The sequence below is a fragment of the Engystomops pustulosus genome, chromosome 2 (genome assembly GCF_040894005.1).
Source record: "Engystomops pustulosus chromosome 2, aEngPut4.maternal, whole genome shotgun sequence".
Classification (NCBI taxonomy): domain Eukaryota; kingdom Metazoa; phylum Chordata; class Amphibia; order Anura; family Leptodactylidae; genus Engystomops; species Engystomops pustulosus.
In genome coordinates, this window is record NC_092412.1 from 222022759 (window position 1) to 222094847 (window position 72089).

Below are 72089 nucleotides of genomic sequence, written 5' to 3' on the forward strand. Positions count from 1 at the left end.
ACAGCAACCAGTTCACGCAAATCAAACACATTGTGGAGAAAAATTTTCCCGAAAATTATCACAATAAGAATGTTTCCAGAGCTGTGAAACACATCGTGGATATCCAAAATTGCAATGTGTCCAGCTTCAAGACTTATGCCATAGAACAAATACACAGAAATAAAAAAGGAGGAGACAGACAAAAATTACTACATAACAGGGAAGCATTTTGGATTTTTTACTTACATACAAGAATACCCAATGGTCTAATTTACAAACATTAATTTTTGTTCCATAATTAAATGCCAAAGTGTTTCGAAACATTTTATGCACAGACGTTACATTACATGTAAACGAAATACAGTTACCCAACCGGTTACATTCTCTAACTACATAGAGTAAATATTTACATGCCTAGGGTAATGATCTATTCATTCAATATAATGAATGCTTAGTACATATACAGGCAGTTCCCGGGTTACATACAAGATAGGGTCTGTAAGTTTGTTCTTAAGTTGAGTTTGTATGTAAGTCGGAACTGTATATTTTATCATTGTAATCCCAGCCAGAACTTTTTTGGTCTTTGTGACAATTGGATTTTAAAAATGTTGGGTTGTCATAAGAATCAATATTACCGTAACACTAAAGCTTCATTACAGACACATTTGATAACTGTTTGAGCTGTTTATTGTAGCCTAGGACTAAAGTACAAGAAATTACCAAAATCCAGAGGTCCGTTTGTAACTATGGGTTGTATGTAAGTCGAGTGTTCTTAAGTAGGGGACCGCCTGTACGAGGTATTTTAAACAGGCGTGAAACTAGAGGTTCTTGTCTGCGGGCTCGCTGGGTCTTATGGTGCACAGTAACTCAGAACTTCTTAGGATAATGGGCTTCCTTTTCATATTATACACTTCAAGAAAGGTAACATTTGTTGAATATCTCTAGATGAGTAATATTGTATAAGAAAAGAGTAGCTAGTCTGTGTATGCATTTGTGAAATATGTTATGGATTATAATGTTTCCTGTTGTTTTTGATTAGTGTATGATCTACGTGACATATGATTCTTGGGGCTTGATATATCCTCCATGTACACATATTGGATCTTCTCTTTTCATTTAATCTTTACCGGATGTACCCAATTTACGTCATCAGGTACCTAGTATTTTAAGCCTGAAACTACATATGATTTTTATGCCATGACTAAGGCCCCTTCTACACTCTCAAGTGTGATGTGTTGAACTTGCATCACACGTGCAACGCATGCTGCCTGGGGCCTAAGAGTGCATAAGGCACTTGAAACGTGTAGGATTGTTTCTGCTAATTCAGACGGTGTGGCTACATACGTCGCCTGCTTTTATTCTACTACATTGTGACTGCATGAAAAAAAAGATTTAAAATGGAAGACATCCAGTGCCGGAGTAATTTGCTTTTTTGTTGTGTATGTTATAGAGTGAAGGAGCTGAGCAGATTGTACATAGGGGCACATTTACTTACCCGGTCCTGTCGCGTTCCAGCGGCGCGTTCTCCGACGAGGATTTGGGTCTTCCGGAGATTCACTAAGGTCGTGCGCCTGATGTCCACCAGGTGTCGCAGCTGCGCCGAGGTTCGCCTGCTTCGTTCCGGTGTATGTGAGTGATATTCTTGCAACACAATTGTTTTTTAAAATTCCGCGGTTTTTCCGAATCAGTCAGGTTTTCGACAGCCACCCCCCCCCCCATGCGCCAAAATCCCGGGGGCAATTCGGCGCAAATCGTCCAAATTCGGGAAACCCGGCGGAAAAACGCGATTCGGACCCTTAGTAAATGTGCCCCATAGTGTCCTATCTGCAGACAGTATGTTACAGTGTAGGAGGAACTGAGCAGATTGTACAAAATGTCCTATCTGCAGGCAGCATGTTATGGAGTAGGAGGAGCTGAGCAGATTGTACACAGTGTCCTATCTGCAGGCAGCATGGTATAGCGCAATGAGCTGAGCAGATTGTACATAGTGTCCTATCTGCATGTTATGGAGTAGGAGGAGCTGAGCATATAGTACATTCTGTCTTATACAATTTGCAAGGCGCATTTTAAATCAAAATTGTCAAAACTAATAAACATAATGGGGCACATTTACTAAGGGTCCTGCAGCCGCGATTCCATCGGGTTTTCCCGAATATTTCCAGTTTGCGCCGTTTTGTGCGGAATTGCCCAGGTTTTTGGTGCACGTGATCGGATTGTGGTGCATCGGCGCCGGCTTGCATGCAACAGAAATCGGGGGCCATGGCCATCGGACAACCCGACAGATTTGGACAAACCGCAGAATTTTAAAAAAGAATTGTGTCGCAAGATCAAGCACTCACATGCACCGGGAAGAAAAAGGTGAACTCCAGTGGACCTCAGCGCAGCAGCGACACATGCAGGATATCAAGCACACGACCTTAGTGAATCCCGGCAGACACGAATCCTTGTCGGACATCGCGTCGCGGGATCGCGACTGGACCGGGTAAGTAAATGTGACTGTGTAATGTGTTAACATAGCACATGTTAATTGTTGCCCTCAGTGTTTTATCTAAAAATTGCATAGTTCCCGAGAAAATTAACTTTGTAAGCCTACCTGGCAACCTGCTAGATGGAGCAGCGAATCACAAGGGGTGATAGGGATTTTTATGCAGGGCCCCAACAGCCCTCTTGACTTTTGTAAGGTGAGTCCTAATTAACCCTTTGAGGGAGGATGAGATAGCTGCCGGCAGCGAGATTACAGAGTAAAAGAAAAACACAGTCCGGTCTTCCGATGCACTCAAATCACACTGTTTATTTAAAAAAAACCCAGCTGTATTTTAATACAGAGAAATCAGCATTTTGGGTGTTGTATGAAAGGAGATAAGGCGCTTAGATTCTATTGGACGTCAGCACATTCTGGGAAAAAAGTTAATTAATTGTGCTCAGTTCTCAGAGACCTTGTACACAGATGTTGTTTATACTAATTTGCTGAGAAGAATAAGATAAGTGGACTCCAGAATCATAATATAATCAAGGACAGACTGGCTTCTCATTAAATGTCAAAGGGTATTAGCTGACAGGCGAGCAAACAGGTTACATAAAATGAAGTTTGAATCATGACATTGGGGGTCATTTACTAAGGGCCCGATTCGCGGTTTCCCGACGTGTTACCTGAATATTTCCGATTTGCGCCGATTTTCCCTGAATTGCCCCGGGATTTTGGCGCATGCTATCGGATTTTGGCGCATCGGCGGTGGCATGCACGAGACGGAAATCGGGGGGCGTGGCCAAACGAAAAGAGCTTGCACTTACCTTCACCAGGAATAGGCCAGACTTCAGCGCAGCAGCGCCACCTGGTGGACGTCGGAGGAACTACCTTAGTGAATCCCGGCCGGACCCGAATCCACCACAGAGAACACGCCGCTGGATCGCGAATGGACCGGGTAAGTAAATCTGCCCCATTAACTTGACAATGGTCAGGGAACATGGCCGCTGTATCTAAGATGACGGACAGTAGTCAAGATGCCTTCCGAAACCAGTGCCATCTCCTTAATAAGGGGCATATCTTATTTGGATATATCTCTGTGTGACTAAGCCCACTTTGCTGTTATCAAAAACCCCATTCCCTTCAGCTGGTGTCATCCTCTGCTACAGTTGAATTCTCTGTCGCAGCTGATGATGTTGGTCAAGTTGGAAGGTATGTTCCTGTATCAGTTAGGCCAGTTACACACTGCAGTATTCCAGTCAGTATTTAGCATCAGTATCTGTAAGCCAAAACCAGGAATGGATCCTACAGAGAAATAGTATAATGGAAAGATTTTGTGTTGAGTATCCATCTGATTTCAGCTTCTATTTCGAGATCTCAGCTTGCAGTCCTATAGGGTTCACTTAAAGCATTTAATCATGTTATAATCCCACACTCCAGTAGCCTCTGCAGAAAAATTAGCATATTAGTTAGATAAACTGTAAATTAAGTTAGAAAGCATTGTAGGATTAGGAAGTAATAGTTTAGGGTTTAGGATGTTACTGGGAATCTACCATCAGATCTACCATAATAGGTAGCTTCCTGATGGTAGGTTTCCTTTAGTAGCATACAATATTGCCATGACAGCCTTGGGTCTTCTGAAGACCCGAGGCTGCTTCGTGTTAACCCATTCATTACAATGTGCTATCAGCATGAATGAGGAGCAAAATCCCCATGGGGTATGGCAGTATATCATAGGATCGTACAGATAACCTAGGGTTAAAGTACCCTAGGGAGTCTGAGAAATAGTAAAAATAAAAATAAAAAAAAGTAGAAAAAAAATTATAATTAAAAAAACATAAAAATTAAAATCACCCCCCTTTCCCTAGAACTGATATAAATATAAATAAACAGTAAAAATCATAGACACATTACATATCACTGCGTCCGAAAATGCCCAGTTTTTCAATGTGTTTAACCCCGGAACATAAAATAGCGCCTAAAGTCAAAAATGGCACTTTTTTGCCATTTTAAAAAACATGAAAAATTCTATAAAAAGTGATCGAATGGTTGTACAATCCTAAAAATTATAACATTGAAAACGTCATCAAAAGTCGCAAGAAACGACACCTCCCAAAGCTCTGAACACCAAAGTATAAAAAAGTTATTAGCGCCAGAAGAAGGTAAAATCCAAAAAATTTGTACAGGAGGTTTTAATTTTTAATCAAAACATTATAAAACCTATACAAATTAGGTAACCCCCTGATCATACCGGCCCAAAAAATAAAGTAGACATGTCATTTGGGGCGAACAGTGAAAGCCGTAAAATCCATGCCTACAAGAATAAGGCGCAAATGCATTTTTTCACCAATTTCACTGCATTTGGAATTTTTTTCCCGCTTCCCAGTAAACGGCATGAAATATTAAATGCCACCATTTTGAAGTGTAGTTTGTTACGCAGAAAATAAGCCATAACACAGCTCTGTACATGGAAAAAAGTAATAGATTTTTAAAGGTGGGGAGTGAAAAATGAAAAAGCAAAAACGAAAAAGGGATGTGGCGGGAAGGGGTTAACAAGTGGGATTCAAAATCTTGTAATTTTCTTCTATCCTCCCACAGAAAAAATATTGTAGGACCACCATCCACAAATAATACTTGTATAAATGACCATTTTGCTCCTTAGGTGCCACAGAACCGGAAATATCCAAAATTGCTGTCAGAAATGTGATTTTTGTATACAGCTCCACTTCTTACTGTTACTATAACAATAGATATCTCCAGTTTTCCAGTTCAGAAATGCATCTAGGAGATTCTCCTCTTTATTATGATACCAGAATTGTGTTTCTAGGTTCCACAGAAGATATAACCGTCTGTAGTGTGCCACCCCCCCCCCTCCCCAGCCTGTCAGCCGATTGTAGAATGGAGAAGGAGCTACAGGGAGACAGAGATGAGAGTCTGCAGAAGTATACGCACCCGCTGCATCTGTAGCTGAACCTGTGAAAAGGCGACGGATTGGCTCCATACTTTTATGGGAAAAATTTACCAAAAAGTATATTTTGCGCACAATTTTGGTCATTTGTCTGCTAAGTCTATAAAGACAATAAAATTATCCTACATGTTAAAATCTACCATAGGTAAAAATTGCTGTAATATGTAAAGTTGTTCCAATAATATCAAAGAACAGTACTGCAAAAATTTTCCTGGACATTTACTTACCAATTGCCATTGGTCATAAAAGGGTTAAGGAACATAAAGGGGACCATATAATAGAAATGGCAGTAGAAAAGCTTTTTTAAATAACTAATATAAGAGAATAGATGATGATATTATGCTGTGACACAATGGTAAAGGAGACAGAAATTACCTTGACTAGAAGCTGTCGGGATCACTAAACCTGCCAGCAGAAGTACAGCACATATAGGTGGAGAATTCATTTTGGAAAAGTGAAAGAAAATGCAATATGTGACTACAGCTGCTGGATGATGCGTTTCTAGAAGATAGTGAGCGCCTCTTCCTCCTCCTTCTGAGAAGTTCTCTATTTTCAATGTAATTTATAGGACAGATTTGGCAAGCGATGTATAGTGCTGTGTAATCTGTGCACTATATAAATAAAGGAATTATTAATATTACTATTGTAATTGTCCTTAGTTACCCCCAATTACAGGAAAGGAACAGGAAACTTAAAAAAAACTTGGCAGATATTGTGGAATCTGCAGATTCTTCTAGATAACATTTCATGGGATCGTTAAACAGGTAAAAAGAAATAAATCAGATTGAAAATAAAACTATGTACAGGCAGGTTATGTACAAGATGGGTACAAGATATTACAGGGTTATATACAGGATAGTATACTCCGTTATACAGGATAGTATACTCCGTTCCTCTTCATATTGATCCCGGCACTGTCTGTCGCTTGTCTTAAAAACGCCGGGATCACCTAGAAAAGAAATGGATAATTAGCTCCCATGCTGGGAGAGGAAGGTGCGGGATGTGCATAAATGTGTGCCGTACATCTTTTCCCCATGCTCCGTGCTGCTAATTATAAATTTCTTTTCTAGATGAGTTTCAAGACTAGCGACGGACAACGCTGGGATCAAGACGAAGAGGAGGACATGGGGACATGGAAAGTGAACTAAAATGTGCAATTTGCATGTGTCGATGGTCCCATTTGGCTCAAGTGACCAAATACCCTCCGCCTTCTCTATTCAGAAACTTGGAATTGCAGGCATCAAAACAGGTAAAGTAAAAGCATTTGGTAAACCAAACTGCATGAAGACATGCTGCCGATTTAAGGGACCAAAACCTACTGACAGGTTCCCATTAAGTGAATGGAAGATGTGCTGCGCGACACAACTGCACCATTACACAGACAGCGCAAACCTGAACTGTCATACAGGATGGAGGAGAGCATCTCCCGCTGTTTCCAGTTCAAATACCTGTTTTCAGTAATAAACCAAAGAAAAAACCCAGAACATGTAGTGAAATCCATTCCGGATGCCTGATCTATTACACTGTACAACATAAACCTGCCATAGTCGCTATACAGATACTACTCATACAAACACCAAGTAGTGCACAATGTACACACAAAGCCTGTATTATGCCTCAGTTCTTACCCACCACCTGTGCGTTTTCCCAAACTTTTACTATGATTGGAAGGAGTACATTACCAAATCCTTTATAAATCTCAAGAGGTAGTCCATCTAGTCCCGGGGAAACATTTCCTTTACATGAAGCCACCGTCTCCTCCAATTCCACAGCTGTATTTGTATGTGACAGGACGTCCCTCTCTTCCCTTCCTAACACTGGAAATTGTATTTTTCCCAAATATTCCTTTATCTCCTGTAATGCGGAATCCAACTCCGAAGTGTAAATATTATTATAAAATTGTGAGAAAATTTCCTTCATATCTTCGTCCTTAGTTACAACCTCCCCAAAACTATCTTTAATAGCCAAGATTCTAGTTAACTCCTGTTGTTTCTTAATCTTCTGAATTAGCCCCTTAGAGGGTAACCCACTTTCACAGTGTCTTTTCTGATCTAGGAAGAATTATTTTTGGAGTACCTTATTACCATATTTTTAGGACTATAAGGCGCACAAAAAATCCTTTAATTTTCTCAGAAATTTAAAGGTGCGCCTTATGGTCCAGTGCGCCTTATACATGAACAATACTTACAGACAACAGCTGCCTTGAACTGTGCACAGATCTGCCACCTGCTGGCCATTCATCCTTATAATCAGGTGCGCCTTATAATCTGGTGTGCCTTATATATGAACCTAGATGTTTTAGCAGGCATTTATTGATGGTGTGCCTTATAATCTGGTGCGCTTTATAGTCCGAAAAATACGGTAGTCAAATATATATTATACTCTTCCTGCGCCTTATTGTAACTTTCAAGAGTACTCTGCTTCTATTACCGGTAATCTGGACTTCTTTTTCTCTTTTTTGTACTTCTTCCTTTAAATGCTTTTCCTTTTTCACAAATTGTTTACGCATATGGATAATTTCTCAATTCAATATTCCTCTTAAAAAAGACTTCAATTTGTTCTAGAATATGCCCACATCTTGCGCATGTCTGTTGACCTCTATAAACCAACCCAATTCCTTCTTAATCTTGTCTTCATCTGTTATTAACGACAACCGGCATGGGTTACATTTCCAGTATCTCCTTGCCTCTCTGTTATTCCTCACTAATTTGATGACTACTGGTGAGTGATCTAAAATAATACGGTTATTGATATCCATCAATTTCCAATTCATTTGCCAATACCAAGTCAATTCTAGAGAAGGAATTGTATGTGCAATTATAACATGAATATGCCAACGCATCCCCCGTTCTGTTTTCATCTACATGAATGAGACCCACCTCCTCACAAAACCTAAAAAGGGCCAGTTTCCATATGGCCCAATTGGGTTATTTTACTATTACGTATTCGATCTTTGATGTTAGAGAAGAATGAGTTAAAATCACCCATAATCCATAACAGACACTCTCCCACCTTAGAAATAAATTGTAGTAATTGACGCAGTACATCATAGCAAAACGGTGGAGGAATATATACCCCTGCCACTACACATTTCTTGCCCTCCAATATTCCACATAAAATAACATATCGTAATCCAATCCAATAATCCAATCCAGGAATCCAATCATTTCAATTTAATAGATCCATGAAACAAAATGGACACTTCTCTAGCAAAGAAAGAAAAAACCGAACTATATCCCTTTTTAATTAAATACAAAGAATCCTTCTCAAGATGGGTTTCCACTAAAATGACAATAGCTGGTAGTTGTTTTCCAATATAGTAAAAGATAATAGAACGTTTAGTGCGGTCTTTCATTCCTCTAATATTCCAAGCTATTAATCTGGTTCCCATTGATCACCACATATAATGGAAGAGAACAAAAACAGTAAAACCGCAGTAAAACTGGAAAAATACCACAAAGAAAGTTTTACCTCCAGCACAGGGAGCCCTCCCCCCTCCCCCACTCCATGTCCTATATACATATAGAACTCTACCTACTGGAGCCACATATCCCCCCTCACCCCTGCCCATCTCCACGACAACCATACATAAACAAATACATAAAATATCACATTTTTGTTTTTTCCCCCTTTTTTCTTTTCCTCTTCTTTTCCCCCATTTACAGTCCCTTTGAATCCAACCATTCAGATATTTGCTCTGGGAGACTAAAGAAGTGGGATTGACCCTGATATCTAATTTTTAATTGCGCAGGGAAGATAAGTGAATATGGAAAACCTTTTTCCCTTAAACTTCTTTTAACTTCCACAAAGCTCTTTCTTTTTGGTAAGGTATCCCTAGAAAAATCAGGGAACAGAGAAACTTTTGCTCCCTCAATTGTTAATTCTTTTAACTCACAGGCTCTCCTGAAAATGGAATCCCAGTCCCTGGATAGGATTGTGTTACAAATAATCGTTTGAGGAGAATTACCAGGAATATGAGGAGTTTTAGGGATCCTATGCGCCCGCCCCACATCAAAATTCAACGATAAATAATCCTTCCCTATGATCTTAACTAGAGATGAGCGAACATACTCGTCCGAGCTTGATGCTCGATCGAGCATTAGCGTACTCGTAACTGCTCGTTGCTTGGACGAGTATTTCGCCCGCTCGAGAAAATGGCAGCTCCCGCCGTTTTGCTTTTTGGCGGCCAGAAACAGAGCCAATCACAAGCCAGGAGACTCTGCACTCCACCCAGCATGACGTGGTACCCTTACACGTAGATAGCAGTGGTTGGCTGGCCAGATCAGGTGACCCTGGGATAGACTAGCCGCTGCCCGCGCTGCTCGGATCATTCTCTGTCTGGATGCCGCTAGGGAGAGAGCTGCTGCTGGTCAGGGAAAGCGTTAGGGTGTTCTATTAGCTTACTGTTAGGCAGGAGTGATTCTAAAAGAACCCAACAGCCCTTCTTAGGGCTACAATAACGTTATAATTTTTTTTTTTTTTATTTGCAGCTAGTACCATATTGTGAGGAATTTGCAGGGGGACTTGCTACCGTTGTGTTTAGCTCTTAGTGACACACATATCCACCTCAAACACCAAAGTGGGAAAATTTATTAGGGGTTTGAGTAGAATTAGGCACAGTCTGCCAGTTTCTTTTTATTTTACGTTTATTGTTTTAATAACTCAGTGTCATCTCATCTGGCATAGTAGTGTGCTGTAATACTTGGCTAGAAAATAGCCATAGGAGAATACAAACGTCTTAATTACGCCTACAGTAGCGTTATATATATTTGATTTCTGGTTGATCTGCTGGTGGCTGTAGTTGTTGCAGTGCATCTACTAGTAAATTGTGAGCAATTTGGAGTCAGACTTGCGACCACTGTGTTTTAGTGAAGCACATATCCATCGCAAAGACCGAAGTGGGAAAATTTATTAGGGCCCGGGGTTGTATTTCAATTAGGCACAGTCTGCCATTTCCTTTTTTATTTTACGTTTATTTTTTTCATAACTCAGCGTCATCTCATCTGGCATAGTAGTGTGCTGTAATACTTGGCTAGAAAATAGCCATAGGAGAATACAAACGGCTTAATTACGCCTACAGTAGCGTTATATATATTTGATTTCTGGTTGATCTGCTGGTGGCTGTAGTTGTTGCAGTGCATCTACTAGCAAATTGTGAGCAATTTGGAGTCAGACTTGCGACCACTGTGTTTTAGTGACGCACATATCCATCGCAAAGACCGAAGTGGGAAAATTTATTAGGACCCGGGGTTGTATTTCAATTAGGCACAGTCTGCCATTTCCTTTTTTATTTTACGTTTATTTTTTTCATAACTCAGCGTCATCTCATCTGGCATAGTAGTGTGCTGTAATACTTGGCTAGAAAATAGCCATAGGAGAATACAAACGGCTTAATTACGCCTACAGTAGCGTTATATATATTTGATTTCTGGTTGATCTGCTGGTGGCTGTAGTTGTTGCAGTGCATCTACTAGCAAATTGTGAGCAATTTGGAGTCAGACTTGCGACCACTGTGTTTTAGTGACGCACATATCCATCGCAAAGACCGAAGTGGGAAAATTTATTAGGGCCCGGGGTTGTATTTCAATTAGGCACAGTCTGCCATTTCCTTTTTTATTTTACGTTTATTTTTTTCATAACTCAGCGTCATCTCATCTGGCATAGTAGTGTGCTGTAATACTTGGCTAGAAAATAGCCATAGGAGAATACAAACGGCTTAATTACGCCTACAGTAGCGTTATATATATTTGATTTCTGGTTGATCTGCTGGTGGCTGTAGTTGTTGCAGTGCATCTACTAGTAAATTGTGAGCAATTTGGAGTCAGACTTGCGACCACTGTGTTTTAGTGACGCACATATCCATCGCAAAGACCGAAGTGGGAAAATTTATTAGGGCCCGGGGTTGTATTTCAATTAGGCACAGTCTGCCATTTCCTTTTTTATTTTACGTTTATTTTTTTCATAACTCAGCGTCATCTCATCTGGCATAGCAGTGTGCTTTCATACTTGGCTAGAAAATAGCCATAGCAATAGGATAGCATCGTTTGGTTTTAAAAACTAAAAAACACAAAAAAAAAACAAAAAAACAAAAAAAAAGTTAAAAAAAAAATTCAAGTTATAACTCTCATTTTCAAAATGTTTAACCCGAGGGCTAGGGGTAGAGGACGAGGGCGGGGACGTGGGCGTCCAACTACTGCAGGGGTCAGAGGCCGTGGTCCTGGGCGGGGTGAGACACCACCTGCTTATGAGGGAGCAGGGGAACGCCGCAGAGCTACACTCCCTAGGTTCATGTCTGAAGTTACTGGGACTCGTGGTAGAGCACTGTTGAGGCCAGAACAGTGCGAACAGGTGATGTCGTGGATTGCCGACAATGCTTCGAGCAATTTGTCCACCAGTCAGTCTTCCACGCAGTCCACCCATGTCACCGAAATCCTCCCCCACAGTCTGCCCCCTCCCAGCAAAATTTGCCATTTGAACCGGCATACTCTGAGGAACTGTTTTCTGGACCCTTCCCACAGTCACAAACCACTTGTCCGGTTGCTGATGAGCAATTTTCCGATGCCCAGGTTTTCCACCAGTCGCAGTCTGTGGGTGATGATGACCTTGTTGACGTACTGGAAGAAGTGTGTAAAGAGGTGTCCGACGATGAGGAGACACGGTTGTCAGACAGTGGGGAAGTTGTTGTCAGGGCAGGAAGTCCGAGGGGGGAGCAGACTGAGGGATCGGAGGATGATGAGGTGACAGACCCAAGCTGGGTTGAGAGGCCGGGTGAACACAGTGCTTCTGAGACGGAGGAGAGTCCTCGACCAGAACAGGTTGGAAGAGGCAGTGGTGGGGCCAGACGGAGAGGCAGGGCCAGAGCTGGTGCATCAGCGCCAAATGTGTCAACTAGTGAAGCTCCCGTGGCGAGGGCTCCTGCGGCGAGGGCTAGATTTTCAGAAGTCTGGAGGTTCTTTAAGGAAACACCGGATGACCGACGGACTGTGGTGTGCCACATTTGCCAAACCAGGATCAGCAGGGGTTCCACCACTACTAGCTTAACTACCACCAGTATGCGCAGGCATATGAATGCTAAACACCCCACTCAGTGGCAACAAGCGCGTTCACCTCCGGCCGTGCACACCACTGCTCCTTCCCCTGTGTCAGCTGATAGTCAGCCCCCTGCCCAGGACCCTGCCACAAAAACCCCATCGTCGCCTGCACGATCCTCCACAGCATCCACCAGCGTTCAGCTCTCCATACCCCAGACGCTGGAGCGGAAACGCAAATATAGTGCAACCCACCCGCACGCCCAAGCCCTTAATGTGCACATCTCCAGATTGCTAAGCCTGGAGATGCTGCCCTATAGGCTAGTAGAGACCGAGGCCTTTCGCAGCCTCATGGCGGCGGCCGCCCCTCGGTATTCGGTCCCCAGCCGCCACTACTTTTCCCGATGTGCCGTCCCAGCCCTGCACCAGCACGTGTCAGACAACATAATCCGTGCCCTGACCAACGCCGTTTCTGACAAGGTCCACCTGACCACGGACACGTGGACGAGTGCTGCCGGGCAGGGCCACTATATATCTCTGACGGCACATTGGGTTAACTTGGTGGAGGCTGGGACCGAGTGTGACCCTGCGGCTGGGCATATACTGCCGACGCCGAGGATTGCGGGGCCTACCTCGGTCCAGGTGTTTGAGGCCTACTATGCCTCCTCCTCCTCCCACCCCTCCTCCACCTCCTCCTCCGAACGACCATCCGTGGGCATGGCGCCATCAGTCGGTAGCTCTAGGCACAGCAGCAGTGCCGTCGCTAAGCGACAGCAGGCGGTGCTCAAACTGCTGAGCCTAGGCGATAAAAGGCACACCGCCCAAGAACTATTACAGGGCATCACGGCGCAGACTGATCTGTGGCTGGCACCGCTGAACCTGAAGCCAGGCATGGTTGTGTGTGACAACGGCCGTAACCTGGTGGCGGCTCTGCAACTCGGCAGACTGACACATGTGCCATGCTTGGCCCATGTGTTAAATCTGATAGTTCAGCGTTTCCTCAAGACATACCCCAATCTGTCTGATTTGCTCACGAAGGTGCGCCGCATCTGTGCGCATTTCAGGAAGTCCAGCACAGATGCTGCCACTTTCAGGGCAGCGCAGCGCCGCCTCCAACTGCCCGCTCACCGACTGTTGTGCGACGTGCCCACGAGGTGGAATTCAACACTGACCATGTTATCCAGAGTTTACCAGCAGCGCCGAGCGATTGTAGACTGCCAGATGTCAACTTCCACCAGAACTGGTAGTCAGGTCAGTCAGCTTCCTCAAGTCTACAATGAGGAGTGGACGTGGATGTCTGATATCTGTCAGGTGCTGAGTAACTTTGAGGAGTCAACACAGATGGTCAGTGGCGATGCCGCCATCATCAGCCTCACCATCCCGCTGCTTGGCCTGTTGAAAAACTCTCTGGTCAGCATGAAGTCGGAAGCTTTGCGCTCCTCACAAGAGACGGGGGAAGAAGATTCCCTTGTTGATAGCCAAAGCACCCTTAGGTCTGTTTCTCAGCGCATATCGGAGGAGGTGGAGGTGGAGGAGGAAGAGGAGGAGAATGTTGGCGAGACACAAGAGGGGACCATTGTTGAGTCCTTCACTGTTGAGCGTGTATGGGCAGAAGAAGAGGAATTGGAGGAGTTGGAGGAGGAGGAAATGGACAGTCAGGCCAGTGAGAGGAGCGAATTCTTACGCGTTGGTACTCTGGCGCATATGGCAGATTTCATGCTAGGCTGCCTATCCCGTGACCCTCGCGTTCAAAGAATTTATTCCAGCACCGATTACTGGGTGTTCACTCTCCTGGACCCACGGTACAAGCAAAATCTTTCCACTCTCATCACTGGAGAGGAAAGGAGTGTGAGAATGCATGAATACCAGCAGGCCCTGGTGCACAAGCTGAAACAGTATTTCCCTTCTGACAGCGCTAGCGGCAGAGTGCGTAGTTCTGCGGGACAAGTAGCGAGGGAGAGTAGGCAAGTAGGCAGCTTGTCCAGCACTGGCAAGGGTACGCTTTACAAGGCTTTTGCCAGCTTTATGTCACCCCAGCAAGACACTGTCACCTGTCCCCAGTCTCGGCAGAGTAGGGCTGATCTTTACAGAAAGATGGTGAGGGAGTACGTAGCTGACCATACCATCGTCCTAAATGATCACACAGCCCCCTACAACTACTGGGTTTCAAAGCTGGACATGTGGCACGAACTGGCGCTGTACGCCTTGGAGGTTCTTGCCTGCCCTGCCGCTAGCGTCTTGTCCGAGCGGGTTTTCAGTGCAGCTGGTGGCATCATCACCGATAAGCGTACACGCCTGTCGACTGACAGCGCTGACAGGCTGACGCTTATCAAGATGAATAAAGCATGGATTTCTCCTAATTTCCAATCTCCAGCAGGTGAAGGAAGCTCAACCTGAATAATTTATCCACTCCTCCTCCTCCTACTCATTTTCCTCCTTCTCCTGCTCTTTGTACAGTAAAGCAGAGGAAACTGGTTATTTTTTGACAGGGCCCACTGGCTCTACCTATAGTACTTTATGCATTTAATTTTTCTGGAGGGCCACCGAACCGGTCCTCTGTTTTAAACAAATTTTGGGAGTGCCACATACAGGCACTCAATCTATTCAATTTTTCTGGAGGGCCACCTACCTGCTCCTCTGGTTTGAAAACTTTTTTGGACTGCCACATACAGGCACTCAATCTATTCCATTTTTCTGGAGGGCCACCTACCTGCTCCTCTGGTTTGAAAACTTTTTTGCACTGCCACATACAGGCACTCAATCTATTCCATTTTTCTGGAGGGCCACCTACCTGCTCCTCTGGTTTGAAAACTTTTTTGGACTGCCACATACAGGCACTCAATCTATTCCATTTTTCTGGAGGGCCACCTACCTGCTCCTCTGGTTTGAAAACTTTTTTGGACTGCCACATACAGGCACTCAATCTATTCCATTTTTCTGGAGGGCCACCTACCTGCTCCTCTGGTTTGAAAACTTTTTTGGACTGCCACATACAGGCACTCAATCTAATCCATTTTTCTGGAGGGCCACCTACCTGCTCCTCTGGTTTGAAAACTTTTTTGGACTGCCACATACAGGCACTCAATCTATTCCATTTTTCTGGAGGGCCACCTACCTGCTCCTCTGGTTTGAAAACTTTTTTGGACTGCCACATACAGGCACTCAATCTATTCCATTTTTCTGGAGGGCCACCTACCTGCTCCTCTGGTTTGAAAACTTTTTTGGACTGCCACATACAGGCACTCAATCTATTCCATTTTTCTGGAGGGCCACCTACCTGCTCCTCTGGTTTGAAAACTTTTTTGGACTGCCACATACAGGCACTATCCAAATTAAATTGTCTCCATAGCAGCCTCCACACGTTGTCTCCATTGCTTCCTCCAAAAGTCGTCCATATAGCTGCCTCCATACATCGTCCCTTTATCAAACGAGGTGTGTCAGGCAGAAATTTGGGTTGTTTTCATGGATTCCACATCAAAGTTGTTAACTTTGTCGCCACCCAGCTGTGTTATCCACAAAATACACTGGCAAACTTTTACCATTTAGGGATATTATTTCAGCGCTTCTTGCGCATCTGTTTACATTCCCCTCACCCGGCATATCCTAAACTTATAAGAACGCTACTACACTTGATCTTATACAAAAGGTTCTTAGAAGTGCTGTTTGGGGAGTAGCCTAGAGACACGGGCTTGGATTGGCGAAAGCTCGCCTGGCAGCGGAGCGCCAGCTCCATGCCAAGATCCAACTAACAAAGTTTTAACTGCAGCACCTTTAATCTACTACTAGTTCACTGCCTCCATACATGGTCCCCTTATCAAACGAGCTTTGTCAGGCAGAATTTTGGGTTGTTTTCATGGCTTCCACAACAATCTTGTTAACTTTGTCGCCACCCTGCTGTGTTATCCACAAAATATACTGGCAAACTTTTATCATTTACCAATATTATTTCAGCGCTTCTTGCGCATCTGTTTACATTCCCCTCACCCGCCATATCCCAAACTTATAAGAACGCTACTACACTTAACTTGGTGCACGCTGGGACCGAGTCTGACCCTGGGGCTGGTGATATACTGCCGACGCAGAGGATTGCGGGGCCTACCTCGGTCCAGGTCTCAAAGGCCTACTATACCTCCTTCTCCTCCTACCCCTCCTCCACCTCCTCCTCCTCCGAATTACCATCCGTGGCCATGGCGCCATCAGTCGGTAGCTCTAGGCACAGCAGCAGTGCCGTCGCTAAGCGACAGCAGGCGGTGCTCAAACTGCTGAGCCTAGCCGATAAAAGGCACACCGCCCAAGAGCTATTACAGGGCATTCCACATCAAACTTGTTAACTTTCTCGCCACCCTGCTGTGTAATCCAGAAAAGATACTGGCAAACTTTTATCATTTACCAATATTATTTCAGCGCTTCTTGCGCATCTGTTTCCATTCCCCTCACCCGCCATATCCTAAACTTATAAGAACGCTATTACACTTGATCATATACAAAAGGTTCTTAGAAGTGCTGTTTGGGGAGTAGCCTAGAGACAGGGGCTTGGATTGGCGAAAGCTCGCCTGGCAGCGGAGCGCCAGCTCCATGCCAAGATCCAACTAACATAGTTTTAACTGCAGCACCTTTAATCTACTACTAGTTCACTGCCTCCATACATGGTCCCCTTATCAAACGAGCTGTGTCAGGCAGAATTTTGGGTTGTTTTCATGGCTTCCATGTTAACTTTGTCACCACCCTGCTGTGTAATCCACAAAATATACTGGCAAACTTTTATCATGTACCGATATTATTTGAGCGCTTCTTGCTCACCTCCTTTGGTTCCTCTCTGCCACCCATTGGTTTGAAGCCTGAGTCCATTTAGGGTATGTCGCCATGCCACTCTCTAGCCTGCCGCTGCTACCGCTGCCTCTGCATGAAGTCCCCTATAGTGTCAGGGTCAATTATTGGATGTTTTAGATGCTATCTAGCTTCATTCTGTCACTCTGTCATGGCCATGCTGTTGCCCATAATTTTGGCATAATGGTGCGATTAAGCAGCCTCAGAGGCATCCATGCATGCTGCCCCTGCTGTTTCCTGTCCATTTCCGTGGTGTTTCCATCCTTTTCTGAGGTTCCCAGGTGTTTGGCCAAGCTTCCCTGTGCAGAGCCTTGGTCCCCTTGAAAAATGCTCGAGTCTCCCATTGACTTCAATGGGGCTCGTTATTCGAGACGAGCACTCGAGCATCGGGAAAAGTTCGTCTCGAATAACGAGTACCCGAGCATTTTAGTGCTCGCTCATCTCTAATCTTAACTAACCAATCCTTCACAAAATTAACAGGGTTTGCACCTTCAGCCTTTTCTGGTACCCCAAGGATTCTTATATTAGACCTTCTAGAAAGATCCTCTAGATTTGCTATTTTTCCCTTAAGGTTTTCATTCTCTTGGTTCATGTTATTAGTTATAAGTGGCCATTTCTTTTTCCAACTTTTGAACCATCTCTATCCCTAACTTTGTTTAGATCTTCTCTTAGCAGTGACTCTTAGCCGGTGGCTTCAAAAAGATGGCGGCACATGGGCACCGCCATCTTGCCGAGAGTCTTCGCTCCCTGTGACATCATCATCCGTCCCCATGACAGCCTCGGGTCTTCCGAAGACCCGTGGCTGCTTCGTGTTAGCCATTCATTTGTAATGAATGAGGAGGAAAATCCCCATATACTGCCATGCTGTAGTATGGCAGTATATGATAGGATCGTACAGACAACCTAGGGTTAAAGTACCCTAGGTAGTCTGAAAAATAGTAAAAATAAAAATTAAAAAAAAGTTTTATAAAAAAACATAAAAACTCAAATCACCCCCTTTCCCTAGAACTGATATAAATATAAACAAACAGTAAAAATCAAAAACACATTTGGTATGGAAGCGCCTGAAAATGCCCGATCTATCAAAATATAATAACCTTTTTTCACTGCGTTTAACCCCGTAATGGAAAAAAACGCCCAAAAGTCGAAAATGGCACTTTTTTGCCATAAAAAGTAAAATTCTATGAAAAGTGATCAAAAGGTTGTACAGTCCTAAAAATGATAACATTGAAAACGTCATCAAAAGTGGCAAAAAACAACACCTCCCAAAGCTCTGTATACCAAAGTATAAAAAAGTTATTTTTTATACGGCAAGACGAAGCGCAGGAGTGCGCGAAACGGTCCGTCGCCGGAGTTTTTAGCGTGCTGCACCTCCCTGTCCTATGTATCGCTTTGAATAAAGAAGATTCTCTTTTTGGGGGGAGTGCCACCATCTTTTTTCTATTTTCACATATAAAAAAGTTATTAGCGCCAGAAGATAGCAAAATCCCTCCGCCCCCCAAATTTTGAACAGGAGGTTTTAATTTTTGTAAATGTATGAAAACATTATAAAACCTATACAAATTTGGTATCCCTGTAATCGTACTCACCCAAAGAATAAAGTAGACCTGTCATTTGGGGCATACAGTGAAATCCGTAAAAACCAAGCCCGCAAGAATACGGCACAAATGCGTTTTTTTTACCAATTTCACTGCATTTGGAATTTTTTCCCCGCTTCCCAGTACATGGCATGGAATATTAGATACCACCATTTTGAAGTGTAATTTGTTACGCAGAAAATAAACCATAACACAGCTCTGTACATGGAAAAATAAAAAAAGTTATAGATTTTTGAAGGTGGGGAGTGAAAAATGAAAACGCAAAAACGAAAAAGGGCTGCAGCGGGAAGGGGGTTAATATCCTGATCTCAATCCCTGAATTCTTTTAAACATTAGAAACAGCCCGTGTTTTAACTGGGGGGGGGGGGGTGTCTTCCATATTTTATCTAATTTGGCAGAATTGTCTCCCGTACTACTAACTTTTTCGTTGGGCGAACCCAAGGAATTCTTGACGCATTTTTTGGGGCCATTTCACCAATTTACCACCCTCTTATCCCTCCAAGAAAAAAAGAATAGCAATCAAGAATACGCGGCGCTGTACAGCAGAATATTAACACTGTACCCCTAACAATTGCACTGTTGTTCTATCAATGTGGCAATAGCCTCAATGCCACAATTACCACTATAATAACACTATACCATAATAGCAAATGTCCAAAAATCATAGGAATATAGTAGTAAGTTAGTATTTACAAAGTTCCTATTCTCATTCAGGCACCACCAATGTTATATATTCCAAAACTATTTAACAAGAGAAATATAGAGATGTTCCCTTTGCTAGGGATACAATCCGGGCCTAAACGCCCGTCAAACTAATATTCAATCGTCCTCATAGAATAGTATCCTCCAAATCAATTAACCGATGAGTAGTTACTTAATAGTTGGTTAGTCGGTGGATAATGAGTAACTGGCCAGTAGTTGGTTAGTAGATAGTTAGTTTCCAAGTGTTTCCTGTGGAGGGTAACATACGGATCTCACCACCTTACCAGCTCGACACACCGTTATTCAGCCGGCCTCATAGAAATGCATCATCCATACCAATAGGCTGATCAGTAATTAGTTGGTTAGTGATAATTAGTTAATCCACAGATAATAAATCGCTGACCAGTGAATTAATAAATAGTTAGCTAGTTTACAAAAGTTCCCTTTAGTGGGGATAGTATACAGATCTCACCAGTCCCTACTTATCCACACGGCTTCTGAAGTATAGGGCTTCTATGGGTCCTTCATTCAGCACTGTACGAGTTATACTGCTCCTGGCCTTTATGCTGCTCCCAGAATGTTGGCTTCTGTACTGGCCAGTAGCAACGCAGTAAGGGAGTGATCCCTGCAACACACAGCTTGAGCCGCACAACCCCCCGCAGTAGCCAACGGTCACTCCACCTCACATTCCTGATCCTATCGCATCAGATCCTTTCACAATGGTTTGCTGACCCTGAGCCCGTCTGCCAACATCTTTTTCCTTGGAATGTGGTTTATGCCTGCGTTCTCTTTTTCATCTACTCTTCACAACCTCCACAAGTGACATTTTTTCACTATATACTGTGTGAGACACTGAAGGGGTTAACTGTGGATGGGCATCCTAGGTTTTGCTATTATGCAAGGCCTTAGTGCTGAGGTTGTGTTGTCCAGCACCTTGGACACAGGTGGTGGGAACAGCCCAATCAGCCTGCATAAAGCCGCTCTGCAGAGCTGAGAGTGTTGTCTCTCTGGAAGGATGCTGGAGAGCACGCAGCCTTGACCTCTGTGCCTGGAGCAGCAAAAGTATTTTTGTTAGTGGTGAGTCAGAGAACCATTGTTTAGTTAGCACCCTGACGGGTAGGATATTATTTTGTTTTGATGCCTGAATGTGAAGGCTGTTTTATTTTGTTCCTGCTGAAATAAACACAGGCGAGACCTGTTTTGGACTGTACTTTGGTGTCACTGTCGTGAACTGCATCACAGCACCCCGCTACCACGGTCTCTACTGGGCCAAATCCTCCACAACTGGAAGAATATGACTAATGAGTATAACAGAGCACACGGATGTTCCTGATGGACACAGCGATACATGCAGAAGTTCACCATGACTGGGTGGATCCTGACTAGGCTGCCCCCAACCAAGTGGTTCCTATATATTTTTCCGTGGGATCGCTCTACAGTCAAAAAACCTTTCCAGTTTGGATAACCTTCCTGCCACATCTACCTGCTTATGGGCAATATATACGCATGCCCAGATCTGAGATGGCTGCCGCTGTGTTTGGGTGAAGTCTCGCGAGAGTTGAGGCAATTCTGAGGCAGTAACGATACTGGATGACGTGGTAGATTGCGGCGAGGCTGTACACAGCTCCGCAACGCGATCGCATCGTCCCAGTGAGTCCGCTCGGGTTGCTGCCCCCACCATAGCAGAGGCATGCCTACAATCAGATAAGTGGTGCATTTAGACGTACTCTAGCCTTGATTTATTTTGTGGTTTACAGAGAAGGCGTCCTGTTTAAACTGGGTTGCTTAGCAACCACATTGACATGCGCTGTGGGTTTGTTGACAAACATTGGCGTGACGGCGCCCTGGGTTGATTGTCGGGTACTATGACATTTTTATATCAACACAGCACCTGATGTATTAATACATGCATTAAGATTGTTGACACTATGGGGCAGATTTACTTACCCGGTCCATTCGCGATCCAGCGGCGCGTTCTCTGTGCTGGATTCGGGTCCGGCCGGGATTTATTAAGGTAGTTCCTCCGCCGTCCACCAGGAAAGTGCTGGAGTTCACCGGGCCGGGCTGAGTGAAGGTAAGCGCAAGCTCCACGACAGATTTTTTTTTAAAATGCGGCGGTTTTTCCGAATCCGTCGGGTTTTCTTCGGCCACGTCCCCGATTTCCGTTGCGTGCATGCCGGCGCGCCACAATCCGATCACGTGCGCAAAAATCCCAGGGCAATTCAGGGGAAAAACGGTGCAAATCGAAAATATTCGGATAACACGTCGGGAAAATGCAAATCGGGCCCTTAGTAAATGACCTATGTGATTATAATGAAATATGGTTTAAAATCGCACATGATTTTTTGCTACTGATTTTTTCTATGGATGATGTCACATCCTGCGGGGGATATAAACCCGCCTTGTATGTACACACACTATGCTTGAAAATGGCTACATTGAGATAGCTGAAACGTTGCACTTTTCCACTGGTGAAATAAAACACTAGTTTTCACGGAGTGCTGCTTCCTTGTCTTGGATTTTGGACTGTGGACCTTGGGATCGTGAGTCGGACCCCTAGAAGCCTGCACCCACACGGATTCGAATCCGACTTTCACAGTGCTGCTCTACTCTCTTGTTGTGCATTAGGGGAAGGGTTAAAGTCATTAATGTTGACATTATTATGTTATACAATGTTTATCCCGATCTGAGCAAGCTCTGTTATTGGTTGAAAGGTTGGAATTCCCTAAAGAGTAGGAAGATAGGTAGGAAATATTCCCTCTAGCTGTTATTTTGGTCCCAAACAGTATTTGAACAGTCTAAAACAGCGTGAGAGCACTGGGCAGGAGACTTGCAGTCTGATGATGCCGTGTCCCCTCTTACTCCCCTCTTGCTAGGCCTGCATTTCTGCCTCCATACAGAGCTTGCCTAAACTCCTGCTGTGCAACCAAATTCCTTCTCCAACCCTAGGCCACTGGACCAGGCCTGTGAGCTACATCCAGACTGCATCCAGGCAGTAAGGACCCAGGCAGTAAGCCTCAGCCTGCCTCAGCCAGTACCTCATTCTGTTACTGTTGCTGTGCTGTAGTCTTGGAATAAAGAGACTGTGAGTTGTATGTTGAGTACATAACGCAGCTTGTGAATGCCAGCAGGGCACAGAAGTAAATATCCTATTTGTGAAAGTCACTTGCAACATTCTCCCACCAGGGCCTGACCTTTTGGTGTGGGGGCAGCTGAATTCCCCTGGTACCTGTTGGGTCTGGTCTCAAGTCGACCAGTGCAGTGAGTATATTGGACTTAGAATAGTTATTGGTGCTCAGGAACAAGATGCAATCAACACAGACTCAGGGTCTGGGCAAAAATCCTAATATTGATTAGGTGATTATCTTATATACTTATCATAGAAGGCGTATAACATACATGATCTTGACAAAATTATATATTGAACTAATCTCTTTTACATTATAGTGAACTCTCTAATCTCACTGAAACGTTTATATTAGTTTACTTTCCATGTTAAACAAGTTAAACATTTTAGTAGATACATTCAGTCATTATTCCCTTTGTGTTGCTGTGTGCTTTCCGGATTGAGATGTCAAGTTCCATTATTCTGTCTTGAGCGGATGTTTGCAAAGTCAGTGATGCTAAAAACTCCTTGATTCCCAAGTAGCTTAAAGGTCTATGAGCCAAAATACATGTTAGATATGGAATTATATGGACTACACTGCATTTAACCCTCACTATACTGTATCTAAAAGGTATCTCACTAAATTATAACTATGGGGTATGGCTATCATACTTGAATGGCTGGCTTGAAGCATGGCATAGCAATAGTGTCACGGTAAGCTTGGACCAGTTGAACAGGCCAGATCCCCGGGAAGATGGTGAAGGGAAGGCATGTGATGTTAGTGGCAGTCAAGTCTCACACGCGGGTTATGAACATCAAATGCAATTCACACACCAGAATATATCAGTTCACTAATCGGGTGCACGCTTAAAGGATAATCCTCTCTTTATTCTAGTACAATAGATGTACAACACTTCAGAAGGGAAGGTCGGCACTCCAGTGTCAAAACAGAAATTGGCATCCAGCTTTATTCGTTACATAGACAGCATTAAAAGCAATACAGTACAAACAAACTGTCGCGTTTCTGACCGTCAAGGTCCTTAATCATAGTAAATTAACACATATACTGCCTAAAGTATCCCCCTAACATCACACACAATCAGTTCAGGTGTGGAATACAAAAGGTTCAAGCAGAAAGAGTAGAATCACATACAAAGACATATATATAAATAATCAGTGCATCCTCAAAAACAAAATCAACACAACATAATCAAGTAATTTCTCACATGAAGTCCATGAGATATAATAGTATTGATCATTAAAATCCAATAGCTTTCCCTATCGAGTAGCCATCTGTTTTGACTGCTTAACCCTTTCCAGTCCAAGTGATCTGATTGCAGCTAAATCTCCATGGTGATACTGCTGAAAATGTTTGGCGACAATGGGACTTATTTACTAAGGGTCACGGATCACACTTTCGTCAGACTGTTCATGGTTTTCGTGATTTGTGCCGCTGTTGCAGGTATTTAGCAAGTGATTGTGTCACGCGTGATCGAATTTTGGTGCAGCTGCGTTGCTTCCAGGAGACAGAATTGGGAGGGGGGGTGCGTCGGACTGAGCGCGGGATTTAACTTTCAATTTGTGTTGCAAGACAATGCACTTACATGCACCAGGAAGAAGAAGGTGAACTCTGTCGGACCTGAGCAGGGAAGTGACACATGAAGGTTATGGGGTGCACGATCTTAGTGAATTGTGGCACAATGCATGATCGTCGGACAATGCACTTTGGATGAACTCCTCGGACGGGTAAGTAAATGTGCCTCACTAGATTTCTTTGTTGACTGCCCCATTAAGATGTTTGTTACTCCTGACTTTCAAACTCTGACTGGTGCATGTAACATAGCAGAGATTACACAATGTACAAATTTTACTACACTACATTTTTTGTGTTGCAGTTGATAAAATCTTTTATTCTATAATTAGCATTATCAATCTCAATCATCACATCTTTAGTAGTTTGCGAAACTCTGCATCAAATACATCTATTAGAGCCCCACTTGTAATATCCCAAGACTCCTAATAACTCTGATGCACTGGTGACAGAGTGGGGCAAATTTACTTACCCAGTCCTGTCGCAATCCCTGATACGGACGGTCCAACAAAGATGAAGTCTGGTGCGATTCAAGTAGCTTGTGCGCCTGATTTCCTGCATCTGTTGCTTCCCCGCCGAGGTCCGCCGGAGTTCACCTTCTTCTTCCCGGTGCTTGTAAGTGCGTGTCTTGTGACACAATTTCCGATGTTAAATCCCACGGGTTGTCTGAATCCGTCGGATCGTCCAATGGCCGCCCCCCGATTTGTGTCGTGTGAAAGCCAGCGCCAATGCGCCAAAATCCAATCTCGTGTGCCAAAATCCCCTGTTAAATGGGGCGCAACTCGGAAATCGTCGGGAAACCCGACAAAAATGCGCTCCGCAGAGCTTTATTAAATGAACCCCAGTATGTCAGACAATTTCACTGTTCATAATCCGTCCTTTCGACCCTGTGCAATCAGTGCAGTGCAGTAGGATGTATGGCAAACAAAATGATAATTTGTCTGCTTTACAAAAACGTGCTCTGTCTGAACTTAAATGCAATCAGGATCTTATTATTAGAAAAGCAGAAAAAGGGGGACGGTAGTTCTCCTGAATTTGGGGTTATACTATATTATGAATAAAAAATGACTCTATGTATCTAATAATCACCCTCTGATCCTACTTGTATGTTTAAAACTAAATTATTTACCCTTGTAGAGGAGGGTTTTAAAGGGAACCTGTCACCAGGGACCTCATTTTCACTAAAGACAGATTGCAAAAGCCCATGACATCTGCTTAGCAAATCTGTCTTTCTGCTTTCTCTAAAGAAAGCATTACAATATACAATAACAATATGCATTACAATATAATTGTGTGTTATAACTTACCTTGCACCCTGGCAGAATCCTCTGTTTAGTCACAGGGGTTGGGCTTCTGTACAGCTCCTCCCTCTCCCACTGTCAGCTCACCTGGCTGTGACCTCTGTGAAGGAGCAGGAGGGAGGGTGCACCGCTATGTTGCGCGGTGGGAGGAGTGACAGCAAGCCATATATGAACCATGTGGTCAGATATTTAGGATGAGAAACATTTGGAATAAGGGATGCGGTTTTTCCACGGGTAAAGTCCCCATTTTAGGTGCCACTTTGCCCCCCTAGAAAAATTACTGCTGAAGAGAACACTAAACGCATGTGGCTTGGAGTCTTGGGATATTACAAGTGTGGCTCTAATAGATGTCATTGCTGCATAGATCCACAACCTAGTAAAAATCTGATGGTTGACATTGATAATACTAATTATAGAATAAAAGATTTTATCAACTGAGACACAAACAATGTAGTGTACTACATTTTGTAATCTCAGCTATTTTGGATGCACCTGTCATAGTTTGAATATCAGGACTAAAGAACATCTTAATGGGGCAGTTAGCAAAGAGGTTAATAATGGATTGTTGCAAAACATTTTCGGCAGTATCACGATATGCATATGCAGTTCACCTTTGACAGTATGCATATGGTGCTACAGGAACAAAAGGCACACTCTGAAGTGAGAAATGACTGATCAGCGGTACATAGTTACCCATCCATAGTGATTGAGATAAACAGAGTGTGTGCAAAGGGCGATGTGGGCGAAAATACCCCAAGCGTTTCGTCGCTGGGTGTGACTTCCTCAGGGGTCCCTATTGTGTTATCGGACTTCCGTCCGCCATATATACATATGTGACCCTCCCCAGGGTGGAATTGTGGCCAATAACATACCTCATATTGATGTTGCACCTGTATAGTATTAGCCAGGCCCGCGTGGTATCGCAAGGGCGGCCAGCCTAAAACACGTCTCGAGAAGATTATGTACAATCATGTGACTGGTATCAAGTCGCGCGAGACTTGTGAGCCGGCGAAGTGGCAAGACTGATAGCAAGTCGCGCGGGACTTGTAAGCCAGCGAGATGAACTGCATATACTTACTTTAAACATCTTTATGTACGATTTAAAGTTCCCATTTATTCATTATTTTGACAATAAGACAATACACCTACTGTTTATTGGGGTGATGTGATTTGTATTGATCTATTGTGATCTCAATACATGGGTCAAGGTTGTATGTACGTATGTACTTTTTAGGTGTTTTTAAATGTTTGTTATGTGGTGTCAATAATGAATAAAGATTTGTATATATTTTTTGGCCTATACACACTTCTCTTGGTCTCTCTTGTTTGGTAAATTTGTCACTATAGTGTGTTGGCCATTTTTGGTACCTTTATATTACTCTTTAGCTGTGCAGGTTTGTCCTATATGATAGGTATTTAAGAAGTGTCTATGGCGCTATTGTGTCGCGTGCAACCCTTTGGTGGCGCAGCTGCACTGGCCTCCATGCTAAACAATTTAGGGGGCGTTCCGTCAGTAGGTCAGACTGATTTGGACCAAGCGCCGTATTTAAATTGCAAGTTTTGTTGCACAACGTATGTTAAAGATGGATCACAAAAAAGATGGTGAACTCTGTCAGGCCAGCACGGGGAAGCAACAGATTCATTATTTTTGGTGCACGATCTTAGTGAATCGTCGCACTTAGCATTATACACGGAAATAGCACTTTTACTCCCCTGCGCTGAACAACGCAGCTGGAGCCTGTAGTGCCTTGTGGGCTGTGACTTGGGAGTCATGCAAGATGGAAAAGGGACAACGTGCCCTTGTTCTGCAATGACTGGAGTTGGGCAAAACTGTTGTGTTTGTCTTGCTGGGTCTCACCAGGTCTAAAGCCTTAAAGGCCCTCATAGGACTGGGTTAACATCTGCTCCAAAAGGAGCCATCGCTGTTCCCAACTGCTTCAGCTGGAGCCACCACTGTTGTACCCCAGCCTGCTTATCCTGGGAAGCCCCAGACATTCGTTGCTTCATCGAGACGGGTCTATGGCTACAATGAGTCCAGGCCATATCCTCAGGTGGGCTTCCCAGGTCGAATAAGCAAAAGCTCCTGGAGAAGGAGGCTCCCTATTCCTACTATCTTCCTTTTTCTAAAATTGAATTTTAAAATAACATGCTATTGAGCTGAGGGGCCCTGTGGACATCAACAGAGCCCCTCCAGGTTCCATCGGCTAATGCTAATGGACATCCCCAGCAGCCCTTATTTCTCTTCTACTTCATCCTATGGGACTTTCCCAAGAACTTGTGATGTCCCCCAGCTCTCCATAAATTCTGCACATTGCGGTTTGCTCTTCATTACCCAGCCTTAAGCCCCATGAATATGACTGTAAGGGAACGTATGTACGACCGAAAGCTTGCAAGCATACATACGTCCCCCATAGGCCGGCAATGGGTGCACGGAGCAATATGGAGCTGCACACGTGCGGCACCGTACCACTCCGTACACAGGGAAAAGATAGGATAGGTCCTATCTTTCCCCTGTGTTGCGGCGCTGTGCAACACGGGGGAAAGATAGGGGAGTGGTCAACCTTCCTCCTTTCCATGGCGCCGAACGTATGACCACCCGGCTATGACCTGGCAGGCATACGTTTTTGTGAATGTAGCCTCAACGTGAAGCAGCCGGCTGCACAATGAAGAATCAACTGCACATGGACAAGGAAAATGAGAAATATTTTAGAAATGAAACAAACTATATTGGAGCTTTTTTCAGCAAAATGGCGAAAAGGTGGCAATTTGGACATTTAGAGACTATTTTCTGTTACAGGTTCACCGACAGGTATAATTGGTTTTATATCTTCATACATCAGGATTTCTGGAAGTGGCGATACCTAACATGTTTATGACCTTTTATGTATTTATTGTTAAATCCGTTCTAGGGAAAGGGGGTTTATTTGCACTTTCTGGGTTTTTTTATTTTTGTTTTTAAATATTTTTTACAAATTTTTTTTTACTGTATTTCGGTCCCCCTAAAGCACCTTAACCTTAGGGGTCTGATTGTTCCTACCATATTACTACACACTACTATATTGCAGTATTTGGCGGTTTTTCTATGCATCTGTAACAATGATCCACCAGTACATTGTTACAGATCTGTATAAATGACATGCCCTGGGGTCTTATATGGATCTCTGCCAGGACCTGTTTAGACCAGGTCTGAACTGGCAGACATTTCTGCTATAGTCTCTGCTGGTTTTCCGGCAGAAACTATAGTAAATGCGACAGGCTGGAGCGTTCATGCCCCTGGCTGCCCACTGCCGGCCTCGCTCCTTGATATGTAAAATGAAGCCTGTTTTGTTATTTTCCTCATCAGTCAGACATTCCTGCCCATAAAATGGATGGTTATGTGATCTCTAACTATTTATGAGCAATGTCCCTGCCAGGACTTTATGATCGGCTTACTGAAATTCAAGCTTGATGCTAAGGGAGCTGTCATACAAGGTATCTAAAGAGGGAATGTGTTCCTTCTCACATCCTGGGAAACATATTTACATAATTACCATAATCCTTAGTTCTGTTATTATAATTCTATATGGCACAATTGCAGAAACATAGAGTTATGATAATTACCCCGGGGCGCTCAGGCTAAGTCACCCGAGTACATCAGGGAGCCTAGTATTTTAATTTATGCACTCCCTCTTTGCGCTAGCAGTCCCTCCCTTCACCTATCTATGCGCGGTGAGAAAGGGATGGCAGATGTCCATGAATTGGCAAAGCCTCTGTAAAGAGAGCTCCAACTCCTAGACATTAGTGAAAAGCCTCTCACTCAGCTAAACCAGGTTCCTACACTGGACTAAAGAGATTCAACCAATTTGAAAACACAGCTGGGAATCTTTCACTTCTGGGATAGATAAACTGGTTTGGATTTACTGGTAATCCCACAACATGTCATTAGGATTCCTTAAAATTATGTTAAATTACCTAATATCCTGCCCTCCACACTTACACACACATTACAAAAAGCATGAGGTAAAGTGGCCAACCCTTTTTCAATTCCCTTAAAAAGCTTAATATAACAAAAACTTTTGTATGTCAAATTTATTCAGAAAATCTTATAGTTTTCTTTGATAACATAAAGAGTAAAGGAACAACAAAATGTTTTCAGTTTATTGTAACAATTACAATACAAAGTATGAATAAGTGCTAACACAATTAGTTAGACATATGGATCTGTATCCCACTCCATTATTGTCTGAATGGCAAATTTCCCCTTGGACAAATAAGAGGATAAATTTACCCCTAAGGAAAACTCCCTAAATGTACTGCAGACACAGGTAGAAATTACTACCACCTGAAATAGGTTGGTGGTTTACAGAAGGACACACAATGCTGAGATTGTGTATAGTAGTCTAATGGATTTAGAGAAAGGAAACACAACAAAATCTTTAATCATACATAGGATCAGCAAGGGAATTCTAGGCCAGTGATTTCATTTTTGTATCTTGTGGATTTTCATAAGATAATCTGTAAAAAAAAAAAAATCATGTATCAGCTCTCAAGAATTCTCCCCTCTTGATTGTCTCACAAATGCACCAGCCAGGGTTATTGTTGTCCATCAGCTATACACATGTAGCCAATATTAAAAGCAAGTTCATTATTTCAAACAAACAAATCTCTAAACAATGCTGCTGCACCTTCTGTCACCACTGTCCAATGTTCTACTCATTACAGGTATCTATACCTACAGTCCCTCAAAGGGGTTGTCTGACTTTTCTTTAAAATCTACAGGTGGGCTGGGGGGTGGGGGGTGGCTGTTAAAAAAAAGTGTCTGGGGGGGAGCAGGGGAAGGGTGGCTGTGCCAGGCTGACAGAAGTAGTCAGAGTGGAGGTGCCATGCCCCTGTTAACAAAAGTAAGCGTAATAAACCAACTTAGTCCCTGCCGGTGCTGTTCTGCAGCGGCGGTGGATGCCTTTTGATGCCACACACAATAGTGTAGGGACTCACTACACCAAGGTCACCGTAGTTGATCAAAATGTAATTAAGAACCTCGAGTTCGATATATAATGTAGCCTAGTGGCAGGAAACCATTGTGTGATGTGTCGATGTGCAGTCCAGTTCTTTTTCTCTCCCCATGTTGGTAAGCATAATAAGCCTTCATCCGGTTATCATTACTCTACTCTGGGCTCTTCCATTCGGCAAATATGGTCCACTTCCTCCACCCACATCAATCGGGTATGAGAAGCCGTTGACTTCCAGAGTCTGGGGATCACCAACCTCATAGCCACCAGGAAGTGTCTCAGGATACCCTTTTTAATGTCCCGGTGACCCGGGAGCATTGAAAGAAGTGGAAAAGCTGGTATGAGATCTCCAGAGACTCTGCATATGGCTCTATATAAGTCCCAGACAGCAGACCAGATGGAGGCTATCACCTTGCAGTCCCACCAAACGTGGAACATGGAGCCCGAGGCTCAGTGGCATAGCCAACACATCAGTGACACAGTTGGGAAAATTTGTTGTAAGTGTACCGGAGTCCTATACCAGCATGTGAAAATCTTATAATTAGTTTCCTGGATTTTACCAGATATTGATAATTTATCGGGCAAGATAAGGGATTTCTCCTATGATTCCTTAGAGAATTTCTCAACCTCTAGATGTTAAATAAATCAGTACTTATTAATACAATGAAGTTAGGGTCATTCCAAAACATGGTGCTCTTCCATAGAACCAATGTAAGTAATGTGGTGTAGAGTGAAAAAACATTGAACAATATGCTGTATTCCATTTCTTTACTTAAAGACATACTTACAATTTGGGATGCTAAGCTTTCCAAGGAGTCAGATTCATAACTGGGAAGTTAGAACACTCCATGAAATCTCCATGTTCCATGGAGGAACTTTTTTAATGTTGGTGTTAGCGCATATGATCTGTGCCAAAGTCACCGACTCTATTGATCTTTTTTGTGCTGAGCTGAAAACTGTGGAATTTTCATAATAAAACCTAAAAGAACATTTTGTATGCAGTAAGTAAAGAATACAAGGCAACACTGTGTAATCTAGAATAGATGGCATTTAGTAAACAAAGGAAGGGCATCTGTCATAAATCCCTTAATGCCGCAGATCATTTTGGTATTTCTACTTCAAACCTTAAAGGGGTTGTCCGAGTTGTGAAAAAAAACTATAGGTGGCCGGGAGCGGGCTGCTTAAAACAATAAAGATGTACTTACCTTCCGGTGCCCTCCGGTATCCAGCATTCAGCTTCCGGCCGGACCCGACAACCTACCGACCCCCATACACAATGCTGTGTATAGGGACAGATAGGCGAGAGTTTAGCTTTTTTATCTAAAGTTTTAGATTGTACTACTTAATGACTCCATTTATTATTCTATGCAATGTAATGGGAAGCTGGTAGCACTGACAAAAAACTTAAATTGTGCCTTTTTTATGGACTTTTTATCAGTTTCGCCCTGCTTTTGACATTCGGTAACTAATCCTGTTTATTCTTTGGGTCGGCACTGAACTATTGATGGCCTATCCATTTGTTCATTATTATTGTTAGCCAGGAAAGTCTGTTAAAAGCTCAACTTCTGCTCCACCAAGATCCTACTTTCTGTGGTCTTATGGCCGTGTTAAAAGGGGGTTGAAAAACCCATTTTGGTGATTGATTGAGGATCCAATGGTTGGAACGACAACAGTCTATAAGTTATCAACTACCTACTGAATGGATGATGAAAATCTCTTTAACTAATTATTGTGATACAACAGGTTAGACTGAGTATCTGAAAAGTATTTTTAAAATGATGATTATCTGATCTATATATATAGATATATATATTTTTTATTTTGTACATTGGCACTTACCTATCTCCAGTTCTAAGTCTGTGGAATTGATTTCCAATAAAGCAAGTTAGTGTTTTCCCAATTCTTCCATTTCGAACTGGGGGCTCTGAGACTCCACCAACCCAGATATCAATATTTTCTGGCGTTCCATACAATTTAATGAGCTTCTTGGCAAGTTCCCTGTTTTTTAGCACATCGGCCAATTCATCAAGATTATTTGGTGCAGAAAGACCACAGAACTTTCTCCATTCATTGTACCCTATGAATTTAAGAAAATTGAGCACATAAAATTACCTTACCGCACATCTGCAAAGATAGAATAGAAGAATAGAATAAAAACTGTGAAAACAGTGAACACATTTAAGTGCAGAACACATTGAAAGAACACTATTCTTCACATTCCAGATGTTCGCGCACATCTAACTTAGCGGGCGACACGCGCGAACACCTGCAAACATGTGTAATGTGTTATTCTTCCCTGTAAACACTGTTCTTCACTGTCTTTTATTAATTTAATGTTTGATCTCGAGCCGGTGAGATACTCGTCCGAGCAACCAGCCGGTGCGAGTATGCTAATACTCGACCAAGCAGTATACTTGGACTAGTATACTTGCTCATCTCTACTTATGAACCATTTAGCTTAGTAAAACTTCCCCTTAATGTAGTTACTTTTTGGTTGTGTCATATGCATAACTGCAGCCCATTTCTCAGATTGGCTTGAAGTTTCCAGTGGAGTACCACAGGGTCAACTTCAACGAAGTTGCCCCCCCTTGTTTAAATTAATTTCCCTTCATTTTAATAATTCATACTGAGGCAGGTAGTATTGTATTACAGAGGGATTTTTTTGGTCTCTGTGACAATTGGATTTTAAAAATGTTGGGTTGTTATAAGAACCAGGATTAACAATAAAGCTTCATTACAGACACCTGTGATAACTGTTACAGCTGATCATTGTAGCCTAAGGCCAAAGTACAGTAAATTACCAACATCCTGAGGTCTGTTTGTAACTTGGGGTCATCTGTAAGTCAGGTGTTCTTAAGTCAGGTACTACCTGTATGTATCAGTAGTAAATACCCAACATAATACACCAGAAATAAATGTACTGCACAGTAGGCATCTACAGACATCACTTACAGCTTAAATATGGAATTGGCCATCCTGGTCTTCTTCCTAGAGGACTCCTGACAAGTGACAATCCTTCTCCATCAGGTACTGAACTTAATCACAACCTTACCCGGCCATGACTTATTACTACAAAATTTGCCACCACAGCCTCCCCCCCTCCTTAATCTGATAGCACTGACCCCGCTTAGTTAGACCACTAGCCACTGGGATGACACTGCTGCCATTCTATGACATAGACAGCGCCAACAATGTCATTACTTGGTCAAATCACGCAGGCAGGAGTAGTATTGTCTGTGTCCAGTAATCAGTGGTATGTGCATTTTAAAGACGCACATAACAATGGTTACTATAGAGGGCCAGGGCGGCTCTCCGCAGTTTCGGAGGCAAGGGTGGCATCCTAGGAGACTGCCTACCCCTCGTCACAGCCCTTGGGATAAAGATAGGACAGGAACTAGGCTTTTGTATTGAACTTGGTTCTGCTGATTATTTATGAATGTGTATAATATATATATATTTTTTAAATGAAATATGCATTTTTATATTGTCCACACCCTACCTGGTAACCCATGATCTCGACCTCTCTGTATATTGAATGACGCTAGATCACGACCAATATTATTAACCACTAAGAAAAGACGTTCCCTCAACGCGTCCACCATTATCTGATCCTGGCGGTTTAGTTTGGCTTTATTCAGCATCATACCTCTGAGCATAGGATCAATTCCACCTGCAGATGTAAAATATGGTCATTAGAGATGGGCTTGATTGGGGCTTAATGATTATTAATAATTCTATTTATGCTATAACTACCAGTAGAACATTTTCTTTTCTAGTATGTAGAATGATGAAATTTAGAGGTTACCTTCTCTCACTATTCTCCATGGGGCAAAGAATGTTTGGAAAAGTGGAACTGCTGGTTCTGGACTGGCAGGTGAGTAATCCTCTGCTAATCTATAAACGCATGGTCGCACCAGTGTATGACCCATCCTGAAGCCAATGGTGAAGACATTGGCTACTGCTGGGTCCACGTCCTCACTGTAGGATTTATATGGAGGAAGCTCCTTTGAAGTTTCATCACCCAACAATAAAGGCAGCCAGTCCTTGTATGTTACTTTCTGTCAAAAACAATAAAACATTTTTGGTAACTGGAAAACTCTCTATTTAATTGGGCAGGAACTGAAATAATAATACTGCACCTGTAAGACGGCACCAATTATCTTGCGGGCTTCTTGGTATAGTCTGTCTCCTGACCAACGTGGGTTTAATTTACGCAACTCTTTTGCAAGGCGATTGTGCTCTCTCAAGAAGAGTGTATGGAGGGCAGTCAGCATAGGCTGCTCATTGGAACGGCTGTCCCCTGAAATAAAAATTGAAGTCGTAACAAAGATATAAAAAATTTCATCAGGGATTTTGCATCGAAATCAACATGGTTTTCCAATTTTTTTGTCTGAGCCCTGCTTTTCTATTCATCTTTATTTAACTTTATTGGCAGGTGTGGAAAAATAAACTAAGGTTGCAGGTTGCTTCCCTCGTTCCAGCGTCATGTGTTTACTGGCATGTTTTTTTTTTATACAGGATGTAAATAGTCAGTATTTGAGTTCAGTATGTGCTCAGTATGGCCGAGAACATTTTCCGTGTGTCATCCATATGCCTTCTGTTTTTGCACATCTGCAAAACTGAAAGAAGGCTGGCCAATGATGTAATTGGCTAAAATGTAGGCCTCAGGTCACATGATATTTCCTAGCAACAAAACACAAAAATGGACTGCATACTGATTACACACAATTCACAACTGACTAGAAGACATCCAGGAATAGTACATATCTTACATTGCGCCCAAACGCAAAATAAACGGGTAGAAGGAAAAACACACAGTGGGGCACATTTACTTACCTGGTCCAGCGAGTTCCCCAAAAGTGCATCGTCCGACGATCATGCACTCTGCCGCAATTCACTAAGATTGCGCTCCTGATATCCTGCATGTGTCGCTTCCCCGCTCAGGTCTTGCGACACAATTTGAAAGTTAAATCCCGCACTCAGTCCGAATCCGTCGGATCGTCCGATGACCCGTCCCCTGATTTATGTTGCATGAAAGTCAGCACTTCTGCCCCAAAATCCGATCACGTGTGACACAATCCCCAGTTAAATACCTGTCACAGTGGTGCAAATCCCAAAAACATCGGATAATCCGACGAAAGTGCGGGCGCGGACCCTTAGTAAATAAGCCCCATTAAAAATCGCTTGACATACGTTTGACAGTGAGTATTCTCCAGCAGAGCGGCTGAGCTTTTGATAGAGGTCTGATCACATGGATACTGGAGAGGTGGTGAAGCTCCTTAGTGGGGGACACTGTAACACTGAGAGGTTTGGCCTGGACTCTGATTGAAGTATGCCATTTCAGATTATTTGTCTTGATCCGGAGTGGCTGGGCCACAAGTAACAGGAGGAGGTAAATACAAGGGAGTTCCTCCCTGAGTTTCATTTGGTCTAGCGGAGCTGTAAGCAGAGCCTGTTGATGCACGGAGTTTGCATAGGATGTTCTTCAAAAGTCTTACAGAGGCTGTGGACAACCAAGCTCTCACTTCCCCTCCAATGCAGTATCAAATAAGTAACTGCGTCCTAGTACTAATAGCCTGACACCTCTACTGTCTGCTAGAAACTGCCTGCTCACCTGTTCTGGGCTATGAGCTGTCTGTCTTACTAAGCCTCCAGAGAAGAGGGTGTCTGCAGATCCTGGTTGGCCTTGTTTGCTAAATTACTATGGTTGGCATGGCCTGCAGGAGCGTAACAACATGTGAGAGCTTTACTTAGAGAGACTGTATATTGTGTTTTGGCCTAGATTTCTTAATACAGCTCAGGGGGATACCTGTTGGCTGTGTGCATTATAGTAATCAGGGAGTCAAGTGTCTAGAATTTACTCTAAGTAGAGGACTACGGTTGTTTGCATTCTGTCTTATGTTTCTAAAGGGTTTAGTGGCTGGACAAGGATACTTGTTTTACTGTGTGGAGGTCTGATTACAAATCTTTTGTAATATCTACCTTGCAAACTTTGGGGAAAAATGTCAACTAAAGATACATCCTGGAAGTCTGGAGGTGGAACCCCTGAACGAGGGGAAAGATCGTGAAGGGGGAAGTGACTCCTCCAAATTCCAAGCCTGGAATTTCCTTATTATTCAAACCCAGTAATTAGTCAATCACAGTCGTAGGCCTACTGTGAGCATTTTTTTCCCTAAAGCCCCCAAAAAAGGACTCTATTTGCCGTTTTTTTTGTGTCAACAGTATTTCCCCCTTTTCTCCACTAGGTAACCCACAAAGTAGGCCCATAAGTATTCTTTGTGCGGACTGCTTAAAAAATGGAGTTCGTTATCTAAGTAGCCCACTGAAAAAACAGATGAGACACGGATGTTTTTCATAGCCCTATAGACTTTTATGGGAGTGCAGAGACCTAAACACAGCCAAGAATAGGACCGGCATTGAGTTCTTTTCTCCGGGGCACTAGGCTGAGAAACAAGGCTTGACATCTGCCTACTGAGAGACAACCTTGCAGAACATCAGGAAATGGTCTCAGCGACTGCCGCTGAAGTCAATGGGGCACATTTAATTATCTGTCGGCGGAGTTCACTGAATTGTCCAACGATAATCCCCATAGGGGAAAATATTGCTGTCACTATAAAACGGCTATGTCACAACATACATTAAAATACAACCATAAGTGCATACAAAACATACACACACATATACAAGTATGTAAATACACACATAAACATTTGTTACCATTAAAATCAGCAGCTCCTAACTTGTTGAATAGGATAAAAGAGGATTTAAATCTGTTGGTCTTACATTTCAATTGTAGGAGCCTGTCACTAAAAGTGCTTCAAGATAGTGTGCGGGAGGTTGGATTTATTGTTTAAAACAGAGTCCAATTTGGTCAGCATTCTTGAACACAAAACTGTCTCCCACCCAGAATGGCTGGTTTAGACGATTGGCTTAGAAGGACTCTCCCAACAAATCATGGTTGGGAGGACACATGGCACCAGGGAAACAACCTTGGACTGTGAGTTCCATCCCAAGCCACCTCATGGGAGTGTGACTCCTAAGGTCTAAAAGGAATAAGCTTGTATTAAGGATGTATTATATAATGGTGCTGAGGTATGTATTTAACCAGACTACTCCGAAGTGACACATCAAAAATGGATGAAGTTTATTCTCGTGCACAATCGGAATACAATCAACTAATGCACTTCTATCAAGTCATCAAATCTAAGGTAAATCTACATAGAGACTTGACACCTTTTGAGTCCCTGTGCACTGTACAGGGTGCGGCCCCGCACACAATTTCACTGATTTATGGGTTACTATTAGATAACTGGGGCAAATCAGAAATCCCATATGTTAAGGCTTGGGAACTGGAATTAGACAAGTCTTTCCCTCCAGAGGGATAAGCACGCCGCATCGTGCTTATTCACAGCACCCGGCCGCATGCTGTATATATTGTCAAAAAGCACAGCGTGGCCGCTGTCAGTGCACCGCATCGCAGAGAGCCGCCAGCGATTGCGCAATATATGTGTTGCTGACGGCTATTCTTAGAGGTTCTCACTGACAAGGGCGTGGAGGGGGTGTGTCGGTCAGCCCCCTCATGAATAAGGCCGACTGCCAGGGGACAGAATACACGGATCCGACTTCTTATTTGACCTCGCTATCAGAATTCTATAGAGAGACACTTGACTCTAGGTAGAAAAGGCTGACAACTCCTTTTCTGGGAATACCTATTACCTTGTGTAAAAGATTTAGGTGGACACTGACCCCACTGTTGCTGGAGATGTTCAAGAAATCTTACGGGACTGGGTCAGTATCTTGTTCTATGAAGCAATTATCGTTTTTATATACTGATGTGAAAATTTTAGCTAAAGTGCTTGTAAACAGACATAAAAAAGAGATTAAGGGAATTATAGATTCAGATTAGAGCATTTTCATCCTGTGCAGGGCTTTAATTTACATATACTATTTACTGGCATTCATTTGGGGGAGGGTGCTGGTTGCTCCATCCTGTCAATGAATGCTGTAAGGGCACTTGATAGGGTGGAGCGGCGGTAACTTTGGAAAGTCTTGGAGAAGTTTGGTATTGGTCCAAATTTTGGTAGCAAGGAGTAATGTGAGTGAGACTAAGGCTACATTCACACTGCCGTATGGGGGACGTATATACGGCTGACGTATATACAGCCGATATACGTCCCCCATAGACGGCAATGGGCGCACGGCGCATGTCACATGTCCTATCTTCGCCCGTAGTACGGCGCCGTGCGCCATAACTTCCTATGGAGAGGGGCGGGGGTGAGCTGCGCTCACCTCCTCCTCCTCTCCCCGTGCACTGCCGTTGCCCGCTACGGTACGGTACGGGCGGGCAACGGCAGTGGGAATGTAGCCTTAGGGTTGACTAGAGGTACCTGCCATGGTGATGTCCCCTCTCCTCACTGCACTTCAAGGTCTTCATTGAACCCCTGGTTATATTAGTTTGGCTTAACTTTTGCAGTTGGGGGAGCCAGGGGGAGGTGGGATAAGACATTTATAAAACTGGATTATATCTTTTTGCTGGTCCTGAAGCCAAGTGAAGTAATTCCAGGTATTATGCAGGTTATTGAAAAGTCTTTTAAAATTCAAGATAAACTGGGAAATATCAACTTTTGCCAATTCATAGGGACATAGTTGAAATAGATACCCCAGTCATGATATTAAAGAAAGATTTACATTTTTCTTAGTTGGGGATTCCGTTGATCTGGGTAAATGTATTGAGATAAGTTTAGTCCTATTTATAGCCAAGATTTGTCAAAAATGTCATGTTGGTTAAGAAGTGGAAAAAGTAAGAATACAATTACTTTATTTGCATAGGTCCATGGACCTTTCTTTAGTTATTTCATTTCTGCACAATCAGCATTTTTGGTGGTTGAGAGATTTGTATGTTTTTAATAAATTAATTTGCACTGTTAGAAAGCAGGAAAGTTGGGTGGTAGTAGAATCACTCTATAAATATTGGTCTGTGGTCGATTGGTGGTATCTTTCAGTTCTCTCCTTTTTGTGATAATCACAATTTTCTGGAATTTGTTATGATTTCTGACTACTGTGTTTGGGTTAATAATAGGATAAGATATATTACACAGGTAGTTATAGATGAGAAAATGTGCACATTTGAAAGTTAAAAAGGAAATTAGGGGTTAAGGATTCAGCTTACTTAAGATATTTCCGGCTGTTTCATGTTATTGGCATGACTGTGGAATCATGATTGTATTAATTATGGGAATAGTAGTCGAGAAGGTAGACAATTTGAAAATAATGGTTGGGAGGTGCCAAGTTGGATGGTTTAGGGGATTTGTATGTGTTATATTGTCAATAATAATATTAATATATTTATTAATCTATTTATCTATGAGATGGCTTTGTATTGATCCTGGGCCTGTTTTTACACCATGTTGATGCATTTATCAGACAAAAAATAAAGATTATTTTAAAGAAAAATTGTATGCATAAGCCATACAAAGTAATTCCCTACAACTCTGGCTTTACTACATGTACATAAAAGATCATGTCTTTTTATTATTCAAGTACCCTTATATAATCTCACCTGCTACGAAACAAGGTACTTGTGATAATGGATCATTCCTAGAACATTGGTCAGGAGCATTTCCTTTAAAAGGCAGATAGGCAAATCCATGGTCGGAGAAGTTCTGATTAATGGCCAGAAGTTCCAGCTGGTTTGTGTTGTTGCGAAGCGAGTTGGCGAGATTGTTGTCACTACCATACACCTGGCTGGCATCAATGTAAGAAGTCAGGCCATTCACCTGCTGACGTACTGGATCTGTCAGACTGCACACGGAAGCTGTGCGAATCATACCGATACACTCTGTCCCATTGATATAGCGAGGGTCACTTGGTGAAAACTGAAAACATTTAATTTACAGACTATGGGGGTCATTTACTAAGGGCCAGATTCACGGTTTCCCGACGTGTTACCCGAATATTTCCGATTTGCGCCGATTTTCCCTGTATTGCCCCGGGTTTTTGGCGCACGTGATCGGATTGTGGCACATCGGCGCCGGCATGCATGCGACGGAAATCGTTCGGCGTGGCCGAACGATAACCCGACGGATTCGGAGAAACCACCGCATTTTAGAAAAAAAAAAGTATCGCGGGACACGCACTTACCTTCACCAAGTATAGAATGGTGCACTCCGGCGGACCTCAGGGAACTTCAGCGCAGCAGCGACATCTGGTGGACGGCGGAGGAACTGCCTTAGCTGGATCGCGAATGGGCCGGGTAAGTAAATCTGCCCCTATGTGTTGTCTAGGAACACTACAACCACAACCAGGCTTGGCACTTGCTGTCAGACTAGGTAAGTGGTGGCGAACTCACCCTGCAACTTTCCTGGGGGCTATGGCCCTGGGCAGATAAACCTAACCAATGGCCCTTGAGTGACCCTACAAGATGACAGGAAGACTTACTTCATCTGGCAGCTGCTGGATGGTGGAGTGGACAGGTAACAGGAATACTGAGATAGACCGGTGTTCACACTGGTACACAGAAAACTAACACAAGTCTGAGACAGGGAATGCAAGATAACAATGGGAGATACACGGCACTGAGGGACAAACAACAGATACAGATAGACAAGTGGCGTCGGACAAACCGGGTCAAAACCAAGATGGCGGCAAAGGTACAGAATCGATTAGCAAATAGAATGGTCAGGAGGCAAAGCAGAAGTCAATACACAAATATAGCAAACAAAATAGCAATAGCACTAGATACAGAGATCAGACTGAATAACCAGGGAGGTGATGGGAGTAGGCAGGTATATAAGGCAGTTCCTGGACATGCCTCTATCAGCAGACTAGAGGAACTGTCCATCAGAATAGTAACCCTTGATGGGCAGGGCTCAAATGCAAGTAGCAGAGTGTGCTTCAATCAATCCAAACACAGAACCGTAAGTCACAGTTCACACACAAGAAACAACCCAATTAATGCCACCTTTTCTGCCAACTGCAAATAGAGGGATGTTTTGGCATTATGTGATTCATCTGCTAAACAGTAGAGTATGTCCTAGTGAGAACCATTGTTCACTGATCACTCATATGGGGACATTTAACAGGAATTGCATGCCATGAAAAAATTGCAATTCCTAGTGTACCACCCCATTCCTGTGCATTGGCTATAACATGCGCCTGTTCACCTCTGAACTGGAACAGGTTATATCATTATTCTATGGCAGGGCAGCCGGCAACCGGAGATATCAGGTACCTGCCGACATTTCCCGTGTGGCGGAGGGTTTCTATTCACCCCACAGACCCCATATATTTTATGGGTATCCATAAAACGGATACAAGACTAAAGTACATGAGCTCTGAAAAACATAGAGAAAGGGACTGAGTTTTTTACAAACTATTTTGGCCACGTCTGTATGCATGTAGGGTGGCAACGTTTCAAGGGGCCAACAATGCCCCAGTGAGAGGATACTAGACATCATAGTGAGTTGACTTAAATCACCATTATAGTATGGCATGCTTGTCTCTCAGGGATGCAGGAACTGCTCACACCATGTAACATGCTCATCTGAAACAGGCCTAAAGCCTTATGCCGACAGCTATAGTAGGCATCCCATTCGAGTACTTGAGGCCTTCTGATATACCTCTTCATGCCTCCAAATTATTTAGCCGGCCCCATTTGACATGTAATCGAGCCTTTTTAAGAGATTTGCCGTCTAATGTATGAGGAGGCTTTGTAGCTCGTTGCATAGGAAGTCTACAACCAGAACATGGATATGAAAATGTGTCAGGAAATGGTCTTACCATTAAGGAGAAACATGGATGAGTTTTAACACAGCGATTACAATCCACATTTTGCAAAAATGATGATGTTGTTGGGGTAGAAACAGAGAGATCAAGGTCATGATCCATAAACTGCCCCCATTGCATGAACATAAGTGATATTCTGTCATCCAGTTTCAAGGAATCAGTCGATATCTTTACAACTTCATTTGATACGTCACGTGCCTGTTGCAAAAAAAAAATATGTTAAAAGAGCAGCAAGAGAAAAGATTTTACCTTGTGTATATCAGACTTTCCTAATTCAAAAATTGGCTTCCACTGACTGCATACATTGGATGGGTTTAATCCAGCAAAATATCAATGTGAATATGCAGTGGCCTAACAAGCGCCGTAGCAGCCGCTGCTATGGGGCCCGCACAAAGCTGGGGCCTGTTTGTAGGTCGTAGGTTAATGGTGTCTGTACTGTGCCTGCTAAAAGCTATTAGCCGACCCTGTACTGACTAGCACACACTACACGGTACCTGTGCCTTTAAAGCGTAACTGTAAAGCTTCTGACAAAAAAACAGGTTTTAACACAGCTAGACAGAGCCTTTGACAACAATTCCAACAATTCCAAAATACCTGTGTCATGCTGCTGGATTTTTCCTATCCTGATATATAACCTGATATATCTATCTATCAATTCTTCTTATAAATCATATACAGCTAGTTGGCGGGCACTTCCTGGTTGTGACATTATCAAAGGGAATTCATATAAATAAGGACCACATGTTTGTAATTGGCCGGCCTAAAGCATGTGATATCAGTCAAGGTCCTCTTTTCTTCCACTACTCTACTACTGTGCCTCCCAACAAGTCTAACCCTATTTGGGGCCCCAGGATTTCTAAGTACGCCCCTGTGAATATGTGTCTACTTTATTGGTGGAGTTGACAAATCCTCGAAACAGCCAGCTATTCTCTGCAGCAGTCACATGTCTGTGTCTGGACATCACCATTGGAGGTAATTTTGGAGGTCATTATAGGGTGAGTGACATTTCTTTGTATGGGAAGTTATACTATTTTTCCAATATGCTTTATATTCCTCAGAGTTTTCGATATCTGATTACTGAGGTGGTAGAAAATAAACATTTGACATATCCACATGTTAATGTGTATCAGTGCTGTCTCATCTTATGAATCATCTTCCATCATAGGTAAACTGTAAGCTTTACCTCATCTACAGTGCACCATAGGGTCTTATGTAGCATTGGGACTTTTGAGGTTCTTCAGCGATAATACTAGGACACCAGTTTGACGGCTATAACTGGACTGCCTAAGATCTCTGCACCCAAATATCTTAGGCTAAAAGCATATGAACATGCTTGGTCATGCATTGAACACTGTACCAGGACAGGACTCTATGCATCATAATTATATATGATGCATAGAGTCCCTGCAAAACCTACTAAAACCTACAAAAGATACTCAAATCATGATTGCATTTCAGCGCTGTTGTTCCATGGAGAAGCATGGGATCCTTGTATCATATACAACAAATGATGCTTGGAGTCCCATCCCCAGCACAGTGCTTGGTCCGTAAAATCTAGGTTTCATAGTTTTTCATAGACAAATAAGGAAATTCTGTATTTCCCTCCCTTTGAGGTTCTAAGTTATTTACCAGGGGTAGAGGATAGCCATTGATGGGGAGGTTGGCTGTCCAGCCTCGTGGCAGGGAAATTGCATCTTCATATTGAGGTGGGAGAAGACGTGTGAAACCAGTATTAGACGCACCAAGATAAGGTTTCTTTCTGTGAAAAAAAAGTAGAGGATTCAAAAATTGTGCCGACTTAATTCCAAAAACATTTGCCCATGTTGTTTATGACAAGCCTAAGGGAAACATAACACACACACGGGTGGGGCCCCAGATAGATGCAGGTCTTAGCTATGGGACCACATATAGCAGACATTTATTGTTTTTTTTTACAAGATTCTGTAGGATAAAATATATTTTAAGGTGATGTTCTTAAAAAATATATAGTAAAATGGGACAGCGGAGACATTTTCATTAGTCGCTCTCAGGGTACTCTCAGGGTACTCTGATACACACCTATCCCGGGGGCCTGTATTATTATTTATTACCTGACGTGAGGCTTGTATTATCATTTATTGTCTGATCTAATGTCTGTATTATTATATAGCCAATGGGCTTCTTTTATATTACTAATAATTATGGTTTATGGGTCTACATTATTTCTGGGGCATTATTTGGGTATACCTCCCAAAATTTCTGGAAGAGAAAGAGGGACAAAATGGCAACATATGTAGCCCAGGGTGGGATTTGAACCAAGATCCTCCACACTCCACCTACAATGGAGAAAGAAAGCCTCTATCAAGTAGGCTACATGCTTAGTGGTTGTTTATGGGAGGATTTTATATATCTAAGAGCTTTACTGTTACACTGTGACACAGGCTCCATGCACTGGTATATAGAGAGGGATCTTCTCCGAAATTATTGTTGTAATGATTGAGACAATTATTGTTATTATTATTTTTATTATTATTAATACTATGGAGACTATTATGATTATCAATAATAATAATAATAATTGTCTTCATAACAATAATAAAAATAATAATAAAAAAAATAAAATAATAATTGTCTCAATAAGTACAATAATAATCAGAGAAGATTCCTCTCTATATACCAGTGCATTAAGTCTGTGTCACAGTGTAATAGTAAAAGTAAAGCTCTTAGGTACAAAAAATCTGCTTATAGACAACCACCAAGGCCATATCCTAGAGGCTCTGTCTCTCTATGGCAGGTGTCTGGGGAAGCCCTAGGAGAAGTGGAGACCATATATGGGCAGATGGTGATATTACCTTGATGATGTGGTCCCTGCGCTAACCCGACACATCTCTCAAAAGGATTCCCTGTCCGATGCCTTTAGAAGTCATTCAATACCGCAAGTTCTGGCTTTGAAACTATACTAGGCAGGACACAGAGCTGGGATCACCCCAGCCAGTGCAGGACCTGGAGGGAATATCTGGGACAATCTCTCAGCTGTCCGTGATGGCCGGACAGAGGTGAAAAACCGGGACTGTACCACCAAATCCGGGACGGTTGGGAGCTATGTTTGGGCTGCACTGCAAAATTAGCTTTGTGCTTCTGGGAAAGTTTTATTTGTTTTTGTGTGCTATTCTGTGCTATACTGAGGTGTTTGGTGTTAGAGGGGTTATATTTTTCTGTATTTTGTGCTCTACCGTAGTAGAATCATAAAACTGTTTTGCACCCCTATTTTAAATTTCAATTCTTCTTATTATGAGGGTTCTTGAGGAACATGTCATCAATGCCTTTTACTCACTTTGGACATTGAGGCACATTTACTAAAGGTCCGAATCACGTTTTTCCGCCGGGTTTCCCGAATATTTCTGATTTGCGCTGAATTGCCCCAGGATTTTGGCGCACGTCATCAGATTTTGGCGTATCGGCGCCGGCTTTCACGCAACAGAAATCGGGGGGCGTGTCCGTTGGAAAACCCTACAGATTCGGAAAAACAGCAGAATTTTTTTAAAAAAATTGTGTCACAAAAATAGAACTCACATACACTGAGACGGAGGAAGTGAATTCCGGTGGCCTTTAGCGCAGCAGCGACACCTAGTGGACATCGAGTGCACGACCATAGTGAATGTACCGGGTAAGTAAATCTGCCCCATTGTCTCAGGTGGTGGAGATACATTGATGACGTCTTACTCATTGGGGATGGCACTAAATAAGAATTGTTACAATTTCATAGTGCTTTGAATATGATGACGGCACAATTAAATTTACGGTGGTTAATTCGCTGACTCGGTTACAGTTTTTGGATGTATTCGTGACATTGACTAATGATGGATTTCTGACTTAATTGTTCCTCGAACCAACAGGCAAAAATTATTTGTTGAGATTTGAAAGTACCATCCTTGTGCCATGATTAGATCCCTTCTGTACAGTCAACTGTTAAGTGTGAAATGCATCATCAAAGGGTCATAATTTGATCATGATGGTAAAAGATATGAAATTAAACATTTTCTGACATGCAACAATTTTTATCTCATCTCTAAGTCATCTATCTTTTAATTTGCCCATGTGGCTTATTGTATGTAGGTAAGATGACTTTAGAGTTCTAAACCCATTTCAATCAGCATTGCTATACTATTCGGATTAAAGAGAACCCGTCATGCAAAATAACCCCCCTAAACTAAATATATTTTGTTTGTTTTGTTTTAAAACTTTCTTTATTCATTTTTTAATAAAAATACAACGCATTTTAACACTTATATGTCATACAGAAATGCATGTGGAAAGGGAAAACACAACCAGACATCTATTTTTCAGTTTTCAATTTTCAATTTTCCCAGGGTATATTTGATAAACCCTCACAGTTATGCAGCTTAGACCAGATTATTTTTACACAGCCTGAGGCATTCCGGGACGCAGCCCTGTATTTATTAATCTTGTAATATTTGCCTGGCCTCTCCCCACACTTATCTTGCTTTAACTCTACATCTTTAATACCTTCTATGCCTCTAGACCTTGCTTTCTAGTCAGCTTTCCTAGTACCTTCTTTTATTTTCATTGGGTCTTTGTACGACCGATATATAAGAACTATAATAATCTAAATAAAAATCAAAATAAAAATAAAAACCAAAATATAAACCATTGCCAAAGCAGCTGGGCTCCTTATAGAATTTTAGTATACAGTCAACCACGCAACTATAAACAGAAGAGAAAACCAAATGTGTTTTATTAAATTACATTTCTCTTTACCTGCTTCACTCCTCATTCCTCACTTCTCACTCCTGGACAGTAGTTGGGGGGGGGGGGGAGGGGGGAGTGGGGACATGTGAGTATATGGTCATTGTGCTAGACATTAAGGGGTAGAAATCCTGGGGGAATGGGGGAGGGGGAATACACTATAAACTGCAGTTATTCTGATTTTATTTTATCTCTCATACTACCAAGTCTATCCTCTGTTCCTCTATGGTACGCACGCCTCATTGTCTTTTATACTCTTTCCGTCGTACTCTATCCATTTTTCCCAAGATTTAAGAAATTTTTCTCTGTTCCCACTTGCCCACGCTATAAGTTCTTCCATCCTATATATTTCAGCCACTCTATTCTTCCATAATTCTATTGTGGGGGCCTTATCTTGCTTCCAAAATGCAGGTATTAGTAATCTAGCAGTCATCAGCAGATGCGTAGCTAGGTCGTGTTTCTTTGGCTGGAAGATCTCCGTTGGACGCCAGAGAAGGATAAGACTAGGGTCTCTCGGTATACACAGACTACATATGTCTTCTATCTCTCTCAAGACCTTTTCCCAAAAGGGTTTGATTATTGGGCAATCCCACCATAAATGTAGATATGTGCCTTCTCCGTCTCTACATCTCCAACATTCTGATGTACATTCCGTGTCAATTTTGTGCAAGAAACTTGGTGTCTTATACCATCTGGTTAGCAATTTAAATGAATTTTCCTGAATCCTGATACATCTAGAGAACCCTGTGGAGTTGCCTAGAATCTTTTTAGTTTCCATCTCTGTGAATTCTTCTCCTAAGTCTTTCTCCCATTGCCTAAGATACGTTGGTTTTGTTGTCTGGACTGATTGGGACATTGTGTTGTAAACCAGGGCTACTCTTCCTTTATTGGGCTTATTGCCTGATATGTAAGCCTCCATCTGTGTTATTGGTTGATAGGGTTGGTAGATGTTATGTATGGCTTGAATAGTCTGTTTTATAGAGTGCTGTTGTAGAAAATCATTTATTTTGCATTCACTAAATATAATTGTAGCTGTTTCCATTACTGACCGTTCTGGAACAATTATGTCTTTTAGTTGTAGCTTATGAAGCCTATTCCAGAAAGACATTTCTGGATTTCGTTTGTGGTCTATCATGTATGGTATAAGACTGGCCGGGACAAGCGGTGAAGGGGAGCTCAACAGGGGTCTTGTTTTCATAGATTTCCACTTCGTCCCCCATGACGGCCCACCTGGAGGATGCCCCTTGACCTCTGTAGGGACAGGAAGAAGAGAGGTTAAATTCCCCTCCCCGCATCCTCCCGCCAGTGTTCTTCCTGTCCCTACCGAGGCAGGTCATAGAGAGGTGTCCTCTCTCCTCCAGGTGGGGGGGGGGGGACGAAGAATCACTCACGGGTATGCCGTCCACGGCGAAATCCCGGCGGCCCCGGCTCTCGGTCGATCCAGGTCCTCCTTGTAGCCGTCCAGGGGTCCGTTGTCTGGCCGCCGCGCCGCAACTCTGATTACACGCGCGCGCGGCTGAAGTAAACTACATTTCCCAGCAGCCCGTAGTCTGATGACGACTTCCGGCCGCGACCGGAAGTGATCGGGGAAACCGCGCAGCATCACTGGGAGCCGTGGGACGCGGACCGGTAGCCGCTTCTAAGGGGGATGGGCTCCCCATTAAGGTATTTAAAGCAGGTAGATCACTATGATCTGAGGTCTAGTTGTTCAAGTGACTACGGCTCCAGTATCTGCATCTAAATCTTCCGCTGTCTACTATGACTGACGAAGTTAACCCAATCTTCCTGCACCCTCCAGTATCTGTAAGTGGGCTAATTGCAGGGGATATTGCCACTATGTATGCAATGTTGTGGGTTATTAGTCTCCTATATTTGCCTTTTAGGAAAAAGACCTGGGGTCTAAGGGGAAAGGCAAGGAGGAGAAGGGGGATAAGGCTAGCAGGCCTGAAAGACCCGAGAAATCGGATAAAACCAGGACCAGAAAATGTAACATGTGTAACCATTCTATGCCAGATTCATATAAGAAACCAATATGTAAAGTATGTATTGATAACTTCATGCGAGAGGAGAAATCATCCTTCCTAGACGAACTCAAAGGGTTCATAGAAGAGAAGGTGGTCTCATCTATTGCCGCTGCTACATCTAGGGCTCCCCCGTGTAAAAAGCCCAGATTGGAACTGGGGTCGTCACCATCCGAGGCAGGAAGTGATTCAGAGACTCCTTCTTGTTCTGTAATAGAGACGGAAGACTCCTTAAATCCCCAGGATTTTGTAAAATCTACTGAATCCAGACATCTTTTCCCAATAGATGAATTGGATGATTTATTGAAGGCCATCAGACAGACATTAGAAATTGAGGATGTGGTCGTACCCCAATCTAGAGAAGATGAGCTGTTTGGTGGGTTAAAAGCAAAGCGCCAGAGGGTGTTTCCCTTAAATGACACCCTCAAAGAGTTAGTGTACGAAGAGTGGAAGGAACCAGAGAAAAGGATCCTTATATCAAAAAACTTTAGGAAGAGATTGGTCTTTGAGCCTGAAGACTCTAAATTATGGGATTCCTGTCCCAAAGTGGATGTGCAGGTCACTAAAATAGTAAGGAAGACAGACCTGCCGTTTGAGGACGCAGCGCAGCTTAGAGACCCCATGGACAGAAAATCTGACTCTCTGCTGAAAAAAGCTTGGGAAACATCCATGTGGGGTCTGAAATCAAATTTAACGGCCACCTCAGTCGCGAGGAATCTCCTATATTGGCTAAATGAGCTTGAATCTCATATTAAAGAAGGAACTCCCAGAACTACAATTTTGGAGAATTTCCCTCTATTAAAATCAGCAACGTCCTTCTTAGCAGACGCAGCAGCTGAAGGTGTACGATTCTCTTCAAAAGAAGGAGCCCTGACAAATGCTTCAAGAAGGGCGCTGTGGCTGAAGCAGTGGAGTGGGGATATCCGCTCAAAAACAAAGCTATGTGGTCTTCCCTTTTCAGGCGAATTTGTCTTTGGCCCTGAACTTGACACCATCTTGGAAAGGGCATCAGATAAGAGAAAGGGTTTCCCGGAGAATAAGCCAATACCCAGGAAGCAGCCCTTTCGGGACTTTAAAAGCCAAAGAGAAGAATACAAAGATAAGGGGAAAAGGGGTCGCTGGAGCTACCCGAAAGGAGGAAAAGGTAAAGGGTTTCTCTTTTCAACATCATCCGATCCCAACAGAAACAAAAAACAGTGACGCCATAGTAGGAGGAAGATTATTGAAGTTCAGAGAGGAATGGTTAAAAATCACCTCAAATCCTTGGGTTCTAGACATCCTTCTTCAGGGATACAAGATAGACTTCAAGAAGCTTCCTCCTACCAGTTACCTACCACCCTCTCCCCATACATCAGAAATGTCCCACTATCTAATCTGGCAAGAAATATCATCTTTATTGTCTTCTGGAGTTATTTCCCAGGTTCCTCAGGAACAAGAAAAGCAAGGATTTTATTCTTCTCTTTTTCTTGTAAAGAAGCCGAACGGATCGAACAGGCTGATAATCAACCTGAAACGACTCAACGACTTCATCGTCTACAACAAGTTCAGGATGGAGTCGGTAAGGTCTGCCACCCACATTATCCACAAAAATGCTGTAATGTGCACTATAGACCTAAAGGACGCATATTATCACGTCCCCATTCACCCGTCTTCACAAAAGTTCCTAAGGTTCTCTGTTTTTTCTCCGGGGGGTTCCACGTTACATTTTCAATTTCGTGCACTCCCCTTTGGCATATCTTCAGCCCCCAGAACCTTCACCAAGGTGATGATAGAGGTGGTGGCGTTCCTAAGACAGCAGGACATACTGATTATTCCATATCTAGACGACCTGCTGGTTATTGGACAAAACAAACAGAACCTAATTTCCTCAAGAAACATCACAATAGGAACTTTAGAAAGACTGGGCTGGATCATAAATTACCCAAAATCAGATCTATCACCAGCCACAGTAAAGAAATTCCTGGGAGTAAATTTAAACTCATGCTTACAAATGTCATTCCTTCCACAGGAAAAGAGGGCTCATATCAAGGAGGAGTTAAGAAGGTTCCGGAGAAGGTCTCTTATCTCCATCAGGGGTGCTATGAAGGTCCTAGGACTATTAACAGCATGCATCTCATCAGTGGCCTGGTGCCAAGCCCATACTCGAGCTCTCCAGAAATGGGTTCTAAGATCCTGGAACAGGAGTTCGAAGGGACTGGACAAAAAGGTATCAATCCCCGCGTCAGTCAAGGAAGATCTCAAGTGGTGGCTGATGGACACAAATCTAGACAGGGGAATCTTCTGGAGGAACAGTCCGTATATCACCATACAGACAGACGCCAGCAAGAGCGGTTGGGGAGCAGTGCTTCCTCAAAAGTTGACGCAGGGCTCCTGGACAGAGGAGATCTCCAGAAGGTCGTCCAACTATCGAGAACTAAGGGCGGTTTGGGAAGTGCTCAGTTCAAACACTGCTCAATTGGCAGGACATCACGTGTTGATACTGTCCGACAACACCACGACAGTATCATACCTGAAGAGGCAAGGGGGAACCAGATCCCCATTACTGATGTCTTTAACAAGACAAATATTTTTGTGGGCAGAGGACCATGTCCTATCAATCTCGGCTACCCATCTAAAGGGAACAGAGAACACCAGGGCGGATTTCCTCAGCCGAAGGAAAATACTTCCCAACGAGTGGTGCATAAAAGAGGAGATATTCCAGTATCTATCCTCTCTCTGGGGAGAACCTCAAATAGACTTGTTTGCGACAAAAAGAAACTCCAAGTGTCGACACTTTTTTTCCTTAGAAAAAGGGGAGACAAAAGATCGTCTGGATGCATTCTCCCACTCTTGGAACACCACTCTCGCCTACGCCTTCCCCCCTATTCCCCTGATCGCCAGAGTATTGGAGAAAATTTATCTAGAGAAGACACAGACCATATTTGTGTGCCCAAATTGGCCCAAAAAGAGCTGGTACCCGATTCTGAAGCGGATGTCCACTCAGGACCCAGTCATACTACCAGTGTCAGAAGATCTCCTGGTACAGGGTCCAATATCCCATCCAGATCCAGGAAGACTCCAGTTATCAGCATGGATCCTGAATCGGACTATATGAAGTCCCAAGGACTATCCTCTGCTGTTATAAACACCCTGAAGGCAAGTAGAAAACCTGTCACTTTTGCCATTTATCACAAGATTTGGAAAAAGTTTTGTTCTTTCTGTGCAGATAACCCACCATGTCAATCTAATCCCAATATCTTGCAGGTTCTTAACTTTCTTCAAAAGGGTTTGGAGTTGGGACTTTCCACAAGTACTTTAAAGGTCCAGGTATCAGCCCTAAGTGCGTTCTTCGATCAACCCCTCATCGAGCACAGGTGGGTGAAAAGATTCATTCTAGCAGCCTCTAGATTAAAACCCCAGGTCCTTAAAAGGACTTCTTCATGGGATCTTTCTCTGGTCTTAAATGCTTTAATTAAGCAGCCTTTTGAACCAATTTCTTCTGCTAGTGTAAAAAACCTGACACTGAAAACAGTTTTTCTGGTAGCAATCACCTCAGCAAGGAGACTAGGTGAACTCCAGGCAATTTCTATCAAGGAACCCTATATGAGGGTTCTTGATGATAGAATTATTCTCACACTGGACCCAAATTTCATCCCAAAGGTGGTCTCGGAGTTCCATAGAGGTCAAGAGATCATATTACCTTCCTTCTGCAAGAATCCGTCCTCAGAAAGAGAACGCGAATGGCACACTCTAGATGTAAGACGTTCTGTCGTTAGATACTTGGAAATAACTGAATCCTGGCGAGTTGATTCTAACCTATTTCTCCAATTCCAGGGGAAAAATAAGGGGAGGAAGGCGTCCAAGGCAACCATCGCTAGATGGCTAAGGATAGCGATATCTTCTTGTTACGACATCCAAGAGATTCCAGTACCATCAGGAATAAGGGCACATTCCACAAGAGCCGTATCCACCTCCTGGGCAGAGAAAAGAGGGGCCTCCTTAGAACAGATCTGCAAAGCAGCAACTTGGACTTCCTCTTCTACCTTCTCTAAACACTATAGACTTGACTTGCCCTCCTCGGAGGATCTGTCCTTCGGGAGAAAAGTGCTTCAAGCAGTGATCCCTCCCTAAAAGACTACTCATATTGTAAGTCTCCAGGTGGGCCGTCATGGGGGACGAAGTGGAAAGAATGAATTAGTTACTCACCGGTAATTCCATTTCCATTAGTCCACCATGACGGCCTATAGTTTCCCTCCCTTGCTTGTTATAGGTTATGTGGTATTCACAATGATGAAACTGTATGTGATGAAAACATATAAATAAATCATTGTTGCATCTTCCTCAGTGTGGTTATTTTGAAGTCACTGGCGGGAGGATGCGGGGAGGGGAATTTAACCTCTCTTCTTCCTGTCCCTACAGAGGTCAAGGGGCATCCTCCAGGTGGGCCGTCATGGTGGACTAATGGAAATGGAATTACCGGTGAGTAACTAATTCATTCTTTTTGAATTATTTCAATGGGTCCTTGTATTAGAATTCCCTGTCTTCCTTCTCTCTCTTTGAGATTGTTAATACCCCACAGTAGTAATTGGTTGCTAACCGTGAGCTGCGACCTTTCCAGATCTAAGTACAGATTCCTGCAGTTAGAGGATAACAATTCTGCCCATCTGTTCATTTGAACTGCTTTGTAGTACTGACGTGCATTCGGCAAGTTAATCCCTCCCTCTAGTTTCTTTTTGGAGAGTATGTTGTAGCTTAATCGGGGCCTACCCCTATCCCAAAGAAATCTTGTGAACATTCTTTGTAATTTGGTAAAGTACAATGACGGTAGTTTAATTGGGGCGATTTGCAGGAGGTAGGTAAGCTTCGGTAGAATATAAGTTTGCAATAAATTTTTTCTGCCAAACCAAGATATGAATGGGATCTGCAATGTAGAGATTTGATTCTCAATCGAGACTAGTAGTGGCTGATAATTAAGCTTGTAAATATTGTCAGGGTTCGCTGGTAGCTTCATACCTAAATATTTGATCGAATCATTTGGCCATTGCAGTTGGGATGTACTCTTTAGGGCTTCCATTTGCCTTCTAGACAGGGTTATGTTTAAAATCTCTGATTTTTCTAAGTTTACCTTGAAGTATGACAGCTTCCCAAATTCATCAAAGATTTTTGTCAGTTCGGGCAGAGAGGTTTCCGGGTTGGTCGTGAAAACTAGCAGGTCGTCCGCAAACGCCGCTGTCTTGTGACTATAGCCTCCCACCTCTACTCCTTTTATTTCTTGCTTAAGCTGTATGCTTCTCAAGAGTGCTTCCATCACTAAAATAAACAAGTAGGGAGACAATGGGCATCCCTGCCTCGTTCCATTTGTGATCTTAAAGGTTTTTGACAATGTGTTATTGACTTTGACTGAGGCACTAGGGTCTGTATACAATGAGAACACTCCTTGGATAAAGTTTCTAGGGAAACGGTATGCCTCCAAAACCTTCCTCATAAACGCCCAATTAACCCTATCGAACGCTTTTTCAGCATCCGTTCCAATTAGCACTAGTGGTACATTATTCTGTTGTGCAAACTCAATTAAACTTATGGCTCTACATGTATTTTCATGTCCTTGCCTCCCCTTTACAAACCCTGTCTGCTCCGGAGATGTCAGTTTCGGGAGTATGTCTCTCAACCTAGCCGCCATGGCCTTGGCCCACCACTTCACGTCCGTGTTGAGTAATGATATAGGCCTATAGCTGCTGCACCTAGAAGGATCTTTTCCTTCCTTATGTATGACAGAAATGTGAGCTTCTAATGATTGCCTTGGCATTGTGTCACCCTGCATCAGCTTGTTGCATAAGGACGCGAAGTGGGGGAGAAGCAGGTCTTTTAGCTTTTTATAATAAATGATGGGAATCCCATCAGGGCCAGGCGCTTTGCCTATTGGAATTGTTTTCAAAACTGAATCTAGTTCCTCTGTTGAGAATGGTCTTTGAAGATAATTCTGGTCTTCCTCTGAAAGAGCTGGGAAATTAAGCTGACCCAGGAAATCTTCAATGTCTCCAGAGGCTGGGGTATCTAAGGTGGTATCTAAATTATATAGACCTTCATAAAAAGCTCTAAATGCGTTTGCTATCTGTTTTGTGTCTTGCGTCTTAACCCCTGTATCTGTCTTAATTTCCGTTATATATGTTCTCTCCTTTTGTTTCTTTACCCACTGTGACATGAGCCTACCTCCTCTATCTCCATGAGCGTAAAACTTACTTTTGGCTGCCAGCATAAGTTTAGCCGTCTTAACATTTAGGATATTTTTGACCTTTTGTCTCAATTCTGTTAACTCCAGGTAAGTTTCCTGCTTTTTTGTTCTTTTGTGTGTTTTCTCTAGTGCTGAGATTTTAGCAAGCATACCATTTAGTAGACTAGTCCTCTTTTTTTTAACATATGCCCCTATGGAGATGAACTCTCCTCTTAGTGCAGTTTTGTGTGCCTCCCACAGTATCGCGGGGGCAATTGCTTCCGTGGTGTGCCTGTTGAAATATGCCTCTATCTTACCTCTAATTTGTTTGAAGTGTTGTGGGTCTTCAAATATGGTGCTGTTAAAGGACCATCTCCACTCACCTTTCGCTATTTCTGCCATTTCCACAGTACATAGCATTGGGGCATGATCCGAGAGCAGTATATTGCCTACGGAGGCCTTTCTAACTTGAGAGATATATTTTTGCGAAATAAATATATAATCCAGACGGCTGTATGTGTGGTGCGTGTTGGAATAGTATGTAAATTCCTTTTTATCCGGGTGGAGCAGTCTCCATACATCAATTAACTGAAGCCTCTCTAGAGTTGTCTTTAAATTATTCAGTTTTTTGTGTGCCACATGGTGAGTCCCTGTTGAGTCTATCGATGGGTTAATACACAAATTCAAGTCACCACCAACTATACACATTCCTTCCCTAAACATTTCGAACTTCTCTAGAGTCTCGATGAGCCATTGGGTTTGCTCCACATTAGGGGCATATAAATTCGCCATAGATAATATCTGGCAACCCACCTTCCCTTTTACAAAAAGGTATCGGCCATAGGGGTCTTGCATTTCCGCTGTCATGATAAAGGGTGTATTTTTATCCACCGCTATGCTAACCCCTCTAGAAGCTGAGGTATACACACAGTGGTACCATTTATTATAAACAGAGCGTGGCATTAATGGGACTTTGCCCTCTTTGAGGTGCGTTTCTTGCAAAAATATAAAATTTGCTTTTTTTCCTTTTAGATGTCTTATAATTTGTCTCCTCTTACATGGCTCATTGAGGCCCCTGACATTAAACGAGGCAAATGTTATCTCAGCCATAAAAGCAGGTGAATTGGGTCATATTTTTGGGTGAAATATCCTGCAGTTATATGATTGACACATAGGGTGTGAGGGGAGATGAAGGGGTTAGGAGCCCCTGCCCAGGAGCTTGCGGTTATCTCTTTGTTAAACAGCCATTTTATAACATAAAACAACATCTCAGCTAACGGCTGAGTATTCCAACTCAAGTGTAACAATTCCTCCGAAGAGGTGGTGAGAAAATTTTGCCTTCTGGAGGCGGAGGGTGGAGGGGGGGTAGATGGAAAGGGTAACCTAGGGGTTGTATAGGAGGCCATTCTTGCCTCTGATCCCCTGCCCTTAGGTTATGATAAAGTATTTAACTATTCATTTCTACTAAAGGAGAGAGAGAGTGTGTTTGCACAATCTATTATTGCGCCAGCCTATTAGGTGAAAAAGGCATATGATTCAAGGGGTACGTATGTGTTACAGATCAAATAAAAGGTGAAGGTGGTTATACAATATGGTGAGTGGGATGGGGGGGGGGGTTGAAAGGGAGTGAAAGGTGGCATCCCTGTACGGCAGGGAGGGGGGGGGGATGGGGAGGGTCTAGGGGCTTCCCCATCTCTTTTCTAAACCTCTTATCTTAAACATTTACTTACGCTAGACTTTTTCACATAGAATCTTATGCATCCATTTTTATCTGAGACCATAATGATCATCTAAATCAACAGTCAATTTTCGTCAGCACCCATGGTACTCACATATTCCTGTTGTCAAGAAATAAAAAAAATTAGGCAGACAGCTCAAGTCCCGCAACAGTCATGTGTTCATTTCAGGGTCTTTATTTCCCTGTCGCTTCTGTTTTGTAGATTTAGATGGACCCACTTTGCTCCATGCTTCTGACATTGGCAGCTTCGGTAACTGGAGTGGCGTTGGAACTGGGAGCCACGATTGGATCTTCACCTTAGGGATATTAAAGGATTCACAAGCTGTTTCTATATCTTCAGGCGATTTTACCGTTATCGTGCCTCTTTCTCCTGAAATCAGGATGCCAAACGGGTATAGCCATCTGAAGCGGATATTTTTAGATCGGAGTTCATCTGTAAAGGGTTTGATGATCTTTCTTTTTGTTAAGGTGGAGGGAGCTATGTCTTGGAAGACCTGCAGCTTGTATCCTTCATATTTAATCTCTCCAGCTTCCCTTGCTCCTTTCAGGATCGCAGCTGTATCAGTGTAAGAGAGTAACCCACAAATTACGTCCCTTGGAGGGTCACCGTTTTTTGGCTTCGGACGTAGGGCTCTGTGTATCCTTTCTATCCTTATCTCTCTCTCTTCCTCATCGGTCAGCTTTCCGAAAACTTCCGCCGCCATCTTGGGGAGAGCCTCGTGAGCTACTGATTCTGGGACTCCTCTGAGTCTGATGTTTTTACGGCGGCTGCGATTCTCCTGGTCCTCCAGCCATAGGTGAGTGGTATTAATCTGTTCTGTGTGCCGCCTGAGCATGCTCCTTACTCCTCTGTTGAACTCCAAGAGTTCTCCCTGGGTCTGTTCTATTTGTTCAATTCTCCTGCCAATATGGCGTATGTCCTCTTTAATATCTGATAGCTCCTTTGCCACTGGCGTGAGAGCCTGATACAGCGTGTGTTTTATGAAATTCCGTGAGACCGGAGCAATCTCCTCTTCCCCGCTCACCTCATCTCCTCCTGCCGAGCTTCCAGCCTCTGAGTCTTCTTCTGCTCTCTCAGGCTCAGCGCGCTTCATCGCCATCTTGTCTTTTGCTCCTTGCGGGGAACGGAGCTTCTTTAGCATGTACTGGCTGAGGTCTGACTGGCTTTTTGCTGTCCCAGCCGGTGCTTGGTGTTGTTTGGGACCACTGCCCCCGTATTTCACCATGTTTAGGTCTCTCCTTCAGTGCTTATGGGCTTTAGGGATCAGATGCCGTGTGGAGCTGAGGTTTCAGGCAGCCATCACGGTTCGCGGCCAAACTCCGCCCCCCAACTAAATATATTTTCATAAACTGCCATTAGAGAGCATTGCCTCTATCCATTCATTGTCCCTCTACATGCCTGTAAACCTAAGCAATGAGGTCCTAAAGCTGTATGCAAATGACCTGTGAAATGTCCAATGAAGCATTAGCATATTCAAGCTGTCCACTCTATTCATGAGTGGGAGGCACAGCCACACCCCCAGTGCTTGACTGACAGCCTGTATAATGATGTGAGGCTGTATAATGATGTGCTTCCTGGTGCTGGTGGCCACGCCCCCTGCAGCCTGTGTGTGCATGTGTGTGTGTATAGGAGAGATACAGCAGCTCCGGGCAGCCATGTTACAGCAGAACATGTCAGATTCATGTGTAGCTGATGTCTGTGTCTCTCACCTGTATATTAGGAGGATGCAGCATGTCAGCAGATGCAGCACACACACTAGCCATGCTTTACTATACATTACACACAGACATGAGCAGGGGGAGGAGAGGGGAGGGGGAACAGGGGTGACATCACTGCCTCTGACCATGTGACCAGCCTCATTTACATGATAAAAAATAGGTTATTTTACAATGAATAATGTATGAAATAACTAGCTAAAGGCTGGGATGGATCCTTGTGAGCTGCTCCAACAGGTAGAGGTGACAGGACTAGTGGCAGAGACCTGATGACAGGTGTCCTTTAATTCCAGGTAACCATTACAAATAGATTTTTGAAATATTTTAACCTCTTTGACAGCTTTTTGTAGTCAATTGTTTTGTGGCATAACCCCTTTAAAAAACGCATGCATTTTTAAAAGGTTTTACGAATTATCTTAATTAAAACTGTTCAAAAACGGATGCATTTTTTTAAAAACGCATAGTTATTTTAACTCATGCATTTTTGGACGGACTGCTCAAAAACGGGTTTAAAAACGCCATGTGTGGCATCACCCTAAGCTGTCATGTTTTGATAGATTGAACACTAAGACACCTCACATGTTCATGATTTCAGAGCCACGCCACTCATTCTGTAAATTGGTAATTGATCATTTGTGCTTAGTAACAAAACAAAAATTTGCAACATCATTTCTACTACATTTGTTCACATAGTGGACAGATGTAGCAGAGCTGAGGTAGATGGATGTAGTAGAGCTAAGGTGAACGTATGTAGCAGGTGGATCAAATGCACCAGCAGCTTTAGCTGAGGGAGTAGCAGTGCTGAAGTGTTCATCTCAGGTCTGTTACATCTCTCCTTCTCAACCTGCTAAATCTGTCCCCTCAGTTCTTCTACGTCTGTCCACTATGGACAGATATAGCAGGGCTGAGGTGGAGACATGTAACAGAGCTGTGGGGGCAGAAGTGGCTTTGCTGAGGGGATAGAAGTAGGAGAGCTGAAGTGTCCACCTCAACCTGCTACATTTGCCACCCTCATTTCTGCTACATCTGTCCACTATGGATAGATGTAGCAGTGCTGAGATGGAGAGATGTAGCAGAGCTTATGTGGATAAACCAATTTCAGGAGATGGCTGGCTGTGGCATGATATTTGCAGCTGCAGCTCCTCATACATGCTGCTGGGCAAGAAGGGACACAAGCAGGGGCGGACTGGCTATACAATCTGCTGGGAAAGTTCCCGGTGGGCCGGTCCCCTCTGGGGCCGAATCACCCACATCGGGCCGGCAGCATGGCAGGGGGAGAAGAGCCCCGCCCCCTGTGCACAGCCCTCGCTCATTGGTGGAGGAGCAGCAGCAGGGGTCTGTGTTCTTGCTGCTGCTCTCCCCCATAGACCAAACAAATACTGCAGTAACTTTGAGGGGGCATTCAGCAGCTCTGTGAGGGAGAAGCTGCTCTGCTTTGTGAGAGCAAAGCAGAAATACCTTAGTCGTGGCCAGTCGGGATTTGGCTGAGGGGAGGGGAACACAAAGGCAGCAGGAACAGAAGATCCGAGCACAGTGTGCAGCTGCTAAATGGTTCCTGCCTGTGAGTGCCATAATAAAGCAGAGAAAGTCTGGGCTGCTGCCTTTAAGAGGTACATATCTAGCTATTGTAACTCTGTCTACTTGTATAACTTCTATCTTCTTTCTTCCTAGCTTTCTCTTTATCTTTCCCATATATTTCTCTCTATCTTTAAATCTTAACCAAAAAGCTTGCAGCACTCCAGAGATGGACTGTAAAAATATTGGGGCACATTTACTTACCTGTGCCTTGGAGTTCACAAAAAGTGCTAAAACCGTGTTAAAGCGGTCCAAAAACGCGTCGTGTGGCATCACCCTTAGGGTGATGCCACACATGGAGTTTTGAACCTGTTTTTGGTCCGTTTTTAAATCATTCCATCCAAAAACGCATGTGTTTTATGAAAACGCATTCGTTTTTGACCAGTTTTAATAAAGATAATTGGTAAAACCTGTCAAAAACATGCTTATTTAGAACATCATAATAATCACCTCAGATGCTGAAGAACCTCATTATACACATCTCAGCTGCTGTAGATAATCAAATCACACATCTCAGCTGCTGCAGAACCTCATAATACTCACCTAAGCTGCTTTAGAACCTCATAATACACATCTCAGCTGCTGCAGAACCTCATAATACACACCTCAGCTGCTGTAGATCATCATATAACACAACTCAGCTGCTGCAGAACCTCGTAATACTCGACTCAGCTGCTGCAAAACCTCATAACACACTCATCAGCTGCTGCAGAACCTCATAATACTCACCTCAGATGCTGCAGAACTTCATAATACACTCAGCTGCTGCAGAACCTCATAATACGCACCTCAGCTACTGCAGAACCTCATAATACACACAGCAGCTGCTGTAGATCATCATATAAGACACCTCAGCTGCTGGAGAACCTCATAATACACACCTCAGCTGCTGCAGAATATATTATTTATATCAAAGGAATGTTGGAATTGCTTTTTTGCATAAGCAAACCTTCTACAAACATGGCTGTGGTTCGTATTCTGAACCCGCCCCCTTTTGTTGACTCCACCTTCTGAGAATTTGGACCAACCCACAACATGGGGCCACTTTTAAAACTTTTTCCAGGGCCATATTAATTTCCCAGTCCGCCCCTGGACACAAGGACACTTCAAGTGGTTCCTAGACTGACAGTGGCATATCAGATGGCTCGCCGGCTCTACTAGCACGAACGCAGCTGTGACCCGACAATGTTGTTGTCATCATATGGTAAGGACTTCAGTAGATGAGCCTTTTTCAGGTGACTATACTGTTCTGTGCAGCGTATACTTTGACTGTATCACAGCACAGATAACAGTCATTATTGGGGGGAGATTTATTTGAGGTAAATCTGATATTTGTCTGAGGTAAAACCACTCTAGTCGCCCATGGAAACCAATCAGAGCTCAGCTTTTATTTTCTAACAGCTCTTTATAAAATGAAAGCTGAGCTCTGAACAATTTTACTTCAGACACTTCTGATAAATCTCCCAATATTGCCTTCAGTCTTCTCCATTGATGCTGCTTCCAGCCCGCCACCCTTCCTCCTGCTGCCTTCATTACTGGCCTGCATGCTGCCACCACCCCCCACACACACCTTGTCCACCAAAGAGGCCCCCTGAGGTGAGATACACAGCTCGCCCCATGGCGGGTCCGTCCATGCTAATATTATCTAGATCTATTTGTGTAGCTATAGAAACAAAGTGGTAATTTGGTAAACGTTGATGAGCGGATTATATATAGTGCCCTAGCTGCAGGCAGCATGTTATAGAGCAGGATCTGCTGAGCGGATTATACATAGTGCACTAGCAGTAGGCAGCATGTTATAGAGCAGGATCTGCTGAGCGGATTATATATAGTGCACTAGCTGCAGGCAGCATGTTATAGAGCAAGATCTGCTGAGCGGATTATATATAGTGCACTAGCTGCAGGCAGCATGTTATAGAGCAGGATCTGCTGAGCGGATTATACATAGTGCACTAGCTGCAGGCAGCATGTTATAGAGCAGGATCTGCTGAGCGGATTATACATAGTGCACTAGCTGCAGGCAGCATGTTATAGAGCAGGATCTACTGAGCGGATTATATATAGTGCACTAGCTGCAGGCAGCATGTTATAGAGCAGGATCTGCTGAGCGGATTATACATAGTGCACTAGCTGCAGGCAGCATGTTATAGAGCAGGATCTACTGAGCGGATTATATATAGTGCACTAGCTGCAGGCAGCATGTTTTAGAGCAAGATCTGCTGAGCAGATTATATATAGTGCACTAGCTGCAGGCAGCATGTTATAGAGCAAGATCTGCTGAGCGGATTATATATAGTGCACTAGCTGCAGGCAGCATGTTTTAGAGCAAGATCTGCTGAGCAGATTATATATAGTGCCCTAGCTGCAGGCAGCATGTTATAGAGCAAGATCTGCTGAGCGGATTATACATAGTGCCCTAGCTGCAGGCAGCATGTTATAGAGCAAGATCTGCTGAGCGGATTATATATAGTGCACTAGCTGCAGGCAGTATGTTATAGAGCAGGCTCTTCTGAGCTGATTATATATAGTGCACTAGCTGCAGGCAGCATGTTTTAGAGCAAGATCTGCTGAGCAGATTATACATAGTGCCCTAGCTGCAGGCAGCATGTTATAGAGCAGGATCTACTGAGCGGATTATATATAGTGCACTAGCTGCAGGCAGTATGACATAGAATAGGAGGAGCTGAACAAATTATACATAGATTCCAGGAAAAGTATTTATACACCGGTCAACAATTAAGTGTTAATATACAGTATGCTACAGTATGACAGCAAGCAGAGATGTTGTCAATACAATATACTGGATATATTTTGAAGTACAATATTATTAGGAAAGCTATTACTAATTTGTAAAAATGACTCCTTGCTTTTAGGAATGATATTTCAGGGAATTTCTGTGACATGAGGTAGGACTGCTGTAACTCTGCACATTACCTGTTACATTGGATGCATATAAGAAGGGGATATTTAGCTTTGCAGCTACAAGCTGAAGTGTGACATCCAGATAATCAGCTGATCGGACAATGTTCCTGGTTACACCTACAGCTTGTTTGAAGAAAGCCATTATATCCGATATTCTTGCAGCTTCTCTTTTCGATCGAACCTTTAGACTGAAAATACATTGAGATTTCGTTGGAATAAGATATAAGTGAAAGTCTACAAAGTCAGGACAAAATGACCAGTTACTGGGGATTTCATGTGAATTTCTGTTATCTTTAAAATATGGACTAGGTCCATCAATCCAAGGTGCTATCACGTCTTATAGGATGACTGTGATGTAACTCAAAGATATAATGGAATCCACCAGAGACTTATTTTCTTTACTGTCAGCTACAGGTTGGTTACTTAACACTATGGAGTTTCTTTTGGCTGGGGCCTATTTTTGAAAGGACCATCAGTGGTCCAAATATAGACCATGGACACCAACTGTCTAAATCTTCAAAAAGTTGTGTTCCGCAGGAAAAATAAAATTGAAAAGTATAAACAGTAATTTTCTTAATTTTTTTAAGTGCGATAAATTCTGGAGTTCTTGTCTGGGGTTGGATCGCTTTTAGATATCTGGTGGAAGGTTTTATTACATCACATTGGGGGGATTCTTATACTAATCATATATCTATAACTATCATATACAGGCGGTCCCCTACTTAAGGACACCCGACTTACAGACAACCCATAGTTACAGACGGACCCCTCTGCCCACTGTGACCTCTGGTGAAGCTCTCTGGATGCTTTACTATAGTCCCAGACTGCAATGATCAGCTGTAAGGTGTCTGTAATGAAGCTTTATTGATAATTCTTGGTCCAATTACACCAAAAATTTTGAAACTCCAATTGTCACTGGGGCAAAAGAAAAAAAATTGTCTAGAACTTCCATTATAAAATATACAGTTTCGACTTGCATACAAATTCAACTTAAGAACAAACCTCCAGACCCTATCTTGTATGTAACCCGGGGACTGCCTGTATCTTGTAATAGTTTTTTCATCAGAGTATTCTTACCTCATCCTGGTCTGGGAATATGCAGAATCCACCAGCTTCTTGGCTTCTTTGGCAGAATTCATAACATCATCATCATTCAGGATATATTCTCCATCTAAAAAAAAATCAGACAAAACCAAAACTAACCAAACTTTTTTTTATTTAAAAAATGACTATTGCAGATAATAATAATACACGTTTTAACATATCGTATATACCGACCTAAGTATAAGCCGAGACCCCTAATTTTACCACCAAAAACTGGGAAAACCAATTGACTAGAGTATAAGCTGAGGGTGGGAAATGCATTGGTCACAGCCTCCCAATATATAGCCAGCCTGCCCCCTGTAGTATACAGCCTCCCCAGCCTGCCCCAAGTAGTATACAGCCAGCCCAGTTTGCCCCCAGTAGTATACAGCCACCTCAGCCTGCCCCAGTAGTATACAACCAGCACAGCATTAAAAAAAAAAAAAAAAACCTTATATACTCACCCTCCGGTGGCCCCGATGCGCAGCGCTGCTCCCCCGATGTCAGCACGGGTCCTCTTCTGGCTTCCGCACCTATCTTCTTTCTTCTGTAACATCTTCTGTTACAGAAGAAAGACGACAGGCGCGGAAGCCAGAAGAGGACCCGCGCGGACATTGGAGGAGAAGCGATGCACATATAAGTTTATTATAAGTTTATTATTTTTTAAGTGCATTGACATTGTATTGACTCGTGTATAAGCCGAGGGGACGTTTTTCAGCACATTTTTTGTGCTGAAAAACTCGGCTTATACACAAGTATATACGGTACTTCATTAAGGAAAAAAGCTTTTGTATCTTTTTTGCTCCTTTTTTCTCCTGCAGTGAGCAGTGTTTCTAAAAGCCTTCTCCGCTTAGCACACAGCAGATATATATAGACAGGTGGCAAAAGATTACCTCTGACATGAAAAATAAATCTATACTGTATGTAAATTGATGAATAAAAATTAAATGATATGAATTGTGTAAATAAATAATTAGGATAAAGCATAATGTAGATAACTTTATTAGTCTTACTTACTCCTCATCTAGGTCAACTAAAACATTTCTGGTTTGCTCAGAGGGGTTGTTGTCTAAACATCATGTAACCTAAGTGCCAAAATAAATGGCACGGATTGCCTGGGAATTATTGAGAAATTATTTCTTCCCAATATTTAATCCATGGAGATCTGTTCCTGGGGTCAGGGACAGCAAAATAACAGACTTGCTTTTCTCCATATTCAAAACAGAAAATCTATTAATTTATATTTCCAATTTAACTTTTACCTTAACTAATAAGTGGGAAATCATTACTCCTACTTGTGTTCTTCTATTCTCCGATGGAGAGAATATCGTAGGATAACCAAATAATATTTTATAAAGAATTTCCAATTTAATAATTGTTATAAAATTGTAAGGGAAGATTTTATAAACATTATATTATATATTTAATTGACAACATTGTTTACTTTTAATTTATGGTTCAACATCAAACTTTATTGATTGCTGCAGTCAGTTACGACATATGATATAGCAATATATATCTTGCAACATTCAGGTATGTGTGTATACAGAAATTATCTGGTTATGTATAGTTAGAGAATGGTATACATCGCATTTGAAACAATCCATAAACGCTAAAAATGACAGCACAACAAATTAACCTATTAACGATAATCGAAAAACGTAAGGGTGCTTTACACATAAAAGACAAGACAGAATGGGGAGGGTAATGGGGTATAGGATAGAGAAGGGAAAAATGGGGAGATGTGGAGGGAGGGAGGTGGAGGTGAATAATGGATATGTTTCCTAACCCGCTCCTACGCTCATGGTTCATGTAGGTCGATCTCCATAATCTGGGGATTACTTGTGGCATAACCATAAGGAAGCGGCGCAGTAGGATTTTTTAAAATATTTTGCAATGGTTCCAGAAAACATGGACAGAAGTGCCAACTCAGGGAATGGTTTGTGCTAAATACTCTCCTATTAACTGTAAAGCTTCTATAAGCTGTCTCTTCTCTCCCTGCTTTATAATTATCCAGTCATTGGGGCAGATTTACTTACAAGGTCCTGCCGCGATCCCGTGGTGCGTTGTCCGACGTGGATTCAGGTCAGGCACGATTCACTAAGACCGTGCGTCTGAGTTCCTGCATGTGTCGCTGCTGCGCTGAGGTGCGCCAGAGTTCACCTGCTTCTTCCCGGTGTATGTGAGTGCTTGATCTTGCGACATAAAACCTTTTTTAAATTCCACGGTTTGTCCGAATCCGTCGGGTTGTCCGGCGGCCACTCCCCCCGATTTATGTTGCGTGCATGGCAGTGCCGATGCACCACAATCCGATCACGTGTGCCAAAAACCCGGGGCAATTCGGCGCAAAACGGAAATAATCGCGAAACCCAACGAAAGTGCGGCATTCGGACGCTTAGTAAATGTGCTCCGTTGTGTTTGGAAAATCCCTGTATTAAATTGAAATGGCCCTTTAAAGGACATTTCCACCGCAAGAAATTTAGTTAAAAGTGTTTCACCTACCATCCAATCTCCTGCCATATCCTCCGTAGTAGTGGATGGAGCGGTTTGCACATGTGTCCATCACCTTCTGGTTTGGGGACACCTACTCTAAAAACATATTTAGAATATATAGAATGTTCTGTGGATATGCTGCAATATCTACAATAGAACCTCATTTTAAGGTGTTTCATACAGTTAGTTTTTTATGCTATAATATCCTTATAAACTTTCAGTGATTTCTGTAGGAACTTCTCCTGCTTGTTTACTATTCCTTCCCATAGACACGAGGTAAAAGAGATTTATTATATATATAGGAAAAGTGGTTCAGAACCAATGGCTTTGCTGCAATCCTTTTCAGAAAGAACTTTTTCTTTGCCCTTGGTTTGATACATCTTTACCACTTTTATCTCTACATCTCTATATACTCTGTGTAGTCACATAACTTGTGCTCCTCTCGGCTGCAGTTACTATGACTAAGATCAGACTGTAAGAAGAAACTGTAATTATATCATATAATAAACCGGCACAAATTATACACATTATTTAGACAGAACCCTATTGAGGAACATGGAAATGACTGAATTACACTGTAAAAGTAACCAGTTACATTGCTTTTGTCAATACATCATATTACATAATACTATTGATTTGTGACACAAAGGAAATTTTTTTTTACCTTGACTGGAAGCTGCACTTGTCTGGATCAGGAAACCTGCCAGCAGCAGTACAGCACAGATAGGTGGAGAATTCATCCTGAGACACCTGAAAGAGAAGACAATATGTGACTACAGCTGCTGGATGATGCGTCTCTAGAAGATACTGAGCGCCTCTCCCTCCTCCTGATGAGTGGCTTTCCACTTACCTTGTAATTTATAGGCAGGGCGAGCTATGGTGATTGGCCACAGATACACCCCAGGGGTGGTTCATGTGAACTTATTGATGGTCTAGTGTTAGTTATGAAGCAGGAAATTAAATAAACATATGAAAAGAGTTATTCAGTTTCAGTGGAATCTGCTGATTCTTATTTGATAACATTTCAGGGAACCATTTACCAGGTAATGAGAAATAAATCAGGTTGAATATTAAACAGAATATTTAATTAGCATTAGCAAGTTTTTACATGAAAAGAGATTTAACAAACAAAGTAATGTGATTTACCAAATGATCACAAGCAAATATTCCTGTTAACGGGAGGTCCAAGGCCTTGAGGGAGGGGATTGTATTATTGCACCCTGTAATAAGTGGGGTTTTCCTTCTAACTGCTCTATCTAGGAAAATGCAGAGTCCAAGCTTAAAGAAAGGCTTATTTAATTACATAAGTATGAAAAATGACAAAGTATGGAAAAAGATCAAACACAAAATAAAATGGCTCATCCATTGCGTCCACAACAAAGGGAGAGTCGGGCTCCAGAATTGTGATGCCATCAGCTGGTTTACAATAAGATGAACCCGCTTTATCAGGTTATCATCCCACCTTGTAGGCTTTCAACTGTCCATTTGTGATCCCTCTATGGGTGTTGTCGATGATGGGATCTTCTTGCTACTTCACCTATTTGACATGAAATGTAATCATCTTGATATTAACACCACCCCATAAAAATCATCATCAGCTGGCATAAAATAAATGGAATATGAAATAGTAGCTGCACTTCAAATTCACTTTATCAATCAGTTGCGTGAATATAAGGACATAAATATTACTGTATATCTGTTTACAGAAAAATGCTTTTCCATAGCGTCCCCCATGACGGCCCCAACTGGAGGATGACCCTTGACCTCTGTAGGGACAGGAAGCAGAGAGGTTAAATACCCCACCCCGGCATCCGTACACCAGTGGCTTCCTGTCCCTACACAGGGCAGGGAGTAGAGAGAAGTCTCTCCTCATCCCCAGTAGTTGGGACGGTGAGGGGGGACCAGTGTGGCGCAGGGAATCGTCCCTTACCCTAAGGCAGTCTCGGCCTCGATCGGACTTCGGTCCTTTCCTCTGCCACAAGACAGAGATGCCTTCTTCTCCGGCTCTGCCCGCGGCTCTGCGCAGCTAAGGACACCCGGAGCGTGTCCATCGCGGAGGTCACGTGGGCCGGCCGCCGTCCGACTCTGGTGACGACTTCCGCCGGAAATGACGGGACCGGATGTGACGTCACGATGGCGCGACCCGGAAGCAGGAGCGTGGAGCGGTAAGCTTGAAAAAGCAGGTATTCACGTTGATCTGAGGTCTAATAGTCGCACTCTGGTCCTGACGAGAGTAGTCGCTAAAATCGGACGCTATTCTGAGCATTTTCCGGCCAACAAGGTCGGTTAACATGCTGTATGATTGCCTCATGTGTGTCATATGTGTTATATACAATTCAGGTCTATATAGACATGTGTATATCTTTCTTAGGGGCTTGTGCTGTGTAACCCTCAAGATACCTCAGGTACTCCCTTGTTATATTCCACTTGATTGAATGTCACAGTCTATCTCACATTTCTATAAATGTTTAGGCTTGCTGATATCAGTGGTCCCACAATTGGGAATATGGAGACACATGGCATGGAGGCTTCAAGTCTGGACCTCATATCCTTGAACCCTGTAAGTAGGGTCAATTGGGGATAGGGTGGTGGGTCACCCACATGTCCCTATATTATCACATGAGGTGTCGGTTACGGACTAATTACCTCTCCTTCTCCTTGGCAGGAGCCCAGGGAAAAGGAGAAGGATAAAGGGAGAGCTAAAGATCAGTCCGGCACAAAGAAAACCGCTTCCAAAAAGTGTAATATGTGCTTAGAGAAACTCCCTACGGACTATAAAAAGCCGGTCTGTAAAACCTGCGTAGATAATCTACTCAGAGAAGAGAGAACCTCATTTGTGGATGAAATGCGTAGTTTTATCAGGGAAGAAGTTAAAACATCTATAGCATCATCCATAACAGCTTTCATACCTCAGGAGCCTCCACATAAAAAACAAAGAGTTATAGAATCCATGTCGGATTATACATCAGACTCAGAGGGGACCAAGGAGTCTATGGATATGGAGCCAGGTCCCTCAAATTCAGCCAGTAAAATGGAGTCGAGATATTTGTTAGCATCCGAAGATCTGGAACCCTTACTAAAAGCTATGAGGGATACCCTCAAAATTGAAGAAATAGAAGAGACCAAATCTATTCAGGATGAATTGTTCGGACTTCTTAAAGTTAAGAAGAGGCGAGTGTTTCCCATAAATGACACTCTTAAGGAACTAATACTAGAAGAATGGAGAGAACCGGAGAACAAAATCTCCATATCTAGAGAATTTAAAAGTCGTCTGTCCTTTGATGAAACAGAAGCCAAAATTTGGAACGCTACCCCTAAAGTAGACATCCAGGTCACGAAAATGACCAAGAAGACGGACCTCCCGTGTGAGGATGCAATGCAGTTAAGAGATCCCCTGGATAGAAAGGCGGACAGCCTTCTAAAGAAGACATGGGAGTGTGCCATGTTGAATCTAAAATCAAATATTGCCACAACATCCATGGCACGGACTCTCTTTCATTGGATTACCGAACTGGAAGGTCATGTTAGAGATGGTACTCCTAGGGAGATGTTATTGAGTACATTTTCAACGTTGAGAGCAGCCACCGCCTTCATCGCAGATGCCTCAGCGGAAAGAGTTAGAATAAGTGCCAAGGAAGGGGCACTATCAAATTCAGTTAGAAGATCACTTTGGCTTCGCCAGTGGACTGGCGATTTCAGATCGAAGTCAAAATTATGTGGTATTCCATTTGAAGGGGAATACCTATTTGGTTCTGAACTTGACACGCTTTTGGAAAAAGCGGCGGACAGGAAGAAAGGGTTTCCGGAATCCAGAAGTAACCAAAGAAAGCAGCCCTTTCGAGACTCTAAGGACAGAAAACAGCCCTTTAGAGGGAAAGGCAAACAGGGCAGGTGGAGCTACCCTAAAGGAGGGAGAGGAAGGGGCTTCCTTGTCAGTGCCAGCAACTCGGCCCCAGCGTTTAGAAAACAATGACGCCAGGGTGGGGGGAAGACTATTGAAGTTCCACTTCCAGTGGACTCAGATAACATCAAATCCCTGGATACTAAGTATTCTTCAGGAAGGTTACCATCTAGAACTAACCTCTCTTCCCCCCAGAAAATTTGTTTTGACAGAGCAGCCCTCAGAAAACCTCTCAAACTCGCTGTGGTCAGAGATACAAAAACTCATTCAGTTGGATGTCATCATCCCGGTACCTCAGACACAGTTAAAAGAAGGACACTACTCTCCCCTCTTCTTGATAAAAAAACCGAATGGCTCTTTCAGGATGATATGCAACCTGAAGAATCTGAACAGGTACATACGATATCGGAAGTTCAAGATGGAAACAGTGAGCTCGGCAGCAGTTCTGATCAAACCAGGAGCGTCTATGTGTACGATAGATCTGAGAGACGCGTATTACCATGTGCCAATACATCAAAAATCTCAAAAATTCCTCAGATTCGCAGTACGATCACCTTGGGGAGGAGAGGTCCACTATCAGTACAAGGCGCTGCCTTTTGGGATTTCTTCGGCCCCCAGGACATTCACAAAGATCATGATCGAGGTGATAGCTTTCTTGAGGCGGAAAGGGATTCTAGTCATCCCCTACCTGGACGATCTGTTACTGGTGGCCGGTTCGAAACAAGAGCTTATGCACCACCGAGATTTCACAATGAGGATCCTACATCAGTTAGGATGGATAATAAACCTGGAAAAGTCCAAACTAAACCCAAGTACAGAGGTTGTGTTTCTAGGAACGTTATTAGATTCGATCCAGCAGATGTCCTTCTTACCACCAGAGAAAGCAACGAGACTAATGCAACATGTTATATTGTTTCAAAAAAGAAGTCATTGCACGATAAGGGAAGCCATGAGGATACTGGGCCTTATGACATCTTCCATACAGAGTGTACAGTGGAGCCAGAGTCACACCAGAGTCCTTCAAAGTTGGATATTGGCCTCCTGGGACAAAGATCCCCAACATCTAAATCAAAAGATCCAAATTCCGGAAGGGGTCAAGCAATCCCTGGAGTGGTGGATAGATACTTCCAACCTGGGAAGAGGAATATCATGGCATCCCTGGCCAGTGATAAATATCCGGACGGACGCAAGTCAGTCAGGATGGGGAGCGGACATAGCAGGCCTTCCCGTTCAAGGTCTTTGGCCGTCCTCGACCAGATCCCGTTCCTCGAACTTCCGAGAACTGAGAGCTGTACTAGAGACTTTAAGAGCAAGTGCTCAAAGCCTGAGGGGAAAACATGTAAGAATTTATTCAGACAACACCACCAC

The 72089-nt window shown here is 43.1% G+C and overlaps 1 pseudogene; it reads right to left on the reverse strand.

Annotated features, from left to right (window-relative positions):
• Positions 1-31351: 31351 nt before the first annotated feature.
• Positions 31352-48685, reverse strand: LOC140117092 (myeloperoxidase-like; annotated as a pseudogene).
• Positions 48686-72089: the final 23404 nt, after the last annotated feature.